The sequence below is a fragment of the Sorex fumeus genome, unplaced genomic scaffold (genome assembly GCF_029834395.1).
Source record: "Sorex fumeus unplaced genomic scaffold, SorFum_2.1 ptg000109l, whole genome shotgun sequence".
Taxonomy (NCBI): Eukaryota; Metazoa; Chordata; class Mammalia; order Eulipotyphla; family Soricidae; genus Sorex; species Sorex fumeus.
This window is the reverse complement of record NW_026606166.1, coordinates 3,368,023-3,438,722: the sequence shown is the minus strand read 5'-3', so window position 1 is coordinate 3,438,722 and position 70,700 is coordinate 3,368,023. Positions and strand designations below refer to the sequence as shown.

General features: G+C 43.1%; 6 protein-coding genes and 1 non-coding gene across 7 annotated transcripts; 4 read left to right on the top strand and 3 right to left on the bottom strand.

The window, feature by feature from the left end:
• Positions 1-6,137: 6,137 nt before the first annotated feature.
• Positions 6,138-6,349, top strand: LOC130042775 (small nucleolar RNA U3). Its single transcript, XR_008795296.1, has one exon. It is a non-coding gene; the product is annotated as a small nucleolar RNA U3 (small nucleolar RNA).
• A 1,457-nt stretch (positions 6,350-7,806) lies between these two features.
• Positions 7,807-8,748, bottom strand: LOC130042741 (olfactory receptor 10Z1). Its single transcript, XM_056134934.1, has one exon. It carries the CDS (start codon positions 8,746-8,748, stop codon positions 7,807-7,809), a length of 942 nt encoding a protein of 313 aa, XP_055990909.1.
• Positions 8,749-33,878: 25,130 nt separating this feature from the next.
• LOC130042754 (olfactory receptor 10X1) lies at positions 33,879-34,808 on the top strand. The gene has a single exon (XM_056134947.1). It carries the CDS (start codon positions 33,879-33,881, stop codon positions 34,806-34,808), a length of 930 nt encoding a protein of 309 aa, XP_055990922.1.
• Positions 34,809-43,679: 8,871 nt separating this feature from the next.
• Positions 43,680-50,221, top strand: LOC130042753 (olfactory receptor 6P1). Its single transcript, XM_056134945.1, has 3 exons — positions 43,680-44,602; positions 47,407-47,553; positions 50,146-50,221. The coding sequence occupies exons 1-3, from the start codon at positions 43,680-43,682 to the stop codon at positions 50,219-50,221; spliced, it is 1,146 nt and encodes a 381-aa protein (XP_055990920.1).
• Positions 50,222-50,489: 268 nt separating this feature from the next.
• Positions 50,490-55,435, top strand: LOC130042752 (olfactory receptor 6Y1). The gene is made up of 3 exons (XM_056134944.1): positions 50,490-50,540; positions 53,065-53,166; positions 54,458-55,435. The coding sequence occupies exons 1-3, from the start codon at positions 50,490-50,492 to the stop codon at positions 55,433-55,435; spliced, it is 1,131 nt and encodes a 376-aa protein (XP_055990919.1).
• Positions 55,436-58,724: 3,289 nt separating this feature from the next.
• Positions 58,725-62,754, bottom strand: LOC130042751 (olfactory receptor 10R2-like). The gene is made up of 2 exons (XM_056134943.1): positions 62,725-62,754; positions 58,725-59,693 (listed from the first exon to the last, which is right to left on the bottom strand). The coding sequence occupies exons 1-2, from the start codon at positions 62,752-62,754 to the stop codon at positions 58,725-58,727; spliced, it is 999 nt and encodes a 332-aa protein (XP_055990918.1).
• Positions 62,755-67,624: 4,870 nt separating this feature from the next.
• Positions 67,625-68,566, bottom strand: LOC130042749 (olfactory receptor 10R2-like). Its single transcript, XM_056134942.1, has one exon. The coding sequence runs from the start codon at positions 68,564-68,566 to the stop codon at positions 67,625-67,627; it is 942 nt and encodes a 313-aa protein (XP_055990917.1).
• Positions 68,567-70,700: the final 2,134 nt, after the last annotated feature.

The window sequence follows — 70,700 nt, the reverse complement described above, 5'->3', positions numbered from 1 at the left end:
TATTAGGGCCAAGAAACTTCCACCTTGTTTTGAGTTCACCCCAGCATTCTGAGACATAATCACACCTGTAGACTGGTAAACACATGAGTGCATGTATATGCACATGCATTCTCACACAGAGAGAAACATGGGCTCAATACCACCTTCCTGAGCATGCAACGCTGGGAATTGCTGAGTGTTATGTGAGAGTCAGAAAGTAGGTTGTACAAAGACCCACCTCCTGAAAAAGGAACCACTTGTTTAGAATCCTCTCTGGCCTGTAGTCAGAATTATAGGCCCCAGAGCTTTGCTCTGATGTCAAAGCTCCATCCGAGGGCCAGAACTCTGAGGCAACAACATGCCTTCTCCTGAGCAGGGCTGTGGCAGCGCCTCCCTGATGCGCTCTCTCTGCTCTTCAGCCGAGGAGGCCAGTCTGAAGACCAAAGGCAGCAGAACTGGCTGCCTTCCCCACCCTCACTCTTAAAAAAATCGATAAGTTCAGAGCCCCGTGGAGAGCTTCCAAAACTCACCCACCCCTCGCCGAGCACATCATTCTTTAATCCCTGAATTTGAACTGTTGTCTGAGGGGCCCTGGGAGCTTCCATCTTTCCCTCTTGGGATGGATGATTTCATAGTTTCCTCCTATCCCCAAACTTCTCCACTCTCAGTGTCCTGAATTCAGTAAGGCAAACCCCGCCTGGGCAGTTTAGACTCTGTCCTCGTTTTTCAACTCCAAGATTTGGATCCAGAGAAGCTCTGAGACTGGAACCAAGTGAATTCCAGGACTTTGTCCCAGAGCAACTCTGAGTCTTCAACCCAGAGCATCTTCGGGACTTTGACACAGTGAGCTCTGGGTCTTGTACCCAGTGAGCTCCAGATCTTAGACCCAGTGCAGCTTGGGACTTGGACCCAGTGAAGTTCCAGGACTTGCATTCAGTGTAGATCCAGGATCTATAGGAGCGTCCAGGAGAGGTACAGTCAGAGGAGGGTTGCTACTTGTTTACTTCATGCCTGTGACCCTGGTCATCCTCCATGTTGCCCAGAGTCAGCCTGTCTCTTTAGCATGTGTGTGTTGTGGAGGGCTCCACGCAGCCCACACTTGCCTTCCCTCTGCAGCTTTGTCCATGCAGGTGACATCCATACATGCTTCCCAGTCCCTTTCAAGGGATTGTGTTTGCACTTTTATTCAATGGAGAAAGTCATTATCTGAAGGACAGTTAGTCACACACCAGCTGCCCTATTGGTCTCCACTTGTATGTGGCACATCCCCAGTTTTAATTCTGAGATTAGCACCTGTTCATAACAGCATGTGTGCTGGACTTTGGGAGCTTGGCTGGTTTGCACACCTCTGGGCATGCAGGTGGCATCACCCAATCAGAATCCAGGGTGGTATATGGCATAAGGAAATTTGTCAAGATCCCAGGCTACATACCAGATGTTTTTGCGGTATGTTGTCATGCTCCAGAATTTCACAACTAACCTAAGGTGAACTGCATCTGCCTAGATATAGCCACAATCCTGCCCACTATCTTCCTTGGCTGCTATTTTCCTCAATCTTCACTACAACCCTTTCCTGTGCTTTCCTGTGCTCATAGCCCAGGTATGCCTGACCCTGGATCCTTGCTCTTCATCACTCAGCACTTCTGTAGGTATTTCTCAGAACATGCTGGATACCAGCCTGTGAGCTTTCAGCAGGAGAGGTTGTCTGAGACAACAAACCTAAGGGACAAGTTGCCAGACACTTAGAACAAGGCCAAAGCCATTGAGGACTGCCAAGCTCCCCTGATAGGTCACTGAAAGAAACCACTGATATCCTAAGACTCCTACAGACTGGAGGGACTAGAACGCCTATAGAAGGTGAGACAGAAAGAGAAAGTTGATGAGTCCTGACCAGGCACTGCTCCTGCCTCTCAGCTCAGGTGGCCAAGAAATATACTGGAGAACCTATTTAGATCATCACAGACAGATGAAGCCCTGGAGATGGTCCAGTAGACAAGGGGTGTGGGTGTCCTTCATTCAAAGGCTTATTTTACAATCACATATAGAACAGTTAACATGGCCTATTAACTGGGTGTCAGGCTGAGTGGAACACAGAGTTAGAATAAGAAACAGAGAGTATTGAAAGGGATCTCTGAGGATCTTATAATTACTGGCTCCAGTGGTCATCACCTACAAATGCATATGTCAATTCTCAGCTCTAGTTGTGTCTGCATGTCTGCCCTGGAGACCCACACCTCAGGGTTGGTTAGCTCATGTCGAGGGTGCTGTTGGAACAATAGTGCCTCCTTTTTGCGCTGCAGGCTGAGAAGCTGTTCATGAAATTTGCACATAGGTCTCTGCTCTCCTCGATGGTATGAGATCACTGAGGAGAACCTGAGAAAGCTGGTGCATGGCATCTCCCTGAACAAGATCCGGCAGCTGCAGAAGGACTGTGAAGCTGTTCTGGCTTCCCTAGTAGTGTCCCAGGCTAACTTTGGTAACTTGCTGGAACTGGATCGATAGACCAATGCCTTGAGGAAGCCCTCCAGCCCCCATACTTGGTTAATCATGGAGATGACATACAGAACCTGGAAACACTCGCCTGATGTCATTAAGGTGGCCTCATTCTTGTGATCCAACTAATGAGATTAAATGCCAGCCTGTGAGCTTCCAGCAGGAGAGGCTTTGAGAAGGGAATGAATAGCACTTGGAATCATACAGGGACAAACGTCATGGATGAAGACAAAGGGAAAGATGAGCTATGTTGACTTGCATGTAAGGCAGTCTTGTGGGCATTGAGTTGCGACTCAGGAAGCTGACCCAAAGCCCAGGAAGCATCTCTAGAGATGCATGGAAAGCTCATGAAATTTCCTTGTTCACAGTCTGTACAACCCCCATCGTGTTGTTCTTACTTAAAAACACCTTCACGGTTTCTTCATGGGTTTGTCATTAACATTTTTCTATAATTTTCTTGATCATGGACACAAAAAGGGAAAAGCTGAGCCTGGGAGCTTGTCTTTTCATGATGACTGATAGTTACCCATGTGTGCCATGTCTGGTTTGATGTAGAAGTAAGGGCAGTAGCTGAGAAAGAAAGGGCAAGATAGGTGAAGAACTTTGAGATGTGCCAAGAGTTTGAACACAATTCTGGTACATTTTGGGTCTTGGAGATATCTGAGACCCTCAATCCTCCTCTCCCTGCATTGGTGCCCGATCAACAGAGGACATAACACAAATGGGCGGGATGGGGGTCTCCCATTGCACAAACATGTGTGAGCCTCTGGATCCAGCTATCCCCATGCTAGGAAGGAGCTGCTCTCTGTTCCTACATCTGTTTTCACACAGTACATTCTCCCCTCATCATGTGCCTACAGCATCCAGGCCTTAATGCTCTCATTTTTTTCCCTGCAACCTGTGATACTGGTCCAAAATAATATCAGCTCTTATGGTTCAAGACATGCTGCTCTGCACAAAGAATTCTGTATCATGAGCTGAGAAAATGGCTCAAACAACTGGATACATTTGTTTTGCATGATGGAGTTCTAGGTTTTATTCCTAGCACTGTATTGTCTCTTAAGCACCAAGTTGGGAGTAATCCCTGGGCACTGCTCTCTGTGGCCCAAAGCAAACCAAACAAATGCATAAAATTTGATGTTTATTCCTTCTTACTCCCATAAAGATTTGAACAGTTCAGAGCAGCTCTGATTGCTTATGGCTGAGAGTCACCAAGGGCAGCTACGTAACTTGGGGCTACATAGAGGCGTGGGGTCTGTGAGGACTGGGAACTGTCTCCTCTCAGTGTGCCTGTGGATAAAATGATGACCTCTGGGTTGAACAATCAGGTTGCCCTTTCTTCTTAACTTTGCTCAAAATAAAAGTAATTCTAGAATCTCAGTTGGAAACAAAGTGAATGGGTGTGTTCACTAATGAGATTATACAGGGAACCACTTCAGGTGCTACCATAATTCTTTAGGCTTCCTATTCTCAGGGACTCCCATCTGAGAGTCTCGTCATTCCAAGGGTCTCTTTAGCCTGAGGGCTTCTCTGTCCTAAAGGCGTCTTTATTCTGAGGGTCTTCCCATCCTAAGGTGGTCCCTGTCCTGAGGAGCCCACCATCCTGAGGGTCTCCCTACCCTAAGGAACTCCTTTTCCTGGGACCCCAGGATGGTGATCTCTTATGGCTCACACTTGCCTCCCTCAGACCCTTATTCTTTGCCTCCTTGTTCAGATGACCAGAAGATACTTGAGACAATGAGAAAGAAACAAATAAGGGTTCCCAGCTCATCACTTCTCTTTCTTCTCTGCATCCCTAGTTGAATCTAGTTCTCAATCTCTCGTATTTTTCAGAGGAAGCAGAAGGAGATTCAGGTAATGAAGTGACGGCTGACCAAGATCAAGGACTCATGGGAGCCTAGAGGATGCTCTAGTCCTGGATCTTAAGGACAGCAGCAAAGGCCGAGCCCTACAGTGAGGCCAGTTGCAGCAGCAGCCTGAAGTAACAGAGGTAGGCCAAATAGGAGGGTGGGGCTGTGCAAGTGCTGAGGTTCTGGGGTCTCACTAAGAGAGGGGTGCTTGGGCCTCAGTGGAGGGTTGGGGTTCTGGACCCTCAGGGCAGAGAGGTGCTGAGACCTCACTCAGAGGGAGGGGTGATGGGGTCACACTCAGTGGGGTTGATGGGTTTCCAGAGCTTTGTGGAGAAAGAAAGCTAAGCCTTTGGCAAAGATTGGGGCTGGGGGCCCAAGAAGGGACGTGGGGGTGGGAGAGGCCTGTAATTCTAGGGCTGAGAGGTGGAGTGTCTTTTTCTGGGGGAGCAAGGGTGTGCTGACCCATTGTCCATAGGAACCATTATGTGTCACTGGAGAACTTGGTGCTGGCAGGGCTGAAGGAAAGGAGATTCTATCTCTTGTGTCTGTTTTTACCTGCTGGTTCTATTACTTTACCTTTACTTTGATTTAATTATAGAAAAAAGTATTTCCTTTGAAACATTTATTTTGGAAGCTTTGATTTGATTGGAGCAGGTTTAAATCTGAAGACATGGGCTCAAACCCAAACCTGCACTTGGCTTTAAGGCTATTTCTGATCCTGTGTATTCAGGAGTCAGGCTTAGGGAGTGGGGTGGGCTTGCAGGGAAGTGTGAGGGCATCCTTGGAGAAGGGCAGATATGCTAAATCTGTAGATTATGAGGAGTGCCATAGGGATAAGGCTGACTTCTTTCTCTAATCACCACTCATCTTGAGTTCAGGACACGACAGAACTGCATCATTGGTCCCTGTGACTGTGTTTTCTTTCTTGGTTTCAGAGTTGACTCCAGAGTAGGTGCCATTCTGTGCTTCGCACTTGCTCAGTATATGAGTCCCTGACTGAGGCCCTGTGTTCAGCTACGACTATGTTGACTTCACCAATTTGAAGTTGTCAACTTTGGAAACCGAGAACAGCTTCTCCTGATAACATACACATGGGGTAGAGGTATCAGGATAAAGGAGAACCAAATATGGAGGGTGACAGAGGGTCACATGTGTGTTTTTTCTTTACCTTAGTGGTAAGATTCAAAACCCCAAGCTTAGGGGCAAAGGTGCTGCAGGACTAGCAGAAAGAAGATTCTACATCTTGAGTCTGTTTACCTGATAGTTCTACAAATATTTATTACCTTGATTTGATTACAGGAAAAAGTATTTCTTTTAAAGCATTTATTTTGGGAGCTGAAGGAGGACTCAGCAGGCACAGACATTGCTTGTGATCAAACGGTCACCTCAGTATAGTCAGCTGTGCCCTCAAAATAATAAAAGAACCCCAATAGTAATAATTAAAATTGTTTTGGGAGAGCTTCTTTTTTATGGGGTGTGTGGAGTGAGGATCAGGGTCCTAGCAGCTGAGAGCTTGGGAAGTCAGGCCCAGGGCTGAGATACTTCTTTCTCTTAGGCTGTGGGACCCTGGGCTACTTGACAGTGAAGATATTTGATACTGGGGTGAGGAAGGATTCTTCTGTGAAACAGAACCTATGATCTCTGCTCACCAAATTGCCCATCATGGCTGGCGGATAAGCACCCCAACCCCCCAAGGAGGGAACTCCACACCCCAGAACATACTCTAGCTCTGCACTTGTCTTCCAAACTCTGCTTTTCTCTCCATAATATATATCCACAAGTAAAAGGGAATCTGTTTAAAAAAATAATGTATCCAGGACTATACTTTCAGGGATCATTTATGTAGTTTGTTACTAGAGAAGTTTCTCTGATTGTGTAGAGCACCCAAGCCACAAGGAGGGCCAGAGCATCCTCTCCCGAGTGTGGAGCTGGTTCTAGGTGCTGCTTTTGGAACTGCCCTTTACCACTGATGATCGTTCTTCTCTTCCTTTGGAAGAGGTAGAGGAGGAGGATGCTGTCTGAGTGGTTTCTTAGAAAAAATAAAATAATACAACCTTCTACAGTGTTTGCTTTGACTTACTCCATGCACCCTCAGAGCTGTTAGTTAAACTGAGTCTAGAAAACTCAGACTCCATCCCCACATAAGCTTAAGGTGGGTTGGTACGTGCAGGTTTGAAAGCCTGCAGGTCAGAGAGGAGGTATCTCTGGTCAGGGAGGAGAATTCGGCCATGCCTTTGCCTGTGTGACACCGTATTTTTTTGGGTTGGAATAAACTTTGGGTGTGTGTTACTGAATGACTTCCCAACAGGCTCTGCTCACTTCTCAAGGCATGCCACATCCTCCCTCACTGCCAAAGGTGAGTGTTCAACCTGGTCCCAGCACTCCTTCCCCAGATGACCTCAGTATCTTCTAGAGACACTCCCATTAGACTGCCTGCTGTTCTAGCTGGTGTGAGTGGTACCAAGGAGACCAACCACTTTCTCTTCACTGTGTCAAGAATCAAAGGCCACGAGGGTCAGGGCTCAGTGCTACTTTCTCTGAACCCCATCCTGACCTGCTTCTACCTGAGGCCAGTAGCACCAGGCAGAGACCTTCATGTTGTCTGTATAAAGGGACATGGGAACCAGGGCTTGTTTTGACCATAGGTTCTCAAACTGGGGTGGCTCACTAGCCCTTTAAAGAAAAAAAAACACTCGGTGCCATAGACACCAACCAAAATATACCTCCTTTGAGGAGACAAACAGAATATGCCCCACTTGCCCCAAGGATACCAGCGGCTCTGCTGGACTGTTCCAGTACTCCTGCTGGTGGGAGTCACCCACCTTGGGAAGCACCATGCTAGTGGATGTGCAGCCAATTTCAGGGGAAGAGGCCAGGAATCAGAGGTGAGTTCAGGCTGGCATCCCCAGCAGGTGCACTCTGCCCTCCTACCTTTTCCTGAGCTCGTGGGTTCCTCACTCCTACCTGCCCAAGTGCAGGTGGAGATTCACAGAGGAGAGGCTGGGTGAGTCTTCACCCCACCCCAGGATCAAAGAAACTCCAGCAACCAAGGAAACTAAAAGACAAATGTCCCAACTAGGGTGACTGCTTCAGTTGGAAGAGAAGTGGTCACAGTAAACTGGAGATGGGATGGACAAGAGAGAAAATGTGAGGAGACCATCACCATGCTCTGAGTCAGAGCTTTGGACTGACCGCTGGACACTCACCAAGGTCGGGTCTGGATGGAATTTTCTGTGAGGCATCCCAAAATGTCCTTTGTGAACTCCCTAATGTCCCCCTCTTGTTCTTGCTAGGGCTTAGTCATGACTATGGGCATGTCTGTGGAGGTGAGACCAGATCCTGATGATGGGAGGCAGATGCCAAGGACAGAGGTGGTCCTGCCCTTAGTCTAAGAGCAACACTAGAGTCCGGGAAGGCCCACTGCTACAGAGGCTGGTACTCAGCCCACACCAGATTCTGCCGGTGCTTTGGCCCTAGGGAAACGTCAGCCTTTCCCTAGAAATCTGCCCCTGAGTGTGTTTCGCAGGGCGGTCTGAACTGCCCGGTTCCTCAGACTGTAGATGATAGGGTTCAGGAGGGGTGTTACCACTGTGTAGGTGACAGCAATGAGCTGATCCCGCTCCAGGTCATAGCTGGTTTTGGGCCTCAGGTACATAAAGGAGGCACAGCCGTAGTGAATGACGACCACAGTGAGGTGAGAGGCACATGTGGAGAATGCCTTCTTCCGGCCCTCAGCCGAGGGGATCCTCAGGATGGCTGCAAGGATGTAGATATAGGAGACAGTGATGAGGGAGAAGGAGGTCAGCAGGACCAGCAGGCTGAGGAGGAGGACCACCAGCTCACTTGAGCTGGTGTCCCCACAGGCCAGACTTAGCACAGGAGGTGAATCACAGAAGAAGTGCTGGATTTCGTGGGAGCCACAGAAAGGAAGATGGAAGATGATCAATGTCATTCCAAGTCCAAAGAGGCATCCACCCAGGAAGGAGGCACTGAGCAGCTGGGTACACAGTCCAGGGCTCATGCGGCTGGTGTAGTGTAGGGGCATGCAGATGGCCACATACCTGTCAAAGCCCATGGTAGCCAGGAGAAAGCAATCGGCGGAGGCCCACAAGGCTGAGAAGAACATCTGGGTAGCACAGCCCACAAAGGAGATGCTCTGCCCCCCAAAGACCAGGCCAGAGAGCATCCTGGGGATGATGCCTAAAGTGTAGCAGGTCTCTGAGAAAGACAGGAAGGACAGAAAGAGGTACATGGGGGTGTGCAGGTGGCTATCAAGCCTGATGGCAATGATAATGAAGACGTTGCTGGTCAGAGTGATGAGGTACAAGAAGAGGAACACTGCAAAAAGCAGTAGCTGCAGCTCCCCAAAGCTGGAAAAACCCAGGAAGACAAAACCCCTCCCAGAGGTTGCATTCGCTGATCTCATTTTGAGTGATATCTTCATCTGCCTGTTGAATTCTTCCTTATGCAGACAAAGAATTGGCTGCTTGGGAAGGCAGAACAAGGAGGCAGCTCAAAAAAAGAACTCTGGTTCAGTTGCAGGGACTTCAGAAAGGCTGGGTGACACTGTGGTCGCCATGAGCGTCAGGCTCACATATACACACAGAGTTGAGAGCTGGAGTGTGCACACGCCATGCAGGTGCATATGTTCTTTCCCAGCACACGTGTGCATCTGTTAAAATGAGGTGAGTAGCCCTATGGAGAGCTTTACTAGAGCAGCAAATAGGGTCCTGGGGGTGATGTGATGTGAAGCTGCATGGGGCCGAGATGAGAGTTGAAATGCAAACCCTGATTGCTTCCCCCAACAGGACTGCCTCTCCTCAGATGCTTTGGGTGAGCTTCAAATGAAAACAGAATAAAGAGAAGCCTTTGGGTCTGTACAACCAAACTAACCTCTTTTTTGGTGCACCTGTGCTGAGCTCAAGGAAGAATCCAGTCAGGTTCCTGTGAGGCTCCAGGCAAAGGTCTGTCATTGGGTCATTGGGACCTGTAGCTTCAAGGAAGGTGCAAGGATCCAGAGCAGGTAGGTGAGAGGAGCCCTCCTCACCTGTCACAGCAGGGCTAGTGCCCAGTGCCAGCTGTCTACAGGCTCCTACAGCAAAGAGGGTTGTATTGCCCTCAAAGCTCCTGTTTGAGTGGATGTGAGCCAGGCATCTACTTCTACTCTTCCCTGACTCCCCAGGGCTTAGCATGACTTTGTTACAGCAGATGGTCTCCTGAGGGAACCCTCCCTGAAGTGCAATCCAGGGAGCACCTCTAATTGTGCTCATTATCTCAGAACATTCTGCGGGGGAAGAGATTGAATAAAGAGATGCTAGGATTGCCATACAAAAAAGAACATGTGCATCTATTTCATGTTAAGCATCACTTAAATTAGTTCACCTCTTAATTCTCCTCTTAAGTATGTAGCTCAGTGAGAAGGTAGCTGACAGCTGTTTGTAGGAAGGAACTTGATTGTACTCTTCCTCGGGCTCAGCACAAGTGCAGACCCCAGGGCTTAGTGTCCAGTCAACTTCTCTTTATTCCATTTTCATTTGAGGTTCACCCACAACATCTGAGGAGAGGCAGTCCTGTTGGGGGAAGCAATCAAGGTTTGCACTTTGACTCTCATCTCGGTCCCATGAAGCTTCACATCACATCACCCCCAGGACCTATTTCCTGATCTAGTAAAGCTCTCCATAGGGTTACCCACATCATTTTAACAGATGCACACGTGTGCTCAGGTGGCAATGAGCATGCGAGGGGCTTATGAGAACCTCAGCGGGATGAAAGCTGTACACTCGTGTCTCACAGGAGTGAAGGAGATGTGCACCCGTGTGCGTCTCTGATTCTGTGACAAAGCACTGGTGGTGTGTATGTAGAGCACAGGCTTGAACGTGTGGAAATGAATGAGGCATGTGTGTGTCCCCTGATGTATACACGTGTCTGTAGTGGGCAGGAAAATATGCATCGATTGCGTGGTGTGTGCACCCTCCAGCTCTCAGTTATGCTTATCCATGTGAGCTGGAATCTTATGGTTGGGGCAGCAACACTGAGCCTGTCTGAAGCTCCTGCATCTTTTTAATTTTTTTTTAAATTTTTTATTAGTGAAACACCATGACGTACAGTTGTAGACTTACAAACTTTCGTGCTTGGGTTTCAGTTATACAATGATCGAGTACCTATCCCTCCACCAGTAACCATTCTCTACCACCAATGACCCCAGTAAACCCCCCCCCCCCCCGCCCCACCGTCCACCCCACCCCGCCTCTGTGGCAGGGCATTTCCTTTTGCTCTATCTTTCCTTTAGGGTGCTGTAGTTTGCAGTAGAGGTATTGAATAGCCATCCTTCGGTTTATAGTCTACTTTCAGCACGAATCTCCTATCTGGAGCAGATCTTCCAAACACCCTTTGCTTGGTGTTCCTTTCTCCATCTGAGCTGCTTTCCCACCGCCCCCCAACCCCTCAGGATGTGCTGTAGGCTTCCAAGCCGTGGAGCAAACCTCCTGGTACTTATCTCAACTATTCTTGGGTGTTAGTCTCCCATTCTGTTACTTTATATTCCACAGATGAGTGCAATCTTTCTATGTCTGTCCCTCTCTTTCTGACTCATTTCACCTAGCACGATACTTTCATGTAGATCCACTTGTATGCAAATTTCATGACTTCATCTTTTCTAACAGCTGCATAGTATTCCATTGTGTAGATGCACCAAAGTTCCTTTAACCAGTCATCTGTTCCTGGGCACTCGGGCTTTTTCCCGGATTTTGGCTATTGTAAACAGTGCAGCAATGAACGTACAAGTGTAGATGTCATTTCTAACATACTTTTTTGCCTCTCTGGGATATATTCCCAGGAGTGGTATTGCTGGGTCAAATGGGAGTGAAGCTCCTGCATCTGAGTCAGAGTTCCCTTTCAGTTGCAAAAGGCACCAGGATAGGGGCTGCCTCTTTATTCTGCCTTCCCAAGCAACCATGCCTCTGTCTGCAAGAGAAAGGAGCAGACAGGCAGATGAGCTTGTCACTGAATATGCTTGAACAGTGCATATTAAGTGGATATTAATTGTGCAGCATTTCTGGTTAAGTAAATATTTTTGATTATGTAAATATTTTCATTGAGAACAAAAATTTTAGTGCTACTTAAATGAGTCTGGAATAGTTTGGTTTTATTTTAGGGGCTTAGTTTATTCAGTTTAGTCTATAAGCAGCACCCCTTATTTTTTTAAATTTATTTTTATTAGTGAAACACCATGAGGTACAGTTGTAGATTTACAATTTTTTGTGCTTGGGTTTCGATTATACAATGATCAAATACCCATCCCTCCACCAGTGCCCATTTTCCACCACCATGGATAATATCCCTCCCACCCCCATCCCCCCATCCCACCCTGCTTCTGTGGCAGGGCATTCTCTTTTGTTCTCTCTCTCCTTTTGGGTGTCGTGGTCTGCAAAAGAGGCACTGAGTGGCAAACATGTTCAGTCCATAGTCTACTTTCAACATGCATCTCCCCTCCTGGGAGGATCCTCCAAACACCCTTTATTTGGTGCTCCCTTCTCTATCTGAGATGCCCTTTCCCCCTAGAATGCCCGGCTGGCCTCTAAACTATGGAGCAATCCTCCTGCGCACCCCTTATTTTTAGAACATTCTCAGTCATTCTTCGAAGCAGCTGCTATCTTGGATCATGGCTTGGTTTCCTGCCACTTTCATGCTCTTTTAGGATCCTGGTGTCTTGCCTGAGCACACAGAGCTGAGCTATCAGCAGATACGTATAGCTGCATCTCAGGCCCTGAGCCTTTCCTCTCCATGACTCCCTGAATGTCCTACTGCCGTGCCACTCCTGATTTTTAAGGTTGGAGACCTCTAGCCATTAGAAAACATTTCAAGAAGTTGCTTGCTCAGAGACAAGGCAATCTCAGGATCTCCATAGGAACTGTCAGTTCTTCTAGATGAACTTTCTTCCTGTGGTTCAGAATTTATATTTCAGCTCATCTGTAGTTCTCTAGTTTTCAGAATTACTCTGTGAACTTCATCTTTTCCTGTGCTCTAAATGGTATTATATGACCGTTGGAAAATGGGGACCTGAGTGTCTCAGAGGTGCTCTAAGGAACAGACTTTGAGCCCACTTTGTCACAGACTTTTAGTACATGACATGTCAGAGAGCAGCAGATAAGCTATTTCTCCATTCCCAGTGATCCGGAGAGACATTTATAGATTTGAATTTTTATTTTATTTTTTAAATTTTGTTATAACATCTTGATTTACCAAATTGTTCATAGTACAGTTGTTTTAGGCATTAAATATCCCAACCCCAACTCCACCACCAATAGTTTCTTCTTTACACCAATGGTCCCAGTTTCCCACCCACCTCCCTGGCTTGCCTCCTTATCAGGGACAAATTACTTGATGTTGTTTGTTGCTACACAAAGGCAAGTCAGATTATCAAAACCTAGATCAATAAAATTTACTTGATCACTTGACATCCTGTTGCTCATCGATTTTCTCAGTAACGTCTCCATTTGTCCCTGTTGTGTGCTAGTGTAACCCAATGGCGTCTGTTCACTCCAGGAACATGAAGAGCCTCAAACCGTTTATTTAGGGTCTTGATGAAGAAGTCTGACTATCTTTTAGGTGGGTGGCCATGCAATCTTTTGACATCCCGTGGAATCCTGTCTGTAATGGCTCTAGTCCAGTGGCTGTCTCCAAATCGGATTATGTGTCCAGCCCATCTGATTTTTGATGCCTTGGCAAACGAGGCAGCATCCCTGATTCTTAATCGTTGATGGAGGTCAGAACTCTCACTTGAGTGAAGCGTGATACTCCAAGCATAGCTCTTTCGATTCCTCTTTGGGTGATCCGAATAGCATTATCGTCCTGTTTTTGTAGGGTCCAGGTCACTGAGGTGTGCAGGAAGAATGGTGGAGTCAACAAGATGTGCCTGGAGCCAGAGGTTCTTCATCCTCTTAACTTCTTTGACTCTCTTGAAGGCGTTACACACTGCTCTCTTTCTCCTGTGCAGTTCCGGTACCAAGTAATTCCTCATATTGAATTCTCGACCCAGGTACGCATAACTGCTGCATTTGGAGATGTTTGTTCCATTGAGAGCAAATGAAATGTCAGGAACTAGTTCGATTTTCATAAACATTGTCTTCGTGAGATTTAGCTGCAGTCCGATCTTTCCACACTCACAGTCAAAGTCGGCCAGGATTTGTGCAGCTTGGCTAATGTTTGGTGTTATTAGAATGATGTCATCAGTAAAGCAGAGGTGATGTAGCTGCCAACCGTCTATCTTCACTCCCATTCCTTCCCATTCCAGTCATCACATGACGTTCTCAAGGGTGGCACTAAAGAGTTTCGGTGAAATGGTATCACCCTGCCAAACCCCTCTCTTTATGTCGATGATAACTTCCTTGTAGAATGGCATGTTCGATATGCCAAAAACAGTAAATAAAAGTCAATTTGTGATAATATTTTTGGAGCCACAGCCAGCTGTATTCAGGATTTACTCCTGTCTCTGAATTCAGGAATTACTCCTAGTGGATTTAGGGCACCACACTTAGTGATAATTTTTATATCTCACAATGGTGTAACTAAAGTTATTATTTAAGAATTTACTGGGTTTGTTGGTCCTACTTGAATTTCTTGTGTTACTATTTTCACTCACTGAGCTTAGAGTTCGTCTTTGCAACTTTTCCATCAGACTTGCTCTGATTCTACTGCGCCAATAATACTGAGAAATTCAGAGGTGTCAGGTAATCCAGGAACTATGGAGCTGGAGCAATTTGGTACTTGGTAGCTTGATGAAGTACAGTTGTGGAGTTGGACTGTTCCTGAGTAGGAAGGCATCTGGTGATGTGCTGTGGATGCTGTGCCTTCAAGCAGAAAGAAGAATCAGCCTGTTCCCATTCTGAGAAGGCCCCAGAGTTGTCAGTCTGAACTGGTTTACCTATGAAGATCTGGGGGCATCATATTCTTTTCGTTGGGCTGTTTCTCTGCTAGAAAGATGGTGGGGGTGGGGTGGGGATGGGGAGGGCTGCTCAGATTTTTAACGGTGGTGGTGGTGGCCGTGATCTTTCTGTTCCATTTCAGAAGTTTATTCAACTGCTTGTCATTATTGTTGAGATTATTTGTGGAGCTGTCTATCTTAGAGGGTGTTGAGTGTGGATGTGGGTTGCTATTCCTTCAGGTAGAAAGGGGTCTCTGTCTGTTCCCATTCTGAGAAGACCTCAGAGTTGTCAGTCTGGGCCAGTTTACCTGGGGAGATTTGACAGCATCGCATTCTTTTCAAGATCCAGATTTGAATTTTTACATTTGAGAAGAAGAAAATATTAGAAAGTGATACTTAAATTTTAAAAAATTAAAACTTTGGTAGGAGAGATATGTTTATTTACCTCAAAAAAAAAACCTTCTTTGAATGACCCAGGGTACCCAGATCCAATCTCCAAATTTGATCTCCAGGACTTTATGGTTCCTGAGCACTGCTGTGACCAAGAAACAAACCAGGAAATACTCAGTATGATGATACTGGGAGATACTCAGTATGATGATTTCCTCCTCCCCCAATTAAAAACTACTTTTGGGGAAAAAAGTAAAATTAGCATAAAAATAAGGAAGAGAAAGAACAAGCCCAGCAAGCTACCGAGAGTATCTCGCCCGCATGGCAAAGACTGGTAAGCTCCCCACGACGTATTGGATATGCCAAACACAGTAACAACAAGTCCCACAATTGAGATGTTACTGGTCCTGCTCGAGCAACTCGATATATGAAAATTAAACAAAAATATGAAATAAATTACTAATGAAATGAATAAATTTCAGCAAGACTAATTAGGATAAAAATATGGTTACAAAAAGCAGAGGTGAGCAGGGGATGCTATAGACAGTGAGGGGAGATTAAGATTAATGCTACTTAACTAAAAAAATTAGGGATCATGAGAAAATGAAAATTCAAAGGAAAAACAGCCCTTGAGAGTGTTACTCAACTGAATCTGTTTGCTAATGCGGTCAGCCCAGTATTCATATGGCCACCGAGTGGCCAGCCTGCAGGGGGCTGGCACTGGCTTTTCACAGCTGAAAAGGGAAAGTTTTGTCTATGGTTGATTTAGAAATACCTGAAAATTTCCCTCCTCCCTGCCCAATTTTGTTGCACTATATGGATTACCCCTTACTCCTCCATACAGGTTGCTTTTGCACTTTGAATCTTGTAATATTGCAATGAACTTGAGGACAAGGGTTGTCTGAAAGAAATCTAGAGAGCAAGAATATGGATTACATACTTCTATGTATTTTTAAAATTCATTTCTTACACTCATTTTTTATGTTTTGAATGAATTTTGGGCAGTGTAATATAGTTGACCAGCTTCACTAATTTCCATATGATTTTTCTAGGTTTCCCATCATCATTTCTTGAGGGGATTTTAACTGCTCCATTGCAATTTCTTATCTCTTTTCTCATAACTTAGTTGTCCACAATCAATAAGATAGAAATTATACCAACTCTCTTTGCAGACCATGATGCACTGAAAATAGAAATTAATCACACACAGAAACAGAGAATCAAATCAAACACCTGGAAATTAAACAGCTCGTTGCTGAACAACCAGTGGGTCAGAGAGGAAATCAAAGAATAAATCAAAAGATTCCTGGGACACAGCTAATAGGTGTTATGAGTAATGTTTATACCTCTATAGTGATTTATCAGATTGGAAGAAAAGATCCACATAAATAACTTGACTTCTCAGCTTAAGCTTTTAGAAAAATATCAATAAAAGGAGCCCAAACCAGCCAGGGTGAAAGAAATAATAAAACTCATAGCAGAAATCAGTGAGATGAATTCCCAAAAAACAATCCAAAAGATCAATGAAACCAAGAGCTGGTTCTTTGAAAAAAATAAACAAGATTGATAAGCCATTAGCAAGACTCACAGACAAAGAGAGAGAGAGAGAACCTAATAAGCCAAATCAGAAATGAAAAGGGGGGATATCACAACAGAAACCACAGATATTCAAAGAACATCAGAGATTACTTTAGGATATGTATGTCATGAAACAAGAGAAACTAGAAGAAATAGATAAATTTCTGGATTTCTATAATCTTCCAAGGCTGAACCAAGAAGATTTGGAATACCAAATCACTATCAAGGATATTGAAATGGCAATCAAATATTGTCCCAAAACCAAAAGCCCTGTTCCAGATGGATTCACTAGGGAATTATTCCAAACTTTTAAAGAGGACCTATTGCCAGTCCTTTTCAAGCTTTTCCAGGAAATGGAAGAAACAGAAACACTCCCAAACAGTTTCTATGAGGTACATGTCACTCTCATAACACTTCTATCAATATAGTACTGGAAGTACTTTCCATAGAAGTTAGGGAAGAAAAAGATATTATAGGTATCTAGATAGGAAAGGAAGAAGTCAAGTTCTCACTATTTGCAGATGACAATTCTATAATCAGAGAACCCTAAAGCCTCTACCAAAAAAATTCCTAAAAACAATAGATTTGTATAGTAAAGTGACAGGTTACAAAATCAATACCCAAAAATCCATGACTTTTTTATATGCAAATAATAAAAGAGAAGAAAGTTATATGAAAAAAAACAATCCCTTTCACAATTGTGCCTCAGAAAATCAAGTACCTCAGAATCAGCTTAACTAAGGAGGTCAAGTGCCTGTACAAAAAAAACTACAAAACACTACTTCAAGAAATAAAAGAGGACATTAGGAAATTGAGACACACCCCCTGCTCATGAATCAGGATGATTTGCACTGTAAAAATGGCAATAGTCAGGATTATGGTGCCGCCAGCAGGTCAATATATACCTGTGAGGAGAGTGCATCAGCAGCCTGATAGCACCGCCAGACTTTCAGATACCCCCAAATTGCTGCTGTGCCTTTGGCCAGATCCCAAAAACTTGGGGCAAAGTTTACCAAGAAAATAAACGGCCAAAAGTTAGGTATGTGGGAGACACAGCCACAAACCACCTCTGGCTCAGCTATATAATTGGAGGCATGGCCTCTCTGGTTCCTGATGGAACTGATTAACGGCCATGATCCCAGAGACTCAGAAACGAATCTTGGAACCCAAAGGCTTTTGGCAGAAATGCATCTTGTTCCTGCAGTAGGTTACTGGTGCTGGGCCACTCCAGGTGGGACTAGGTTTCATGCCTTGGCCTGTTCCCCTTGGCGGCCCAGTGACCACCATTCTCCAGAGGACACTGGACAGTCAGGTTTGGGTCTGCAGTGATGAGACATGCAGGGCCTCACCAGATCGGGGTGGAACTGGCCCTTTCCTCCCCATCCCAGTGAGATTCGCTGCCTACAAATGGCCTCTCTGGCTCCTGATCAAGCTAATTAAAGGCCATGATCCCAGAGACCCAGAAACAAATCTCGAAACCCAGCAGCTTTTGGCAGAAATGCATCTGGACCACATAGAAGATGGCCGCTATCTCAGAGCTTATTGGAAAGCCAGGTATAAGCTGGCGGTGACGGGGCAGGCCCCAGTAACGTCTCCTTCATCCTAGCCCTGAGATTATATTCAAGGCTCTTTAGGAGAATGAGACCCATCATTGTTACTGGATTTGGAATATTGGGTATGCCACAGGGAGTTTGCCAGACTCTGCCGTGTGGGCAGGCTACATTCGGTAGCCTGCCAGTTTGTCCAAAGTAGGAATGAGATAATAAGATGTCATAATAAGATGTCTCGGCCGCGCGGTTCCGGGAACTGGTTTTTATAGTCTCTGAGTCTTGGCCACTGATGGGATTACACGGCGCCAGGGGGCCAGTTGGTGGGTGTGACCCCCGCCTTTCATTTCATTTTAATTAATTATTTTTGGGAAGCAAGAAAGTTTTTATTGAATCTTAACATAAAGTAACAAAATAGGAGACTAACACCCAAGAATGGCCAAGATTAGTACCAGGAATTTTACTCCATGGCTTGGAGGCCAACCACACATGCTAGGGGAAAAGGGAGCTCAGATAGAGAAGGGAACACCAAATAAAGGGTGCTGGGCATGCTGAAAGTAGACTATAGACCAAACATGATTGTCACCCATTGCCTCTTTTGCAAACCACAACACCCAATAAGAGAGAGAGAACAAAAGGGAATGCCCTGCCACAGAGGCTGGGCTGGGGGGAGTGGGGGGTGGGAGGGATACTGGGATCTGTGGTGGTGGGAAATGGGCACTGGTGGAGGGATGGGTATTTGATCATTGTATAATTGAAACTCAAGCACAAAAATTTGTAAGTCTACAACTGTACCTCATGATGTCTCACTAATAAAAGTTTAAAAAAAAATTTGAGGGGAGAAAAAGGGAGAAGTACATGTTCAAGAGAGAATGCAGGCTTCTCCAAGGAAGAAATAAGCATGTAAAGAATATAGAGCCAAGCAAATGATATTTGTGTTCAAGGGAGAATACAGGCTTGAAGAGCAAGCCTAAGCATTTTATTTTTGATACTATGTAATTAAAAAATTCGTATAGCTCTTTTATTATAACATATTTTGCATATTGATTTTGTAGCCTTATACTATGCAGTAAAGGTAAAGGCCCTCCCGTTGATCATCGATTTGCTCGAGCGGGCCCAGTAACGTCTCCATTGGAGACTTTGTTGTTACTGTGTTTGGCATATCGAATACGTCACGGGGAGCTTGCCAGGCTCTGCCGTGCGGGCGAGATACTCTTGGTAGCTTGCCGGGCTCTCCGAGAGGGGCGAAGGAATCGAACTCGGGTCGGCCATGTTGGCTGCGTGCAAGGCTATCGCAAAGCGGTAGGGCGTTTGCCTTGCACGCAGACAACATGGCTGACCCGAGTTCGGTTCCTCCGCCCCTCTCGGAGAGCCCGGCAAGCTACCGAGAGTATCCACCCGTGATGTATTCGATAAAGGTAAAGAGTTTTTACCTTTACAATCCTTTTTATTTCTTTTATTAATTTATGCATGTATTTATTGATTAATTGCTGTGGCTAGTGCTTTATCTCTGTATTGAATATAATTTTGAGAATGAATGTGAAATCTAGTTCTTGAAGCTTTCAGATTTTCTAGGTTGATCATAAGATGAAGAGAGCCCAAATAAATCCAATGAGAAATGAAAAATGAGAGAGAGTTACAGCAGAACTCAGATAATTTTCTGGGTTCTCCCTTAGTACAGTCTCTCGACTTACTGCTTCCTTTCCAGGAAAAAGAGGAAAAGAGTCTTTGCTGCAAATGCAAGAGTGAGTTGAAAAGAAACGAGGGAAATAATTTCCTACTTTCTTCCTTCACTGTTCAAGCAGACCTCTGCAGCAGCAGCAGCAATAAGCTGCATTAATAGCAAATATTAAGCTGTGAAAGTTCTAATCCCCCAAGACACCAAGAAACTTTTCGAAGTCACATGCCACACAAGGCCCTGTCACTAATGAAGCAAATTACAAAGTTGAGTGGAAAAGTTTTCTGGCTCATCTGATGAGAGAGGGGGGTGTGGGGGTAGGGAATCCCCTTGTGTATTTCCGCCAGAATTAAACCTCTAGAGCTGAGGTTCTCCACCCTTACACTAATAGAGTGTGTCTTTGAACAGGTAGACAGAAATTGCCACACCATCATAATTTGGTGGCAGGTGGGGGTTGACCCAGCATACCTAAAACCTAGCACACTCACTCATGACAAGGCAGAATATAGTAAGCAGAGATTAACAGAAAGCCAAGACCCATTTGTCTACTTCCAGTTAGGGAAATGACCTGATGGTGGCCCCAGTTGTGCGGGGACTTTTCCTGGTGGCTGAAAGGATAGTGATAAGTCACAGACATTGGCACTGTGGTTTTCAGGCTGAGGCAACGTGTTGCACAGAATAGTATCCTCCAAGCTTGTGAAGGTCATCCAGGAAGGACAGACTCACAGTCCTGAGCTGGCTTTGGGTCTGCGGAATAAAAGGTAGGATTCTGTTCTATATCACTGGACTCTCTATTCTGACTCATCTCTAGTCGTTACTTTCTACCCAAGCTACTGTTTCTCTGATTTTGCAAAGGGGCTCTATTTTGGTCAGGTAATCAAATCTCAACAAGTTTGAGCTTGTTACTCATGGCTTGGCAAATGAGGAATGAAGGAAGAAGACTCAAGAAGAGTTCTGGGGCCAGAGTGGCAGTACAGCAAGTAAAGTATTTGCCTTGCAAGCATCCAAAAAGGGCTTGTAGGCATCCCTGGCACCCCATATGGTCTTTTGAGACCACCAGAGTGATCCCTGAATTCAGATGCAGGAGTAAGTCCTATGCATAGCCTGCTGAGGTCCTAAAGTAAACACATATAAAAAGAGTGCCTTCTACCTTTCTGCTTGACCCCATAACCCGGTCACCAGCGCTCATGGATATTCTTGGCTTGGGTCAGGACTGGTTAAGTCAGCTTTGAGCACCTACATGGCACAGATGTCCATATTCCACCTTCCCTACAAAGCAGAAGTCAAGTTAAGCAAATTACAAAGTTGAGTGGAAGTCGGCTAGTTCTGCATGGCATAGGCAATGATCCTCACCACCCAATTTCTGGGGAAGCCTTGCACTCAGGCTTCAGCAAGGAATTTTTCTATGCAGGAAAATCAGTATTAACCTTAAAAGAAGTCATTCTGGGTTCATCACTTCCCTTCACACAAAAAAAGAATTTCATGAGGAAGTGAAATAGTGAATCAAGATAGTTTTTTTTTATTGAATAAAACTTACTTAGAAGACATGAAAAGAGAGAGAGAGAGGAAATACACGTTCAAGAGAGGACGCAGACTTCTCCAGAATGGAAAGTGCAAGCAAGAATACATAAAGGCAAGTAAGCAAAATACATATTTAAGGGAAAACATGAGCTTAAAGAGCAAGTCTGAATGACTTTAGGGAGGAGCCACAGTACAATTCTTTCAAAATTTTTTTTTGAAATTTTGCATACATAAATGTTAATCTGGAACTTGTCACAGGAAAGCCTTGTATTATTGATAATCTTCTCATAATCTCATCCTTGCAATTTGTATTTTATTTTTTACAATCTATATTCTTCTATAGTTCCACCTTTTTCAAGGAGTCCACCTTTCACTGGGTAGAAGCTTAGATTTCAGCCTCAATTTCTCTTTTCCAAAGAGCTCAAGATTTGTATGTCAAAGGGATGTGATGTTTATGCTTTTGTGGGGGTAGGAAATTTCTTCTTAACTTTTATTACCATTTCTCAAAATATCATTACTGGGGTACCACTACCCATCAACCTGCAATAATTTCCAAGATTTAGAGACAAATTCTCAGACACAAGTGAGAGGGATATAGGGAATAGCTTTCTCACTCTACATTCCAGCATGCAGGTAGGCAAGAAGATGGAGTTTGATACCTCCACTCTCTAGCTGATTCACAAGTGAGTATTTAATGTACCATGAAGTGAGGTTTGGGTAAAGAAGGGTCTGACATAGATTGTGCTGCTACATCTCTACACTTCCTAAATGCTTCAGAATCTTTTGAAAGCGCCTGTCTGGGCCATTTTTTTTATTATTTTTTAAAATTTTTATTAGTGAGACACCATGAGGTACAGTTGTAGACTTACAAATTTTTGTGCTTGGGTTTCAATTATACAATGATCAAATACCCATCCCTTCACCAGTGCCCATTTCCCACCACCACGGATCCCAGTATCCCTCCCATCCTCCCACACCCCATCCCACCTGCCTCTGTGGCAGGGCATTCCCTTTTGTTCTCGCTCTCTTATTGGGTGTTGTGGTTTGCAAAAGAGGCATTGAGTGGCAATCATGTTTGGTCTATAGTCTACTTTCAGCATGCCTCTCCCATCCTGGGAGGATCTTCCCAACATCCTTTATTTAGTGCTCCCTTCTGTCTGGGCTATTTTGGAGGAGAGAAGGCATGTCTTATAAAAACTGGATGTTTTCCTGTTTAGTAAGTTAGAAAAAAATATTTGTACCAAAGACACCAGGCACTAAGATAACAACTTGTTTTATTGAGATCTTTTAAAAAATTTTTTTCTTTTCTTTTTAATTAATTTTAAATATTTTTTAGTGAATCACTGTGAAATACAGTTACAGACTTACAAACTTTCATGCTTACATTTCAGTCATACAATAATCGAATTACCCATCCCTCCACCACCAATGTTCCCAGTATCCCTCCTACTAACCCCAACCCAGCCCCCCGCCCCCCGCCTCTGTGGGAGGAGTATTCAATTTTACTATCTCCTTAGGAGTGTTGTGGTTTCCAAAACAGGTATTAAGTGGACACCATGCTCGGTCTGTAGTCTATTTCAACACACATCTCCCTTCCTGAGCAGGACCTCCAAGCATCCTTTACTTGATGGTCCCTTCTCTATCTTAGCTGCCTTTTACCTCAGCATGTGAGGCCAGCTTTCAAGCTGTGGAGCAATCCTTCTGGTCCTATCTCTACTATCCTTGGGTATTAGTCTCCCATTCTGTTGTTTTATATTCCACATATGATTGCAATACTTCTATGTCTGTCCCTCTCTTTCTGACTCATTTCACTTAGCATGATACTCTCCATGTTGATACACCTATATGCAAATTTTATGACTTCATCTTTTCTAACAACCGCATAGTATTCCACTGTGTAGATGTAGCAAAGTTTCTTTAACCAGTCATCTGTTCTTGGGCACTTGTTTTTTTTCCCCTCAGATTCTTTGTATTGTAAACACTGCAGAAATGAACATACAAATGCAAATGTCATTTCTACTATATTTTTTGCTTATCCAGGATATATTCCCAGAAGTGGTATTGCTGGATCAGATGGGTGCTCAATTTCCAGTTTTTCGAGAAACGTCCATACTGTTTTCCAAAAGGGCTGAACCAGTCAGCATTCCCACCAGTAGTGAAGGAGAGTCCCTTTCTCCACATATCCATACCAACACTGGTTGCTTTTGTTCTTTTGGTTGTATGCCAGTCTCTGGGATGTGAGATGATCTCTCATTGTTGTTTTGATCTGCAGCTTCCTGATGATTAGTGATGAAGAGCATTTTCTCATGTGCCTTTTTTCCATTCGGATTTCTTCTTTGAGAAAGTTTCTGTTCATTTCATCATTCCATTTTCTGATGGGATTAGATATTTTATTCTTGTAGAGTTCAGCCAGTGCCTTGTATATCCTTGATATCAACCCCTTGTCTGATGGGTATTGAGCGAATATCCTTTTCCATTCTGTAGACTGTCTTTGTATTCTGGTCACTGTTTCTTTTGAGGTACAGAGGCTTCTTAGTTTAACATAGTCCCATTTGTTTATGTCTGTTTCCACTTGCTTGGTCAGTGGAGTGTCATCTTTGAAGATACTGTTAGCTTCAATGTCATGGAGGATTTTGCTGACCTTGTCTTCAATATACCTTATGAATTCTGGTTTTATGTTGAGGTTTTCAACCATTTTGATCTGACTTTTGTGCATGGTGTTAGGTAGAGGTCAGAGTCCATTTTTTTTTTGCATGTAGCTATCCTGTTTTACCAGCATTATTTGTTAAAGAGGCTTTCCTTGCTCCATTTCACATTTCTTTCTTTCTTACCAAAGATTAGATGGTCAAATATTTGAGGGTGTGTGTAATGATATTCAACCCTGTTCCATTGGTCTGTGGCTCTGCCTTTGTTCCAATACCATGCTGTTTCGATTATTACCACTTTGTAATGGAATTTGGGTTTGGGGAAGGTGATGCCTCCCCTCTTTTTTTTTTTTGCTTTTTTTGGGTCTCACCTGACGATGCTCAGAGGTTACTCGTTACTCTGCACTCAGGAATCACTCTTGGCGGTGCTCTGGGGACCATATGGGATGCTGGGAATCAAACTGGGATGGGCTGCGTGCAAGACAAATACCCTACCCACTGTGCTATTGCTCCAGCCCCTCCTCCCCTCTTCTATTTCCCAAAAATTGTTTTTGCTCTTTGTGAGGGCTTATTCTTCCATATGAATTTCAGGAGTGTTTGATCCATTTCTTTGAAGAATTTCATAGGTATCCTTATAGGGACCATATGAACCTGTAAAATGCTTTGGGGAGTATTGCCATTTTGACAATGTTAATTCTTCCTTTCTATTTCCTCGTGTCTTCTTTATTTCATGAAGAAGCGTTTCATAGTTTTCTTTGTACATATCCTTTACTTCCTTAGTTAAGCTGATTCGGAGGTACTTGGTTTTATGAGGCTTGATTGTTAATGGAATTGCTTTTTTCATGACACTTTCTATTCTCTCATTATTTATATATAGGAGGGCCATGGACTTTTGGGTATTTATTTTATAGCCTAAGACTTTACTATGCAAGTCTATTGTTTCTAGGAGCTTTTTGGTAGAGTCTTTAGGGTTATCTAAATATAGTATCATATCTTCAAATAATGAGAGCTTGATCTCTTCCTTCCTATCTGGATACCCTTGATATCTTTTTCTTGCCTAACCGCTCTTGCAAGTACTTCCAGTTCTATATTGAACAGAATTTGTGAGAGTGTGCATCCTTGTCTCATCCCTGATCTTACGGGGAAGGCTCTTAGTTTTTCCTCATTGAGGAACATGCTTACAATGGGCTTGTGGTAGATGGCTTTGATTATATTAAGAAAATTTCCTTCAATACCCATTTTGCTGAGAGTTTTCATCATGAATGAGTGATGGATCATGTCAAATGCCTTCTCTGCAACTATTGATATGATCATATGTTTTTTTTTATGTAGGAGTACTGCTATTTATTCAGCCACTGATTAACTGATTGAATTGTGCAGGAACTCCACCTTACGTTTTCTTTTCATTTTTTATAATTTTATTTATTGGATCACAGTGAGAGCAGTTACAAAGCTTTTGGGTCTAAGTCTTGGTCATACAATGAAACACTCATACCTTCACCAGTGCCCATTCTCCACCCTCATCAACCCCAGTATACCCCCATCTCACATCCTACCCCTACCTGTGGGGCAGATGATTTCCACATTACTCTCTCTCTACTTTGATCACATTCAATATTTTGACACCAGACCCACCATTATTATTTGAGATTTTACCCCAACACTCAGATCTGCTGAAAAGGCAACAGTTTTCTATTGCTGGTTAAAAATAACATATGATGTCGCATGCCTGCAGTAGTGGCTGCGCAATGTTGAAATTTCAAATTTTTTTTTTTTTGCTTTTTGGGTCACACCCGGCGATGCTCAGGGGTTACTCCTGGCTCATGCACTCAGGAATTCCTCCTGGCGGTGCTCAGGGGACCATATGGGGTGCTGGGAATCGAACCTGTGTTGGCCATGTTGGCTGCGTGCAAGGCAAACACCCTACCCGCTGTGCTATCGCTCCAGCCCAAAATTCCAAAATTTTAACACTTAAATCTGGAGGGATTTCTGCCAAAACCTGCTGGGCTCCAAGATTTGTTCCTGAGTCTCTGGGATCATGGCCATTAAGCAGCTTGATCAGGAGCCAGAAAGGCTGTTCATGGGCGATGACTTGGGGTCTCATTGGGATGGGGAGGACAGGACCGGCTCCACCCCCATCCCTTGAGGCCCAACAAGTTTTGTCACTGAGGACTCAAGCCTGATTGTCCAATGGCCTCTGGAGGATGGCGGCCACTGAGCCATCAAGGGGGAGCAGGCGGAGGGACAGCACCCTTTCCCTCCTGGGGAAAGGAGACGGTAACCTACTGCGGGGTCTGGGCACATTTCTACCAAAAGCCACTGTGTTTTAAGGTTTGTTTCTGAGTGAGTATCTGAGATCATGGCCGTTAAGCAGCTTGATAGGAGCCAGAGAGGCCGTTCGTGGGTGGTGACTTGGGGTCTCGTTGGTGTGGGGAGAACAAGGACCGACTCCACCCCCATCCTGTGAGGCCCAAAATGTCTTGTCACTGCAGGCCCAAACCTGACTGTTCAATGGCCTCTGGAGGATGACAGCCACCGAGCCGCCAGGGGGAAGCAGGCGGAGGGGCAACACCCTTTCCCCCCTGGGGTGGCCTGGTGACAGTAACCTACTGTGCGGTCCGGAAGCATTTCTGCCAAAAGCCACTGGGTTTCGAGACTTATTTCTGAGTCTCAGGGATCATGGCCATTAAGCAGCTTGATCAGGAACCAGAGAGGCCATTTGTGGGCGATGACTTGGGGTCTCGTTGGGGTGGGAGGACAGGACTGGCTCCACCCCCATCCCGTGAGGCCCAACAAGTTTTGTCACTGAGGACCCAAGCCTGACTGTCCAATGGCCTCTGGAAGATGGCGGCCACCGAGCCACCAAGGGGGAGCAGGCAGAGGGACAGCACCCTTTTCCCCCTGGGGTGACCCGGCGACAGTAACCTACTGTGGGATCTGGATGCATTTCTGCCAAAAGCCACTGTGTTTTGAGATTTGTTTCTGAGTCTTGGAGATCATGGCCATTAAGCAGCTTTATCAGGAACCAGAGAGGCCATTCGTGGGCGATGACTTGAGGTCTCGTTGGGGTGGGGAGGAAAGGACCGGCTCCACCCCCATCCCGTAAGGCCCTGCGTCTCATCACTGTGGGCCCAAACCTGACTGTACAGTAGCCTCTGGAGGATAGTGGCCACCGGGCTGCCAGGGGGAACAGGCCAAGGCACAAATCCTATTCCCACCTGGGTTGGCCCAGCACCGGTAACCTACTGCAGGGACTGGATGCATTTCTGCCAAAAGCCGCTGGGTTTCGAGATTTCTTTCTGTGTCTCTGGGATCATGGCCATTAAGCAGTTCAATCAGGAACTAGAGAGGCCACGCCTCTGATTATATAGCTGATCCGAAGGTGGTTTGTGGGTGTATTTCTCACATACCTAACTTTTGGCAGTTTACTTTCTTGGTAAACTTTGCTCCAAGTTTTTGGGGTCTGGCCAAAGGCACAGCAGCAATTTTGGGGTATCTGGAAGTCTGAAGGCGCCATCAGACTGCTGATGCACTCACCTCACAGGTACATGTTGACCTGCTGGTGGCACCATACCCCCTGATCATATGGTTTTTAATCTTTTTTTGTTGACATGATGGATTTTGTTGATTGGTTTCAGGATGTTAAGCCATCCTTGCATCTCCACGATGAATCCCACTCCACTTGGTCATGGTGTGTGATCTTTTTGATGAGATGGATTCAATTCGCTAGTTGAGGATCTTCGCATCCATTTTTATCAGATATATCAACCTGTAATTTTCTTTTTTTTTTTTTTGTTGTGTCTCTGTTTTTTTTTTTTTTTTTTTTTTTTTTTTTTTTTTTTTTGGTCTTAGGGAGATATATGCCTCATAGAAACTGTTTGGGAGAGTTCCTGTTTCTTGAATTTCCTGAAAAATCTTGAGAAGAAGTGGCAATGGGTTGTCCTAAATTTTTTGAAGAATTCGCTAGTGAATACATGTGGACCTGGGCTTTTGTTTTTTTGTGAAGACTTTTGATTAAATTTCAGTTTCCTTGACAGTAATAGATATATTCAGGTATTCCAAATCTTGGAAGATTATAGGAAGAAACCTTGGGAGATTATAGGAATCCAGGAATTTTTCCATTTATTCTAGGTTCTATTATTTTGTGGCATACAGACTATCAAAGTAGTCTCTGATGATCTTTTGAATTTCTTTGGTTTCTGTTGTGATGTACGATTATCATTTTCTGATTTGATTTATTAGGGTTCTTGCTCTCTCTTTTTTTGTGAGTCTTGCTAATGGTTTGTCAATCTTGTTTATTTTCTCAAAGAAGCAGCTCTTGGTTTCATTGATCTTTCAGATTGTTTTTTAGTTTCCATGTTATTAATTTCTGCTCTAAGTTTTATTATTTCTTTCCTTCGGCCTCGTTTGGGGTCCTTTTGTTGATCCTTTTTAAGATACTGAGCTGTGAAGTCAAGTTATTTATGTGGTCCCTTTCTTCCTTCCTGAGAAATTCTTTCAGACCTATAAATTTTCCCCTTAATACAGCTTTAGATGCATCCCAAGGTTTCTGGTAACTCGTGTCTTCATTCTCATTTATTTCCAGGTATCTTTTGATTTATTCCTTGATTTCCTCCATAACCCACTCATTGTTCAACATTGAGTTGTTTAATTTCCAGGCATTTGATTTGATTCTTTTTTTTCTCTGTGTGATTAACATCTATCTTCAGTGCATTGTGGTCTGAAAAGATAGTTCATACAATTTCTCTCTTCCTGATTCTATTGAGGTATGTTTTGTGACCCAGAACGTGGTCTATTTTGGAAATATTTTGCGTGCACTGCAAAAGAATGGGTATTCTTGTTTGGGTGGGGGGATGTAAAGCCCTGTATAGATCTATTATCCCTCTCTCTTCTATTTCTTCCTTCAAAGCCAGTGTTTTCTTGCTGAGTTTTAATCTTGTTGATATATCCAGAGGTCATAAGGTGGTGCTGAAGTTTCCAACTACTAATATGTTGCTCCAAATGTCCTCCTTAAAATCTATTAGCAGTTGTTTTAAGTATTTAGCTGGTCCCTCATTGGGTGTGTATATGTTTAGGAGTTTGATTTCTTCCTGCTCTACATATCCCTTGATTATTCAAAAATGGCCTTCATTATCCCTTCTAATATTTTTCCACCTGAAATCTATGTTGTAGGATATTAGTATGGCCACTCTGGCTTTTTTGAAAGTTGTATGCTTTCAGGATTGTTTTCCATCCTTTAACTTTGAGTCTGTCTTTGCTCTGACAGTTCACATGTGTTTCTTCTAGGCAGTAGAAATTTGGGTTCAGTTACTTAATCCATTTTGCCACACTATGTCTCTTAATTGGTGCATTTAAACCATGGACATTGAGAGACATTATTGTCATGGGGTACTGTGCCATCTTTCTGTAGAGATTTGTGGTGCTTATAGGGGTTTTTCTTGTCTTACAGTTGCACCTTTAGTCCTTCTTTTAAGGTTGGTTTTAATTCTATGAAGTTCCTAAGCTGTTGTTCATCCATAAAATAGTGTATCGTTCCTTTGAGTTTGAGTGAGAGTTTAGCCGGATAAAGTATTCTTGGTGAGGCGTTCAGGTCATTGAGTTTTTTCACTATATCCCACCATTATCTTAGGGCTTAGAAGGTTTTTTATGATAAGTGTTCTGTTAATCTAAGGAGTGTTCCTTGTATGTGATTTCCTTCTTTGACCTTGCTTCTTTCAGTATTGTGTCTCTATCCACGGCATCCATCATTCTGATTATAATATGTCTTGAAGTCTTTTTATTAGGGTATCTTTTGACTACTACCCTTCGGGCTCCTTGAATCTGGATGCCTGCAATCTTCAGCTCTGGGAACTTCTCAGCAATGATATCTTTAACTGTAGTTTTTTCATTGGGGTTGCCTCCCTGTCCTTGTTGTACTCCGATGATTCTTATGTTGTTCGTCTTGGATTCATCCCTTAGGTCTCTGATTAGCCCTAGAGCTATTTTAAGGTCTTTTCTCATTGTTTGTTTTTGCCTGTAAAATTTGAAGCTCATTTTCAAGCTTACTGATTCTGTCTTTGGCTGTTGTCATTCTGCTGTTTAGGACACCCACTGAGTTTTTTTTATTTCATCTACTGAATCCTTTATTAGTGACACTTCTGTTTGTAGCTTTCTTATTTCTGCTCTCATTTCTTCTTGTATTTTCTTGCCTGTCCATTCCACTGTTTCTTTTATGTCCTCCTTTAATTTACTGGATGCCTGTTCCACTGTTTCTTTGAGTTCATTGAACATCTTCAACATTTCATCTCTGAATTCTTTATCGGAGAGATTGTATTTGTGGGTAACCCCTGTTGAGGCTTCTGAAATCTTTTCTTCATCCTCTCCTTGTGGTGGGGATTTTCGCTGTTTCTTCATGCTGTTGTGGTAATATGGAGGTTGGACCTTCCAATGAACTATCAATATTTCCCTCTGATTGCGAGAAAGGATCCTGGATGAGCTCGGTTGATGGTGGTCACCTTTTACTCCTTCTAGAATACCTTTCTCTACCTTTCTCTTTTGTGTTCCTCTAGTGAAGCTTTAGAGGATGTGTTCTTTTGTATTAGGCTTGTGCAGTTTCTTGTCTTCACAGGTGTTTTGGTGAGATTAGAATAAGCTAGTGGACAATTGGCCTAATGTGTTTGAGATAGCCAGAATGTTCTCCACAGAATTAGGTAATGGAGATTGAGATGTAAGTCCAGAGTGCTGGGAAAGGCAAGAAAAATTATAGCTGCCAGAGCAACCACTGTCCCGAAAGGCCATGCCCCCTGCCTCGGAGGCCACGCCCCATGCCACGGAGGTCACACCCCTGCCACAATGTAAGTCCTGAAGGATGCTGGGAGGTGCTGCTGTTTGGTTTCCAGGTTAGGGGTGTGTAGAGAATGGTGGAGAGTTCTGCAAACCAGGTGGAGGAAGCAAGCAGGGCTGGAGGTGCGCTCTGCTGAGATCTTTTAAAAAATTTATATATATATGTATATTTTTGTGGGAATGGGTCTCCCAAGTGGTAAAGAGGAAGTCCAGGGACCCATCCCTGTCATTCCTTGTCAACACGCTGGTGGTTCAGTGTGAAAGCCCAAGGGTGAGCCTGAGTGTGTGGTATAGCTCAGCCAGTAGAGGGGATAACCAAACCATACTGGTGGTGCTGGGGGTAGGGGTACACCCTACAATGTGCAAGGCTGCACCTAGTGATACTGGGGATCAATGTGGGGCAAGAGTTTGAAATGTATCTGCTGTATGTGAGGAAAGTGCTGTAACACTTTTCGCTAGCCCTCTGGACCTCATATCACGATCACGATCATCCTGTTGTTCATCGATTTCCTCGAGCAGGCACCAGTAACGTCTCCTTCGTCCTAGCCCTGAGGTTTTAAAAAGTGCCATATTCAAGGCTCTTTCAGGGTTAGGAGAATGAGACCCATCATTGTTACTGGTTTTTGGCATATTGGGTACGCCATGGGGAGTTTGCCAGACTCTTACAGGTTGTCCAAAGTAAGAATGAGCTAATAAGATGTCACATGGCCGCAAATGCAGCAGCGCGCTTCTGGGAACTGGGTTTTATAGTCTCTGGGTCTTTGCTGTTGATGGGATTACACGGCACCAGGGGGCCAGTTGGTGGGTGTGACCCCTGCCTACTGGAAGATGGAGGATCTGGGTGGAGGATGCTCAGCCCTGATCCGAGCAGGCTTGGAGATCTCAGCCCCGGGACCCGCATGCCTTTGTTCCTCTGCCGGTACCTTCATGCGTGTGGAGAGTGGTCTCAGCATGGTGGCAGCTGGTTCTGGAGGTCTTTGGCTGCCGGAGCTCTTCTTGGGGCGGGGAGGGAAACTCAATCCGCCCCCCTCCAAGGGACCCCGCGAGGACAGCCAAGCGCGGGGGCAGGAGGCTCTGGACCTCATAATATTCCTTTTTTGACACTTCTGGGGTTCTTAGTTAGTTTTTAGTTCTAAAATCACTGTTTTTAAATTTGGGGGCCACCCCCTGCTCTATTCAGGACTTTTCCTGACTGTTCTTGGTAGTGTACAGGGAATCATTGATGGTGCAGGGGATAGAACCCAGGTCATCATTGTGCAAGGTGAGTAACCTACCTGCATTACTCTCTCTCTGGACAAGCCTTACCATTGCCTTTCTTCAAGGTTACAATAATTAAAAGCACTTTCAGAGACTTCAGGAAGCTGTTTGCAGGGGAAAGTAAAGAACACCTGCAAGTGTAGCTTGGTCCAGAGGGTTTCATGAGGACCTCAGGAGATTTTTTTCCTAGAAGCCTATGGGGAGACATCCCTGGACACTGCCACTGTGGTCTGCCTTCAGACAGGAGGACAGAGAACATCCTCATGCTCTCCGTGAGAAATTGTGACCCACTGGTAGATGACAGACACAGTGAGAGAAGAGGAAAACCAAGAGGGAATCAAGATAGAATCATGTGATTCTTGCAGCACTAACTCAGAAGGGTCGTGTACACTCAAGGAGGCCACAGTTTCAAAGAGAACTGTGAGGTAATTGGAATTGAACTACAGATAATTTTTTGAACCATTTTTGGGTTAGGCCAGCATTTCTTACCCTTTTTTCTGACTTTTTTTATGTCACTTCTTGACTCTTCACTTCTCACTTTTCTCTGTGTACTCCTGCTCTCAGGCCATGGTCCCAGTTTACACGATTTTCACCTTGGAACATATTGAGGACACACAGGAATTATATTGCTGCTGGTTGAGTAATACTGGTTTAGAACATTTTATACTCTCTCTTGACTCTGAAGTGACTGGCTAGACTTTTCTGTAAGAGTGCTCAGTCTTTGCCTGAACATCCACTTATCATGTTGGAAAGTATATTATCCACTTACAACCCACTGCTCAAGAACAGTACAAAGCAGATTCAGAGTTTTTAAACGTTTAACCATTCTATGCTGGATAGAGTTATTTGAAATTGTTTTCTTACAATGCTTTTTATCATCTTCAAAAAATATACTATTTATATACTTTACTCAAGGAGTAAACCCTGATAGGTAAAGGTAAAGGTAAAGGCCCTCCCGTTGATCGTCGATTTGCTTGAGCGGGCCCAGTAACGTCTCCATTGGAGACCTTGTTGTTACTGTGTTTGGCATATCGAATACTCTCGGTAGCTTGCCGGGCTCTCCGAGAGAGGTGGAGGAATCGAACTCGGGTCAGCCATGTTGGCCGCTTTTAAGGCGAACGCCCTACCCGCTGTGCTATCGCTCCAGCCCAAGCCCTGATAAATGAGCAAATATACAAATAAAGTTAAACTGTTTTCCTGCAGCGACATATATGCCAATTTACAGACAAACTGGTCTTATTTCTGAAATAAGCACAGATGTTATATATTTCTCACTCAGTATGTTCTTAATATTTATGCATGAAGAATAAAATTAATAAGCATTAGAAGGATTCTGGGAAATTGTGGAATCTATAAATGTTAGTTATTAAATTCTTAAATAAGTTAATCTGTAGGACAGGGAGAATATTAACCTGAATTGATACAAAGTTCTCATTGTGTTAAATATAAGAAGAAGCTGCAACTAGTTGCTGGAGGATAAGAGGAAACAGGGTTCAGCATAGAATCCACAGAGTGACAACACTGTCTCAAAAGATGACATTGACACTGGAGAAAGAAGTATTGTGGACACTAGAACCATCCTGCATGAAAAATATGCTTAAACACAAGCACATACTCTGATTGGCTTTTGGCACTGAGGGTCTTGGGCTACTCCATCTCCCTCTTTCTTCTCCTCCAAGTAGGCGAAGAAAGATTTTATTTTCTTTAATATTTTGGAAACTAAATCATCTTTCTGATTAAAGAAACCTTGAATTTCTTTATCGATTATCAGCTATCCTCCAGATATGATCCCCAATTCTCAGTTGCTCACCAGGTTCCTCCTGTGGCTGTTCACAGACCACGTATCACATGGATGCTGCTGCCTGTGTCCCTGACTCTGATGTCGGCTGCTTGTTCAGAAACAGAGTCCAGAAACAGAGACAAAGTCTGGCTCACATTTATGCACTAAATATTCATCTTGACATCCACTAGAGTACGTTTCCCTACATATATTTCCACTGACAAAAGCATACACAAAGTAGAGCCTTCTTGTCATATGGTGAGTAACCAGTACTTATTTGCCAAACAGCGGAGAAATGAATGTATTGAAATTAGAAAAAGACTTTATTGACATAGTGTTTTGCAAACAAAATGAAAATCAGTTGTGAAAAATAACCCTAAGCATCTGTCCTGCTTTTCATTTCAGACAGTGCCACAATGAAGACCAACCAGACTGTCCTGATGGAATTCATCCTGGTGGGATTTTCCCTTTACCCCCAAGTGCAGACCTTCTTCTTTGTGATCTTCTTTGGCCTCTACCTGCTCACCCTTACAGGTAACCTGGCCATCATGGGTCTCACATGGGCCGACAGATATCTTCACATCCCCATGTACCTTTTCCTCAGTGCACTCTCCTTCTCTGAGACTTGCTACACTGCAGCCATCATCCCCAGGATGCTGACCGACCTGCTCACCAGAAGCAGGAGGATTTCATTCGCTGGGTGTGGCCTACAGATGCTCTTCTTCTTGGGACTTGGTGGTACCAATTGCATTATCCTCACTCTGATGGGATATGATCGCTTCTTGGCAATTTGCAATCCCCTCAGATATCCACTCTTAATGACCAACGTGGTCTGTGGGCGACTGGTAGCCTTTGCCTGGGTTGGTGGCTTCTTGATCTCTCTAGTAGAGACCACGCTGATCTTCCAGGGCTCCTTCTGTGGCCCCAACCATATCCAGCATTTCTTCTGTCATATGCGAGCTCTAGTGAAGCTGTCCTGTGTTGACAGTGACCGCACTGCAATTGTAGTGACTGTGATCTCTGTGTCTGGTCTGCTGGGCACCTTTTTACTTATCATCCTCACTTATGTTTTCATTCTTTCCACTGTCCTCAGGATCCCCTCCACTGAGGGCAAACAGAAGGCATTTTCCACCTGTGCATCCCACCTCACAGTGGTTCTTATTCACTTTGGCTTCGCATCCATTGTCTACCTAAAGCCAGAAGCCTCTGGGGGTGAAGATATCTTCACTGCGATCCCCTACACGGTCATCACTCCTTTCCTCAGCCCCCTCATCTTCAGTCTTAGAAACAAAGACATGAAGAATGCTTTAAGAAAGGTGCTTGGGAAGTCGGATTGGGTTCCTTGAGAAAATAGTCGTGGATTATTATTGTTGCCTACCTGATTGTCTGCTCCACTCCCCCACCCCAACACCCAACTCAATGGGATATGATGGCTCCATGCCATTGTCTATTTCCAGCGAGATTAATGTGTGGGAATCGAGGGACCAAGTATGAGCTGTGAACTCTCAGAATCAGTTACTTAGCTCATCCAGAAAGTAGGCTGATTTTCTACAGACTGTTCCTACAGATAGGGTCTGCCACTCAACCTCTGATGTGTATACCATGGCTGGACAGAGGAAAAACATCCCTGTGGCCACCAATCAGCAGTGCTCCAAACCCCTCCACATGTATGATGGAGACAGAGTTGTGAGATCCTGGCTATGCCTTCTGGGAGATAAGCCATCACTATTGCAGGTGCACTAAGTTAATCACCACTATTTGTTTGTGCATGTAGGGTTGACATATGTGCTTGTGAGCTGTCTATGGTGAATGGATGCTAATAGGTATAAGGAAAGCTGTTCATGACTGTGCCCTTCCAAATACTATCTAGTTCTGACTTCAGTGCGTTGATCCAAATAAGCAACCAGAAGAATGTAGACCATGTGTTTCAAGACTGGAGCAAGCTGTAGGCAAGTTTAAAATAGGCCCACTGTAGACATATATGAAGATATTAAAATGCAAATGTTAAAGCAAAAACAGTACCAAGTCATGATATCTAAAAATATGACAAGAAAAGATGTTTGGGCCTAAGGGAAGCATAGCATCTTTTTTTTGTACAGGGGTGTCTTCAGAGATGATTGCGGGATCTGAAGAGGTCTCCCTAAAAGAAGATATCTGAAAATCATTTATTTGACAAAGGATAAATATACCAAAGATATAAACAGGGACAGAGAGAGTACAGTGGGTTAAGACATATACCTTGAATGTAACTGACCCAGGTTTGATTCCAAGCCCAATTGGTCTTCTGAGCATCACTGGGAACATCCCTAGAGGCCCCGAGCCATGCTATTAAAGTCACCCAAACATATATATTTATGTATATATGTATATGGTGCATACAGTGCATAATTCACAAGAAATCAACCTTCTGAACTGGATGAAGCATCTAGTCGACATTTTTTCCAAGATATTTCTCTCAAAAATACATATGGAGATGGTTGAAATACATAAAGATACACCTCATCACTTATCACCAGGGGGAAAGCAAATTAGCATAAGGATCTGTCAGTTCATATAATTTAGGATGGTGTTATTCAAAAAGAAGAAATTACAAGTGCAGGTGACAATGGAGAGAGAAGGAAGCTTTCATCCATTACTGGTAAGACTGCATTTGAGTGCAGCCACTATAGAGAACATCAAGATTTCTCAATATTAAGACTAGAAATACTACATGAGCCAGTTTTTTTTTACATCTCGGTGTTTGATCCCTTGATCACTTGACTTCCCGTTAATCGTCAATTTGCTCAAGCGGGAGCCAGTAACGTCTCCATTTGTCCCTGTCGCGTACTAGTGTTGCCCAATGGTGTCTGTTCGTTCGTTCTAGGAACACGAAGAGCCTCAAACTGATCATTCAGAGTCTCAAACTGATCTCGGTGTTTATGCAAATAAATTTCAAACAGATATTCAAAGATAACCCAGCAAGTTCCTATAAAAGCTGCCACAATAGCCAACACTTGGGGAAGTTTGTGCTCTAGGCAAATGGCTGGATAAGAGAATGTGATGCTTCCATATGAGAGAACATCGAACGACAAAAAGCACATGCCGCATGTGCCACACACAGACATGAGGGGGTCATGCTGAGTGAGATAAGGCAGATAATCATGGACAACTTAAAACAAAAACAAATTACCAAATAAAGCAAAACAAAGCTTAAGAATCTGACCACAGCATGGCAGCTTGCAGAGAAGGTGGCCGGGGTAGTCCTTAAATAAAGGATTGGGTTGTGTGGTGGTGAATGGGAACATTCAGGATGTAGGAGAAATGGGATGCAGAAAAGAATCGTGGCTCCTGAGACTTAGGCTCCAGACTCAAAAATAAAAGAAGCTTTTTCTTTCTATTTTACTAATAAAGGGACTTTCTCCTTTTCCTTTTCATGCACTCCTCTCTCAAACTCCCTGGTTTATGCTCTTGGACTGTGAGACTGCTGGGTTCCCTGGAGACAACATTTGGTCTTTTTCCTTCCTGGATAGCTCACTTATTCTCTAGCTGGCCCTCTCTTTTTTCGGATTCTGTTCCTATTAAATCCACTGAACCTATGCATTTATTGTGTTATTGAATTTTGTTATTTATCATTTGAACAGAGACCACTTTCTAGGCCACATCCCCAAGTCAGGATGCCCACCCCTGCGTTAGAGCATCCAGATGGAGTTCTGTTTATGTCATGTTTGTCCTTGTGAGTCGTGAGAGTCATCGCCTTCTCCCGACGTCAGCCAATGCTCATTGCCACTGGCACTCTCCTTCATGGCATGCACGGTCCTTTCCCACTGCTATGTGTAGCACCATCATTTAGAAGTAGAACAAGCTTCCTTTATTGCCGCAAGGGGGGGGGGCAGTCAACTCCACAGCAAACCCTTGCCCAGTATCAATTCCCACAAAGGCCACTGGCATTTATTTGACAGGTCAGGGCTGGGGGCTCAGCAGCTCCCAAGGCAAGAACGATGAAAGCAGATCATCTCAGGATGCAGAGAAGTTGAGGATCAGTGCACATGAGCTGCACTAGGAAGCCAGAATTACGAGAAAGAGAAAAATCATCATTTTCAGAAACACATTTAAATTTGGGTCAAGGGGCTGGAGCAATAGCACAGTGGGTAGTGTGTTTGCCTTGCACGCGTCCGACCCGGGTTCGGTTCCCAGCATCCCATATGGTCCCCCGAGCACCACCAGGAGTAATTCCTGAGTGCATGAGCCAGGAGTAACACCTGGCATTTATGAGTGTGACCCCAAAACCAAAATAAAATAAAATAAAATAAAAATAAATTTGGGTCAAGAACCAGAAAGTATTTCTCTGTCTATCCTGACTCATCTTATCACTGGAATGCTATTCATCTGCTGTCGAAGTGTGAACAGGAAAAGAGCCTTTCTCCTGTGGTGGGGAAAACCAGATTTTTCTTTCTCACACAAACATGGACAAAAAGAATCTGATTAAAAATATGCTATTCATGTGTTCTACCTGCATCTCAACAAAAGACAAGCTATCTTTCACTTCTTTTAAAATTTTTACTTCACTATTTTACTATTTACTTTACGTGTTTGCCTTCTCCTGAGACTATTGTCTAAAAAATGTGCTCTCAAAAGATGTAAGAAGAATGAATTTGTCAATAACTCTATTAAACAATTTCCTCAATAAAGATGTAGGTTTCATAAGTCATTTCATTTCCTTTTTTCTTTTCTTTCTTTTGTTGGGGGATGATCAGAATGTCTGACTATGCTCATGGCTTGCTTCTGTCACTGTATTCAGGGGTCACTTTGGTGGGGTGTGGAGAGCCATATGCAGTGTTCGGGGTCAAACTCAGGTATGTCATCTGCAAGGTAAGTCTTACTTTCTGTACTATCTCTCTGGCCTCTAATCTTGGATCTTCTGACCATGCTAATAAACCACCTGTTTAGCTCCTCTGAAGATGGCTTGAAATTGTGTTATAGGCTGCAAACCCAAGGACTTCATTTTTTTCTCCAGGACCATGTCCCTTCAGACTTGGCTTGGATGCTTTGACAGTTCCCTGAGGAAAGTTGGACATTCTTGCTTAAAGAGGTAGTTCACTACGAAAATAAACCTTGTGGGACCATGTCCCTGGTGATACGGGGAGAGAGCTGTTCCTGCCAACATCTGTTCCAGCCTCACAAAGACCAAAGACCAGCAGGAAGTAGCAGCATCAAAGGAGGGTGGATAGGGCTGCTTGTACAGCCCAGAAGCTAGAGGGAAGCAGCCTCTTGACAAAGACCAGGTAGGAGAGCAAAGGCAAAGGATGGAAAAACTGTGGAGTCTGTGAGGAATTTTTCCTCACTCAGGTGAGAGGGTTTCAGGTCCTTCATCCTTTCCCTAATCCTGGAAAACTCATGGATTTCTCCACTTGTTCAGTTGCTTTACAAACTAAAAAAATTTAGTCACTCCGACTGCTCCTTCTGCCAACCCTGTGTCTACACATGTCCCATGTTCTTGGAGTGGATGCCTGAGAAATTTACTTCCAATGGTCCCAGAGTTGAGTGATGGTCTGAGCTCCACTATGGTGAGATCTGTGTAGCTGTGGCCATTTGGATGGGACACTCATCTATGGGAAGTAAAACTCACAAAGCCAAGGGCAGAGGTAGGAGACTCAGGATTAATTATGTTTGTTCTGAGAGCAGCCACCTCCAGGCTCTGGGCCAGATCTTGTCCCACTTTCTACATTTAGTCCATGTTGACACTGTCAACACATTAAACAAAATTTTCTAATCTATTTACTGGTTTTAACTTTCCTACAGAGAAGATCTTAAGATACACACTCTTGTTCCTGCACACACCATCCATGTAGCTTTATTCAGGGACATAGCTTGTTTCTGTTGCCATGATCAAACTTGTTTGAGTTTATGCCGGATAATCTATAGCAATCTAGATGTGTAATCACCAAATTAGAAAATCTTAAGTGCATCTCTCTGCCATTTGCCCTTAAACTCAATAGCTGTTACAAAGAAGAGTCAGCATCTCACACACAAATCAATATTATCTTTAAAAAAATTTCTTTAGGGTCAAATCCAGTAATGTTCAGGGGTTACTCCTGGCTCTGCACCCAGGAATTACTCCCGGCGGTGCTTGGGGACCATATGGGATGCTGGGAATCGAACCCTGGTTGGGCACATGCAAGGCAAACACCCTACTCACTGTGCTATCGCTCCAGCCTCCCTGATGTACTATTGCCTAACCCAAATCATTATTATTTTTCCCACACACCAGGACACTTTAATGCCAAAGTTGCAACCCGATGGCTCCAGAATGTCTTTATTGGTGTTCCATAGACTTTCTAAGTAAATTACAATTTACTTAATATCTGGTGCTCCAATAAATATTTCAAGAAAACCAAAAATATTTTCTTTTATCTGAAAATGGAGTGGTTTGTTTGTTTGTAGAGTCCAGTGCAATGTGTCCTGGGGGGTTGTCTGCTGGGGAAAAAAGGGGGTTAGTTTAGACTATGTCACAAAGGGGAGTGAGAGTCAAGCTGTAACAGATAGCAGATGTGGGTTTCTTGATGCAGTCTGCTGGATTCTGGCCCATTCAGGTACGGAATCACCAGTTTTGCCAAACACCTCTGTTTTTCACTGTGGGTCAAGCAGTCTCAGTTCAGTGATCTCTGCTGGCCAAGAGACTAATGAAACGGAATGGCAAAGGCCACAGTAATGTTTAGAGAGTAAGAAAAGAAGTTCACATTCTACCTCTAATCAAAAAGGCACATTCATTTACAACACTTCTAAATCATCCCCCTATATAATTATTAGCTTATTCAATAAATGCACATTAGAAAATTTTATGGGAACAATTCTGAGCTGAGTGAGGGTACAGACATGAGTAGGGTTTATGGTCTCTCAAAGGAAAGGGGTAGGTTAACATAAAACCAGTCCAGGGAGCTGTTCCAAGAGTCCTGGTCGATCCAGAGAGCAGCCAGCCAGGAGTCACTGGGGAAGTCTGCCAAGAACACTGTCATTGCTTCCTTCATTCATGTGTGAAGCTGGAGATGAGTAACTGTGGGGCTGGGTGGCTGAAGCAGGGGAGAGCATAGACCTGATGGTCACCTTGTGGTCCTAAGATGCGCATTCCAGCTGAGCCTTAGAGTCCTCAATGTCACATACTTTAGGGAGACTCTGGATAAAAGGCTGCTCTGGAGACACAATGAGAGAGCTCTGAGGTCCTCACTGGTTGGTCACTATTGGTGATTAATAAAAACTGTCTATCCAGAGGCTGTGCTGTAGAACTTGTCACATATGAGTGTTACATTCAGGAAATCTGCCTTAGGAGGGACTGAGATTATAGGCTTGAGGTGCCCATGGAGGAACACTGGGGTTCCAAGGAAACCAGGAAAAAAGTAGTTAGAGGAATAGAGACTAGGGTGTGAGAACAAAGCATAAGTCCCATGCACATGACACACTGATGCACCTAGTTGTAGGCAGACATAATTCCCATCAAAGCTGGCGTCTGGAAGCAGTGCCTGGTGGGGGGGTGGGGAGGTGGTGGTGAAGGGGAAGCTAGTGTCTGGGTGGAGTCTCTGCGGGAAAAGTAGAAGGGGACCCAGAGTCTGGAGGGAAAATAATGGGGGATCAGTTTATTGTGTGAATTTCTGTGAAGGGAAGACCAGGGGGGTGCAAGAACTGGGAGAAGGGAGGCGCAGTGCAGTTTTGGATGAAGCTTGAAAAAATCCACACCAAACTTCTTGTGATGCCACCACTGGAAATAACTACTCACATTACATTCAACTTTTAATTGTACAAAATGTGTAGGTGAATGAGTAAATTATTCACAATAATACAAATCCATGAAAATTCATTCCTCTATATTGTAGTACAGTTGCCGAGTATTGCCCAGAACTCATACTGAGCTGATATAGGGGAAGAAATTCCTCTTTTCAAATTTCCTGATGTTGCCCACACTGTCTCAGCACCTGAATCTCCAGATGTGGTTTCAGGGGCATTCAACTTTATTATTAGTATTAGTATTAGTATTATTTTAATTTGTATTTATGACCTGACCCCAAAGCTTAGGCATCTTTTCAATGCTGTCCATCCTGCCTCTGCACATTCTTTCTTGGAAAGCATCTGCCACATTAAGTTGTATTTCCAAACCTGGAAGTCTATGCTTCTGGAGGAAACATCCCACAGACATCATTCTCTAAATTCCATCTCCCCTAAGAATGAGACCAGGGTTGTCAGCTGGAGGAGGCATTGCTCCTGTCTCCCTGCTTTCCTTCTGCTGGGCACAGGCTTCTAGTAACATGGATTAAGAATGCATTGAGAAAAATCTTGTGGATTACCTATTTTCTAAAGACAAACAGATGTATACAATATCAAGTAAGATCTGAGGGCACCTACAATTTTCAGATTTCACAGAACATACAAAGGAGTGATACAATACAATGCCTAGGAAATTCTGTCTGGTACCATTTTAATTAATTAATTTATTCATTTATTTATTTATTGCTTAATGAAGTGTTTATTTAAATTGATTGCATGCTCGAGCGGGCCCAGTAACGTCTCCATTGGAGACTTTGTTGTTACTGTGTTTGGCATATCGAATACGTCACGGGGAGCTTGCCAGGCTCTGCCATGCGGGCGAGATACTCTCGGTAGCTGGCCAGGCTCTCCGAGAGGGGCGGAGGAATCGAACTTGGGTCAGCCATGTTGGCCGCTTACAAGGCAAACGCCCTACCCGCTGTGCTATCGCTACTTTTTGGGTCAGAGATACAGTGTAGTGGACAGGGTGTTTGCATTACACACAGCTAACCTAGATTCAATTCTCCCTACACCTCCCCCACCTCAAGCATCACATATGATCCACCAAGCACTTCCAGGAATGAGATCCTTAGAGAAGAACAAAGTTCTGATCACCTCCAGGGAACTATTTTATTTTTTATTTTTTTTTCTGGCTCCATTTTAATATGGGATATAAAATAGAAGTTAACAAAATTCTAACTGCGTATTGTTTGTAAATTTGTTTTAAGAAAAATTTGTGAAGAAGAGTGTTCAGGTTCTGGCTGAAACGGAAATGCTTGATAATCTCTAGTTCTGAAGTAAGATCTTGGCTCTGTGCCACACCCTGCAGATTTTCTGGCAGAGATACTGACAGGGACCTAGTGAGGAAACGGAAACACAGATAGTTTGATCCACAATGTCTTCTCCCAAGCTCTTTAGCATTCCTGTCACTACTGTAACAAACTACCACATATTTGGTAGCTTAAAATGGCAGAGATTTAGACTTCCTTTCAGAGACCACAGTCTGAAATCAAGGTCCAGGGCCAAAGGCAGGTATGAAAAGCTTCTCCTGACAGGAGCTGTGTGAGGGTCGCTCTTTGTCCCTCCAGGCTTCAGAGGAGATATTGGCCACTATTTTCTTACCCTAGTCTCCTGGCTAGCACCTTCAAATGTCACTCTGCTCATTCATCTCTGTGCAGCTTCTTCCTTAGGAGCTCTTCAGAGGAACCATAGAGCAGAGCTTAAAGTCAGACTAGTGAATTTGGGATACTCCCCCTTCTTAATGTCCTTAACTTTCATCTTCCAGATCCTATGATGTGACGTTTACAGGCCTAGGGATTAGGACATTTTCAGTGACCCTATGATCCCTGGGAAAGAGACAGTCTACTCTGGGATAGAGAATGTACTCAGACACTCTTGTAACATGGATGGGGAGCGACTTAATTTGGAGCAGGACTCTACTCATCCTGGGCCATTCCCCCAATTCTTCCCAACCAGCCTCCCTCCTTCCAAGTTATATTGCAAAATAACTCCATAATGTTTGCTCATTTCTACTACCTTTTCATCTGATTCCTTGCAAGAGTTGCAGTGTCAAGCTCAAATTTGCTTAGCCCCCTTCTCTTATTCATTCATGTAATGACTATTTTACAAAGGGGCAACAGGGATTAGGAGTTTGAGGGAAATGAAGGAACTAAAATAGTGAGAATTGCTCTGAGTTTAGTATAAATAAGTTAGAAATTTTTCACAAATCATTTTAATATTGCCAAGTTATGAGTAGAACCTTCAGCTCTGAAAAGTTTTTCCTTGAGGAGCAAGGAAACAACAAGGTGAGGAGACAAGCGTGATAAAAGCATTGGAGGCGCATCATTGAGATTTTCCAGAGGTCTGTGATCTACGTGAAGTGGTAAAATGCAGTCTCTGTTACTCAATACACTCCTGTTTTACAGGCAGCCACGTGGATAGAGATTATGAAGAACTGGAGTGGAGGACACGTGGCAGAGTTTATTTTGGTGGGCTTCCCCACCTCCTCCTCTATACAGCTGCTTCTCTTTGCCCTCTTCCTTACAATGTACCTGATGACCTTGCTGGAGAATGTACTCATTGTGTCCACAGTCTGGCTCATGCCAAGCCTCCATCGTCCAATGTACTTTTTCCTTGGCCATCTCTCCTTTCTGGAGTTATGGTACATCAATGTCACAGTTCCCCGACTCTTGGGAGCTTTTCTTACACAGAATCGGAAGATCTCCTATGTAGGCTGCATGACCCAGCTCTACTTCTTCATTGCACTGGCCTGCACTGAATGTGTCTTGTTGGCAGTCATGGCTTATGACCGCTACCTGGCCATCTGTAAGCCCCTGCGTTACCCTATTCTCATGTCCTCCAGCTTGGCTACTCGCTTTGCTCTTTCTTCTTGGGGGAGTGGCTTCTTCAGTTCTATGATGAAGCTTCTCTTTATTTCTCGACTGTCCTATTGTGGCCCCAACATCATCAACCACTTTTTCTGTGATATTTCCCCACTGCTTAACCTCACTTGCTCAGACAAGGAGCAGGCGGAGCTAGTGGACTTCCTCTTGGCCCTGGTGATGATCCTACTTCCTTTGCTCGCTGTGGTTTCCTCGTATGCTGCCATTATTGCAACCATATTGAGGATTCCTACTGCACAGGGACGCCACAAAGCTTTCTCCACCTGTGCTTCTCATCTGGCCGTGGTTGTTATCTACTATTCCTCCACTCTCTTTACTTATGCACGGCCCCGAGCTATGTACACATTCAACTACAACAAGATAATCTCTGTGCTTTACACTGTCATCGTACCATTTCTCAATCCTGCCATATACTGCCTGAGGAACAAGGAGGTGAAGGATGCTCTCAGGAAGGCGGTGTTGGGCAGGTGCTTCTCTCTCAGGGATGCTCCTGGTTGATACACACCTCAGCTTGGGAGGAAGAAAGGATCTTCTTGGGTTTAATGGTGACACATAGTGAATCCTAAAATAGGCACAACTATCATTAGTGCATAGCTTCTCTAAATAGAATCTGGGAAACTTTGGAAAAAACCCAAGGTTATGAATCCTTGATCTTGTATAGGAGTTTTCTAAGGTTGAATTAGCTGCTTTGGAGTCATTGGGGGCCCATATTCTACCTCCACTGCCGTACTCTTCCACTGGTCCTGCGACAGAGACTCATAATTAAAAGTAGTCACAAAAATTTCTCAGATATATCTGTTCTAGTTGAGACATCTCTGGTGATCTCGGGGGTGGGGGTGGGGATTAAGCCAAGTTCCTGCCCTACCAAAGGCCCCACAGTCACACCCACGTCCCACTGCCACCAACATGTAAGCTCCAGTTAAATATTTTGGATTTTTTGGAGCACACAGTCATGTGACATCTCTAAATCTACAATACTAAGCATCCAGTAGGAGACACCAGATTGGTTGGAAATGTAATGCAGAGGCCAACTAAGCTCAATTAACAGAAGCATTAACATAGAAAGCGCAACTAGCAACACTAGCTAAGGACTTAATGTCCCCATGGTGAGATACAACAATTTTTACAAATCTTATTTTACTGGAGTATTTTTGATAATTCCATGAACAACTTAGTGGTAATAAGCAACAAAAAATAAGTTATTGTGGGCCTTCAATGGGGGTAGGCCTGAGGGGTAGTCGGGAAAATGGAGACAATGGTGGAAGGAAGATGACAGTGGTGGTGGCAGTGGTAGTGGTTTGAAATATTGAATGCCCATAACACATCATCATGAACAACTTTGTAAATTATGGTGTTTATACAAAGTGGGGGGTAAAAGAATCACTAGGGGTTGGGGATGTTCAGCTGTAGAACACCTGCTTTTTGCACGGGAGGAAGTATGTGTTCAATCCCTGACAGAAATAAGGAATAAAGGGGCAAAAGAAGAAGAGAAGAAGGAAAGTAATCATGGGGGTTCTGAATTAAAATACAAATTCCCCTAAAATTTGTGGAGTATATGATAGAATATAGCCAATTTGAAATCCTACCATGCATAATTTTTAATCTCTCAGGATCTCTTATTTTAATCCAGTTTGGTATTTTCTGCGCAGGACCACACTTGTTGTGTATGGTTTTCTTTTAATAAATGAGGAATCATAAGAAAGATCACAGATATATCAAGACAAGATATGGGCTAAACTGAGGCAGTTTTAGGGATATAAGATATCAAATTCCACATCTATAAGAAATAAAAATGTATGATCACACCCCAAAGTCATGACCTCTGATTGATATCCATGGCACCCTCAAGTCTCCTGTCCACAGACTCGGAGGAAAAGGAGATGTGCAGCCACTGAGGAGGGCAGCTGCAGGGCTGTGTCTGACCTTTAGTGATCTGTGGTCATGTGCTTGACTCAGATGTAAACACTGCCAGAACTGAGAACTTGGCCTCAGAATCTCAGCACCTAGGCTGACAGCTTGTTTCATATCATTGATCTTTGACTGTCAGTTTTAAGTAGAACAAGAACAAGTAGGAGAGCAAGATGCCTCTGAGTGCCTGGAGATCGAACTCTGACCTTCTCCCATCTCCTTGGTGCTTGAATTGCTTACAGGCATATTCACTCCCTGACTCCAAGTTCATTTACTCACATTTTATGAACGTTTGAACCGAATGCAGTATTTCTTTAGCTGTAGGAAAAGGGGAAAGAATAAAGACACATGATTAAACACCGCTTTAATCATGAATTATTGGGACTGTATAAATAGTTCAGAGAAGAAGATCTCTGGCGCTTCATATTGTCCAAGAGCACTGGCAGTAGTAGCACATTTGGGTGTGACTCCCAAACAAAAACAAAAGAAAAAAGCATAAACATGGATTATTTACTCTGTTTTGAACTAGTATTGGGGACAAAGGGTAATTGTTCTGTAAGGAAATTCCCTGCTTAACAGTGACTTCTAGTATCTCTAAAACAAAAAACCCCAAAATATCCAACACTTAAAAACGTGTAAGTTTATTTTAATGATATTTCTGAATAGCCTTTCAAAGAAGTGTTTATGAGCACACTCTCAGTTCTTTTCTTTTTCATGCATGGGTTAATGATAACAATTCTTTCCCGAGAAGAAATGCATTTTAGTTTGCTCCTGGTTTTGCTACTAACATGTCCCTCAGATAATGAAAATAGTTTAACCTACCTCATTTGCTTATTATGTATTTTTAAAATTTTATGTATGAGTAAAGAATTAATAAAAGATTTCCTTTTTGTAGAATTTTTTACTATGGAATAACTCTTGCAGCTTTCTTGAGTTGTAGTGGACAAATAAAATTGCAAGGTATTTGCAGTGTACAACGTATGAATACTTTTATGTCGGTATGCATTTGGATTAGTGTTCTACTTTTGTTCTTCTGGAAACCTGATTAAAATCCTTAAGCAACACTGTCCAGGTATAAAGTGGCTCTGATAATAAGTTTTCTGGTTAGGAGAGCAAAAAGCTTATATATGTATTTGGAGGTAAGAAGTAGCCAGGGGTCATTTTTCTAACCAGGAGTCTCTGCAGGGAGCTCTGAGAACTAGAGACACCAGAAAGTGCCTCTAAGGAATGGGCTTCCAGAAGATTGAGGGTTCCATGCCTGGGCACACCTCCTTCCTCACACTCAGAGCTATAACTCTGAGTTCCTTGCTGCTGTCCTCTTGTCATCCTGCTTATATTCTCCCCAACAAATGCTCTATGACAGGTGTAGCAAGCTCACTCTTTCAGATGGAGTCTGGAAGACTGGCTGCTTCTCCGAATGCATAGAGAAGAAGCAAGAAGCTTGCTGGGCACAGCAGGCTCAGCGTGCCAACCATCGAGTACAAAAGAATCCAAGGGAACAAGGTCTTTGGTACCTCTGTTGGAGTATCAACATATCTCCTCTGACTTTGTGCTTGAACAATCTACACAAGAGTGAAAGAGCTGGAGAGTACAGCTGGTTCTATGTCGGACCCTGTGTCAGTAGTTTTCTCTTTTCTTATGTTAGAAATTTCTCTGAATATTTTACTTTTCTAAATATTTTTAAATGAGATAGTCTTTATAAACAATTTGATATGTCCTTCTGGGTCACTTAATGAAAAGAATGGGCATTTTAATGGTTAATGGTTAAACAATTTTTCTCTTTTTTTTGACAAAAACGTGATTTCTTTTCAAGCCGTTATTGATGACAGTCTAATTTCTTTTCAGCAATGGCTGCAGCTAGGAAGTGCCATGTCTTTCTCTTTTGCCCAATTTTATTTAAGAGGGCTTTGCTAGAGGGATTTCAACATAAGAGAAGAAGCATTGGGAACAGGAGTCTCCTTGTCTCTGTTCTGTTATGTGGATCACAGGACTGGAGCTCCAGCAGCAACCCAGGGTGGATATATGACTCTTGGGTACTTAGGGTGGATGCTCTAAGCCTTGTGGGCACTGCAACTACAGTTGCAGAAGTCCATAGGAAAAAGTATTTGTTTTCAACACATCAGATAAAGGTTTGATATCCAGGATATATAAAGAACTCACAAAGTTCAACAACAACATTGAAAACCCCTATCAATGGGGAGAGGAAATAAATAGACACTTCTTAGAGGAAGACAGGCGAGTAACCATTAGGCACATGAAAAAACGCTCAGCATCACTGGTCATCAGGGCAATCTAAATCAAGACGGCAATGAGATACCATCTCTCACAGTGAGAATGGCACATATCAAAATTAGCAGGGATAACCTGTGTTAGCTGGGATATTGTGAAAAAGGAATTCTTATACACTGCTGGTGCGGATGTTATCTGTACAACCCCTGTGGAAAATGGTATGTAGAATTCTCAGTAAACTTAGAATTGATTTGCCATAGGAGTCAGCAATTCCGCTTTGAGGCACCTACCTCCAGGACATAAAAACACTCTCTCAAAAGGATATGTGCACAACATTATTCATTGCTTCATTCACTACAGTAGCTGAAATAGTCACAGACAAGTGGATTATGAAGGTATGGTAATATACACAGGGGAAAACTGCACTGCAAGGAATGTTGTAATCATAAAATTTGTTGCGACATTGTTGGAACTGTTGAGTGAAGAAGAAAGACAAAGAGGATAATCTCACTTTCCTGTGGTTCATATAATACTACATGAGAAAATGTACTGCATTAAAAGGGAGACGCCTAGTTCACCTTTAACCTCAGTGTTTGGAGAGAAGGACAGAGAAGGAAAGAAATCAAGGGGGAATTAGAGAATAAGAAGTAATGTGTGAGCAGGCATCAGGGCTCAAGTTACACTGGCGATATAGGTATAATAATATATCCAAAACACAGACTCAACAACACTGAAACCATGAGATATTGGCTGCAGTTGCTGAAACATTGTAATATGCGTGTCAAGCTGACAGGCAGCGGTGGGGTGGTAGTTGTCACACTACCAATAACATTGTAGATAACAGTCTTTTAATAAAAATTAAAAAAAGAAATATGATGTGACTTACTCTTTTTAGCTAAATGATAAAAATTTAATCCCATTTGGAGAAGTTCTTGCAATCTGTGATTTATTTTATTTTCATCCTGATTTACTAGATGCAATAGTTTGTCAATTCTTGCCTTGTGGGGATATGGTGAAAAAATAAACTTTTATCCACTGCTGGTGGGAATGTTGCCTGGTACAACACCTGTGGAAAAAAGAAGAAAGTTCCAAGTACTTAGCTTTTAACTGCCATATAACCCAGCAATTCCACTCTGGGGCATCTAATCCCAGGACCATTATTCACTGCTGCACTCAGTTCAATAGCTGAGATATGGAATCAATACAAGTATCCAATGACAGATGAGTGGATTATGAAGATGCGATATATGTACACAATGGAATACTTGGTATACTTTGCAGCTGCAAGGAACGATGAAATCATGTAACTACTTTGAATTCCTTTAGCATTTCCCAAATAATTTTCAGTATTAGATTTTCATGTATTTTTTCTGGCCGAGTACTTGATTTGCATGTGTGAGCACTGAGTTCTATTCCTTGAAATACCCCAAAAGATATGCTTTTTAAGTTTTCAGAAAAAAAATATTAAAAACACTGAGTGTTTTTTAATTTACTTAAATGAGGTGCTATATGAGTGTGAGAATGTGGGTGCATGTGAGATTGTGGAATGCACATGCGTTTGAGAGCCTGTGGAGTGTGCATGCATATGAGAGCTTGTAATGCATGTATGCCTATGAGAGCACGTGGAGCTTGCACGCAAAGGGGGCTTGAGTGGGGGGTCTCAAAGCGGGAAACAGTGAGCACCATTTGTACTTTTTGAGTATTTGTTTTGATTTTGTCTCCTTCAGAGAAACTTATTATTTGTGAGACACACTCCCCAAAAAGAGAAACACATTCACACACATGCTTGCACATAATCCCACTCACACACACTTTGCACACCATGCATTCGTTCTCACCCACACTCTCACTCCCCTCCACTTCCTCAATCCAGGTTGGAGGAAGCCAGTGAACTCCACATCACATCTTTGACCCCAGTGTTTGGTTTATGTTCCTCCAGCTTCCACTGAGTCCAACAGCTCCTCGTGTAAGTCCCCCAGGACTCTTCCAGTCCTGGAAAGGTCACATTAATTCTAGAGGATTGCATCTGCTGCAGGGCCCCTGGGGAGAGAGGACTTGGCTCCTGAACCCGTAGGTGCTTGGAAGCAGGAGAAGCATAAATAGCTCCTTTCTCTCCAATTTGCACAACACTGCCACATCTCCAGCCCAAACTTCCTGGGACCTGTGCCCTTCTCCTAGCCTGCATGACTCCTCCTGTTTTCTTGGTGCCCGAAGGTCATGCCTGAGAAAGCTGGGAAAAGAGTCCAGAGTGATAGCCCTATGGAAAAGGTGAGTGAGAAAGCACTTACTCAGACTTTCCCCAAGCCAAGTGGGATTAGATCTTGAGATGCAGTACCAGCATAGGAAGCAGGGGTGGCTTAGGATCATTTTTTTGTGTTACGTTTTAGGGTCTGACTTTTTTGAAATGATGGCGAATGCTGCCTAGAACACCGGAGATCCTGAGACACACCATTTCCCCAAACCAACTGAAAGAGCAATAAAATAATTTGAAAACATAGGCCATTGTTCTGGGAATTCAGATAGTGGATATAATTGTGACGTGATGGCAGATTTTTCAACCAACTTCTTTTACACATGGTGGAACCCAAGGGCATTGTTACATGACCCCCATTATCTGGTCCTGTTGTGGTTTTCCTCAGACACACTTCTAAAAATAGAAACACTTCCACTTCCAGCTGTCCAGAACACAGGCATAGTCAGTGGGAGCTGTCCAGGACACAAAGTTGATCAGGAGGAGCTGTCCGGTCCTCCTCAAGGTGGCCAGGGAGAGCTGTCAAGCTCTTCTAAGAGGCTGGTCAGGGCGAATTGTCCAGTCCTCATTGGGTGATAAAGGCAGTTATCCTGCCCTCCTCTGGAGTGGTTGAGGGGTGCTGCCCTGCCCTCAGAACCGGTGGGAAAACTGTCTGGATCTCCACATTGGTGGCCAGGGGATGGTGTCCTGCTGTCCACAGAGGGAAAGAGGCAGAGGAAGTGGTCAGAGAATGGGTGCTGTGGGGGCAGGGGAGTGTGCACAGCAGTCCCTTGCTTCTGTGAACATTATGCCGGCTGTTTGGCTGAGGTTGCAGTTTGGTGGCTCATAGCTCCTAAGGAGACAAAACAAGGAGACACCACTTCTCACAGAATCCCAGATGAAGAAGACCCCAGTTCTCATCATATAATGATTTTAGGAAGTTCATAGTGTTTTGAAATCTATCCTCAGTATAAGAACCTGAGACAAGTTGCAGGGATTAGTGTGTTTGAAGGAAACCCAAGAAGTGACCATTTCCCCAAACCCACCGAGAGGGCAATAAAATAATTTGAAAACATAAGCCATTGTTCTGGGATTTAGGTAGTGGGCATAAACACGATATGAGGGCAGATTTTCCACCAACTTCTTGTACACATGGTGGAACCTGGGGACAGAGCATTGTTACATGACCCTTGTTATCTGGTCCTGCTGCAGACTCAGAGTTGCCTCTGACTGCAGCCCAAAGTACAAGGCCCTTTAAACATTCTGGAAAAGAGTCAGTTACACCCCTTTAAACTTCCCTGAAGGAGGAAGATCTGATTCTGTTAGGGAGTGGCTGAAAGCTCTGCCAATACCCCTCCCTTCCTCTCTCTCAGAGCAGGAGCTGAACACTGAGCACAAACAGCACCAGGCATGTATCTCGCTGTGTCCCACAGTGGAGGTTTCTTAGCCCTTCCCTTGTCCAGACCTAAATTCACAATGCTGGCAGATTTTGGACCACCTCCTGTGGTGCAGGTCTCTACCCTGGCCCCCTGGCCTTCTTTCTTGCTCTTGTTCCTCCATGAATAGCAGAGATGATCCCTGCCCACCCCTAGGGTGGCTCAGACCCTCTCTCTAGAAAAGTCACCCACATTCCCTCCAGTGCTTCCCTCAGTCCTTCCCAATTGAGTGGCTCATCCTGACGTCCAGAGGCAGATTCCCCACTGAACTTTCCATTGAACAGCCTGTGTTAGTGGAGCCAGCAGGAAGGATGGCCACTGCCTCCAGGAACCAGCAACTGATCAGAAAGGCAAGAGTGTGAGTACGTGCCAGCTGCTTGCAGAAGAGAAAGGTCCTCTTTGAAAAAGTTCTCTTCACAGCTCAGGAATCAGAGTCAGACCACTGCTGCAACAGAAAACTGTCTGTGTGCGTGTGTGTATACATGGATGCATTGTATGTACTGCATGCATACGTTGCATCCATGTGTATATAAGTGCATATTTGTGCACTGTATGCATCTGTGTGTATCTGTGTGAGTGTGTAGATGGGAGCACATGTGAGCACTGGATATATATGTGTATATGACATGGGTTCCTGTGTGTGCACTGAGTGCACCTGTGTGCATTTGTTTATGGGTGTGTACTGAGTGAAATTTTGTGCTCTGTATGTGTCTGTATGCATGTGTGTAAAGGAGTGCTTATGCAGTTTATCTATCTGTATGCATACGTATACATGCATATGTTCACTTCAGGTATCTATGTACAAGTGTTCATACAGGTTCATGTATGTACTGTATTTGTTTTCATCTATGTGCGTGTATATGTGTGCTTATGTGTATGTGTGGTGTGCACATTTGTGTGTATGCAGGTTTGTGTGTATGAAGGGGCATATCTCAATAGAAACCAGAATTGCTTGTTGCATTTGAACGTCCAAATTGATTGCATCTGGGTTCTGTGTCTACTTTCCTCTCTTCCCATGATAATAAAGAGTTGGCTTTCTCTGGGACTCTAACATGGCAATCTAGGAAAAGGGAAAGGAATTCGTGGGCAGCATTTTTCAGGCTTTACTTAAGAACCATTTCCTAAGGAACAAAATGACATGCCCAACTACAACCCCCCCTCCCATGAATGCTCCCCACAAGAGGAATTTTTGAGAAGTGAAGACAATAGTGACAACTATGGAGAGGCGGTAAAGAGCCAGCACACAAAGAGGTCGGAATAAGTATGTGAACAGGTACTCTGGGTCAATGAGTTCCAGAATGATCTTAAAAACGGAGAAAGAGGCCCAGTTGTGTCAAGTCTGGTGGGAGACTAGGTTTCTCCAGCACAAGCTTTCTTCTTCCGGCATCTGATTGCTCTCAGATATGTCCCCTGGTCCCCTGGGTGCCCCTCTGCTCTCTCCTTTCTCGGTACTGGCCATGGGTGCTGCTTTCACCATCTAATTTTCTTAATGTGTCCGTGGGAGTGGGGGTGAGAGGGTCTTTTTGAGGTTTGTAGTATATCTTGAAAGGTAACAGAAAAATCCAGAGGAACTTAAATGCTAAGGCTCATTAGTTCACAAAATGTAATTTAATTATATTAGAGCTACCTCAGAAATAAAATGACTGATAATTCTTAAAAGTTTTTATAAAGAATTCATGCATCTAAGTGGAACAAAAGAACTTTGTTGTTCTTTCTTCAAAGTCCTAATCAAGTATTCCACAATGGATTAAATCAAAGGAAGTTTACCTTTTAAATAATCCTTTCTATTTTGTTCTTTAAAATTATGGGAAAGCTCAATTTCAATTTGCTATTATTCCTATGTGTTTGCCCCCACATTCATTCAAGCTCTACAACCTTTATCAAAGAAAATTAGATAATTCTCTGAATCTCAGAGCTAAGTGAGTTTGTGTGGCTCCAAAGTAGTGTGAGGCACAGCTGACAATGAGGGATGAGTCCTGCTACCTTTATTTTTTTTTAATTTCTTTATTCTGAGGGAGGGTACCCAGCAGTGCTCAGGGCTTACTCCTGGCTCTGTGCTCAGGGATCACTCTTGGCAGCTTGAGGGACCATATGTGCTGGGGATTGATCCTCATAAAAGGCAAGTGCATTATCATTCTGGCCTTAATCCTGCCATTTTTCTCTGTGTATGTGGGTATTGTTCACAGTGAAAGAGGGTCTAAATTTAACCCTCCTTTGCCCAGAAGTGTTGATAATGCTTAGCTCTGAGAGGTGTGGCTTTGAATGTATTTCTATGGGTGAGTGGGTGAATAATTTCTCTGGGCATAAAAAAATCAAAACATTAGCTTCAAAATAAAAAGCCCATTTTTCTTTTTATCCCCCATCAAAGTGTTTTATTCTCATCCTAGTTTAGGAGGGATCCAGATGGGGATGAGGAGCTCTGCTGATGGTGAGCGATCTGGAGATGGGAGGGTTCCTTCATGGTCTAGTTACTAGGGCTGAGTCAGCAGGGCTACTATTTTTTTTTTCCCTGTCCATAGTCAGTCCTGGACCCACGGTTCCTGGAGTTGGAGAACTACACCGCTACCACACATTTCATTCTGCTGGGGTTCCCCACGCGGCCAGCCTTCCAGCTGCTGCTCTTCTCTGTGTTCCTGGTCGTCTACCTTCTGACCTTGCTGGAGAACTTCCTCATCATCTTGGCCATCCGCAGTGATGGGCAGCTGCACAAACCCATGTACTTCTTCCTGAGCCATCTGTCCTTCCTGGAAATGTGGTATGTCACGGTCATCAGCCCCAAGATGCTGGTGGACTTCCTCAGCCAGGACAAGAGCATCTCCTTCAATGGCTGCATGACTCAGCTCTACTTCTTTGTCACCTTTGTTTGTACAGAGTACATCCTCCTGGCAGTCATGGCCTTTGACCGCTATGTAGCCATCTGCAACCCTCTGCGATACCCTGTCATCATGACCCCCCGGCTGTGTGGCACCCTGGCAGGGGGCTGCTGGCTGTGTGGCCTGATGACTGCCATGATCAAGATGGTCTTCATCGCCCGGCTCCGCTACTGTGGCACGCCCCACATCAACCACTACTTCTGTGACATCTCCCCGCTGCTCAACGTCTCCTGCGAGGACTCCTCCCAGGCGGAGCTGGTGGACTTCTTCTTGGCGCTCATGGTCATTGCCGTCCCCCTCTGTGTGGTGGTGGCATCTTATGTCACGATTCTTACCACTATCCTCAAGATCCCGTCTGCCCAGGGACGCAAAAAGGCTTTCTCCACCTGTGCCTCCCACCTGACGGTGGTCACGCTGTTCTACTCCACCACACTGTTCACTTACGCCCGTCCCAAACTCATGTACGCCTACAACTCCAACAAGGTGGTGTCGGTGCTGTACACCGTCATCGTCCCGCTGCTCAACCCCGTCATCTACTGTCTGCGGAACCGCGAGGTGAAGGCTGCGCTCAAGAAAACCATCCTGTGCAGAGGAGGTGGGCCTCGGGAGGACAGCTCCGAGTGACAAGCAGGATGACGTGTTTAATGAAAAACAAAAACAAAATAAAGACCCCAAAACAGCAACAACAACAACAAAATAACTATATCCCCTGCCCCTGTTGAGTTAGAAAAGTAGAAGGAAAAATGGGAAAAAAAAACCCTAAACTTAAAAATTTATAATGGCTTTCCAAATGCCAGGTTAAATTTACAACAAATTAGCTAGAGAACATTGGCTATGGAAGTGCACGTGGATGCCCTCAGATAGGATGAGCCTCTCCATCACAGTACTCCTGAGATGTGCCTGTTCTATAGACTGGTTTGTGTGGCGTCACATCCTGGGAATGTGTCAGTCCTGTTTTCAACAGCAGTTCTCACCCTCTGAATCTGTCCTTCAGATTAAGGCTCAGGCCTTAATTTTTGTACAAAGAGATTATGGATCTAATTTTTATATGCTCTGGTAAACCAAAAATTTCCTAGGGTTCACTTAATTGGGATTTTGACATTATTGTGATGGCCTGGAGCCAAGCTCAGTGGCCAGAGGAAGCCCACCCCCGTGGCTCCTTTATTTCCAATCTTGCCTAGGAACCCCAGGTGGAAATCTGTTTTGTCAGCTTTCCAGGTTTGGGATCCCAGGTATTGGGACTCCAGAATCCACCTTTATGGAAATCCTGGGGAACTTGCCGGTAGACCTCACTCATGTTTAAGGTAAATATTAAAAATTGAAATACAATGAGACCAAAATCAGAATTCTTTTCACAGAGCATATTTACAAAAGATATCACTCATTTAGATAAATGTAAAATTCAAGAAGATTGTTGTCTTAATTTGGATTATGTTACCTCAAACTTTGAAAAAAAAACTTGGAAATATTAAGCTTTTGGTCCTTAATTTCAGATCTAGACATATATATTTGGGGCAATTCACAAACATGAATAAATACAATCTATTCAACATTCTAAGTAAGTTAATAAATATAATGTAAAAGCCCAAAATCAGCAGAATATGTCGGTAATACATAATTAAGCTATGAGGATTATACTAAAGAGTTCTTTATAGAGTAATTATTATATCAAATAGTCATGATATTAAAATAATGTAAAATTAATATGTTTCAATTTTGTAAAACATAGATAAGTATAAAGATTTGGTTATCAACTTGTAGAGAGATCACTCAATAAGTATATAAAACTATTCCTGAATATGTTTAAATTGTATTTTAAAGTTGTTTAATCCAACATATGTCTTATTTCTCCATCCCTTTTTTCTTGGTTTTCTGAAACTTCCATAGTAAATTCCTATTACCCTGCAATTACCACACTTAGGTTTATATTATCAAAAATATTATCTCTAAAATATTCCAAGAATTTTTCCCTTGGATACATTTTATTATTAAATTACATTAATAATAAATACTCATTGGATTATCATTACCATACATAATTGATGGAATTGTGGCTTTATTGGGATAAATATAATCACTCTTACAAATGATTACATTCTTTTGCAACTTGAGAAAAAGTACAAATATAAAAGCCAGTGGAGATAAAAATGTGGTCTGTATGCTGATTACCCAGGACTTTGCTGGGGCACTTGGGGTTTTCTGAGCTCCTGAGTCAGTGGGACAGATATCCTTGTTCTCATGTGCTTATGCTTTCCTCATAGAGGTTGGTTCCCTTGGGTCTCAATGAGAGTAAGACAAAGTGGATGTCCAGGGCCCTTCCCCAAGATGGGCCAAGAGCACAGAACTGTTGAGAAAATCTTACCTCAAACAAATCAGAGAAGTCAGGTAAAATATATGTGCCTACATATACATTACTAATTAAGAGAACATCAATCAAAACAAAGCAAAGACAATTTTGTTAGATAAATTAATTGATGAATTTCTAGAGAAATGAGTATGATAACAGAAAGAAAACTATCAATATTAGTCATTATATATTATAGACATTTATGGAAATTCAATAAACAAGTGTTTGATAAAATAAATTGTATATTAGATATAATTGAATGGTGTCCTTTCAAAGTGTATTCAAGAATAAAAGTAAACAGAATATTCTTACCGCCACTAAAAGAGTCTTTTTGTGATGGGGGCTCCCCAGGAGTAATTAGGATCTGGAGGACATTTCCAGAACATGTGTCTGATTTTTAGGTGAGCTTGGGTTTATTTACATGGGGTCTGGCTCTGCTTAGGAGACAACAAGGCCACACTCAGCAATAATGAAGGGGCCATGAAGTGTTGGGGGTTAAATTCAGCGTCTCGAACATATAAGGCAGGTGCTTCAACCTTTTGAGATATTTCCCTGGATACTTAAGAATGTTTTACAAGTAAACCTTCCAATTCAAATAATTCACTGGTGAATTTTACCAAGCAACTTTTAAATCTTTTCTTTATTGAAGTAACATTATATAAGTTTTAGTTATGTATCATTATAACTTAATATATATCTATATATTACATTAAGTCAACTTCTAAAAGTTCATTTTTAATCACAATTTCAACTATGTAAACTCTTTCTTATGAATTTATTGTCTGCGTCTCTTTGATATTCATGTTGAAACCTTATCTTGATATGAGAAATATTTGACAATAAACATTTGTGCAGAGAATTAAGTCTATAAACAGCAAGATTGTTTGTGGTGGTTACATGAGACTCTGGACAAGAAAAATAACTCTGTACCTGTCTTCATGCACCCTTTATATTCAAGTACCTGCACTGTAGCTAAATAAGGGAGATGCCAGGTACAAGAGATACACCTCCAGAGACAGTGGTTGGTTCAAGAATAAAGCTATTGGAGCATGACTTTACAACACTAAGAGACCTTGAACAGTGGGCAGTGAGTAGGAGGGTGAATAGTGAGGGTGGGCTTAACAATATCAGAGCACATGTAAGTGGTATCCTGGGTCTTTTCCAGCAACTACAGTTCATGTTATAGGAATAATTTTCAGTTAGATTTATTCCGCTTTATTCTTGAAGGGCCCCACTGAGACATGCCTGCGTCACAGAAACTTGTGACACTGGAATCTTCTATATGGATAACCATTCATAATCCATATAATACCTATCTTTTATAGGAAAGACTAAAGTCATTTCATAAGTATTTTGAAAAATAAAAATACTTGTGCAAGTTTAGAATATTTGTGTCTTGGATTTGACAATAAACCCAAGTTTTAGGCTGTAACCTGAAAGTCTATCAAAGTGATACATGGAGAAACTTTCACTACAGGTGGTAAATAATAAGAAAAAAACAGTATAGTCAAGAATCTAACTATTGCTCATTCTAAGAAAGGTTGTGTTCACAGGTGTGCAGTTTTGTCATCCTAGACCTTTAGGGTAAAACCCTCCTCTACCAATCACTTTGCGAATGGCCATCTGCACGTCCTTGTTCCTGAGGCTGTACACCATGGGGTTCAGAAGTGGGGTGACCACGGTGTAGGTCACTGTCACCAGCCTGTCTTTGCCAGAAGAGTGCTTGGCCGAGGGTCTCAGATAGACAGAAGAAGCACAGCCATAGTGGATAATGACCACAGTGAGGTGGGAGGCACAGGTGGAGAAGGCTTTTCTCTTGCCTTCTGTTGATGGGATCCGCAGAATGGTGCGGACAATGAAGCCATAAGAAATGCAGATGAAAGTCATGGGCACCATAAGTGCAATGACTCCACCGATGAAGATGACCAGCTCATTGATGTAGGCTTCTGCACAGGCAAGACGAATGACTGGAGAGATATCACAGAAGTAGTGGTTGACCTTGTTGGGACCACAGAAAGGGAGAGTGAAGACTAAGAGGGTGCCTGTGAGAGAGAAAAGAAAGCCAAGGACAGCACAAGCAGCTGCCAGTTGTACACAAATCTTCCAGCTCATGAGGACAGGGTATCGCAGTGGATGGCAGATGGCCACATAACGGTCATAGCCCATCACTCCCAAGAGCAGGCAATTCGTGACAGCAAAGCCCAAGAAGAAGAACATTTGAACAGCACAATTGTTATATGAGATAGTTCTGAATAGAGACAAAAGATTGACGAGCATCTTTGGCAGGATGACAAAGGTATAGCATGTCTCTGAGATGGAGAGGATCCCAAGGAAGAAGTACATGGGTGTGTGGAGACTGCGGTCCAGGTGGATGACAGTGACAATAGTGATGTTCCCACTCAGGATGATCAGATACAGGCATAGAAAAACAGCAAACAGGATAAGCTGGACATCTCCAAGATTGGAGAATCCCACCAAGAAGAACTCTGTGATGATGGAGAAGTTAGCTTGTTTGGTTGACTCCCATAGCCTGACCTAGAGAAAAGAGGAAAGCAGGAACAGTTTGTTTGAGGCACAATTAACTCGAGAAGGGGGAAAGACATTGACTGGTAGGAAATGTCTGTGGATGGGAACCAATGGACGGAGTTGCTAAGGACTGACTGGCACCTATTCCTTGTGAGTCTTCTGCTGCCCTGTCTGGGTATCTCCTAGAGTGCCACATGCACTGAGATAGGACATGTCTTAAACTGTTTTTGCAGCAATTCACATTATACCAGGATAGTTGCTATACACTGTGTTTGTTTTCTTATTGTATCTAGAGACATCAATAGACTGTCTTCTGAGTTTCTCACGAATATTATAGCACAAAGCAGAGCATGCAGATCACCAGCTTCTGCACAAGTGAGACTTCATTTTCATGAGGTGTCTGTTGTTGATCTTAAGTTTACCTTTAGGCATACTCTAAGCAAATCACTGCCTAAAGTTCTATGAAAAAATACCCCCACCTGTTTCATTTTCAGAAAGCTACTAAACCAACATGTCAATATAATTTTCACTTTGCCTATCTTATTGACAAAATTGTGTTGATTTAACTCCCCTCAACCATCTCATACATTCTATCTCATCCACTTGACAGCAGAGGGGCACAGACCCTTAGATAGGGATAGGCTGTTGGGTCTGAAAAGGTAACCAGACAAACACGTTTTCCACAGCTGGGTCATTTCTGATCAATTTAGCACTTGGACTTCTGCCCAAGAAGATGGTCTGACTAAGCTGTGATTGTAGTTCTCTCATCCAAAAAAATAAATCATACCCATCAGAATTCTCCACTGGGTGAGCCATTATGTCTCTGCATTGTTTTCCCAAAAGAACAGGGGTTCATAAAAGTTATTATTGCCTGGCCCTTCACTTTGACAGCTTTCTCCTCACTGACAAATTCTTCCTCCTTAATTCACTCAAACTCTAGTTGAATTAGTCACTTTCACTCTCCTCCCATTGTTCATCGATTTGCTTGAGCAGGCCACAGTAACGTCTCTATTGTGAGACTTGTTACTGTGTTTGGCATATTGAATACATCACGGGTAGCTTGCCAGGCTTTGCTGTGCTGCGAGATACTCTCAGTAGCTTGCTGGGCTCTCTGAGGGGGACGGAGGAATCCAACTCCTGCTGGCCATGTTGGCTGCATGCAAGGCAAACACCCTAGCACTGTGCTATTGCTCCAGCCCAGTTGAATTAGTAGTGGAAAAAATTAAAAAAACTGAAGAAAGTACAGAAGTAGATTGAAAAGTGAAGGTTTTAATTACTATAGCTCAATTTAAGAGAATAACTAAGAGCCATCCTACACACTGGGGAAGGGTTCTGCTTCCCCTGCTCCGCTGTCCCTCATCACCTCTATGTGTTTTCCCTTTGGGATCTTCCCTTTTGAGAGGACTGAAAGCTGATGTCTCAGTATTCTTTTCCTCTGTAAGTGGAGCAGAACGAATAGTAGACACCAGAAAGCTTTGAGATGCTCTCTTAGAACCATTGTTTTCAGTAAGTTATTCATTTACAGCATATGTTTACTGATAAATTAAATTAATAAATATCCATATTTTATAAAAAAATTTGGCCTATACCCTAGTTTCTTAAACTGTCTACCATAAAACCATAAGTGTTTGCATAATTGATTATGTGGGGGTCACAAAAGAGTAGCAATAGCAAAAATTTTCTGAATGTGCAAAAACCAAAAATTAATTTAAAACCAACTGTGCCATGAATCTAAGATGTTTTCAACAGTACTTGTCTATACTGTGTTTCTCAGTCTTAAAAAGTGCCATGGCTGGAAAACCTTTAAGAAACCTGGTTTATATTAGCTTTATTTGGACTACTCCCACATCTGTGCTGCAGAGGGAGGGAGTATAGGGGATAGGGGGTCAATCCTTGGTGGTGCTTGGGAACTACATGGATTGAACTCCTAGTCTCCAGCAGGCAAAACATAAGCCCCACCCATTGAATTATCTCATTTGCTACTATTAAAGGTGATTTTTAAGCTCATTAGAGGGAAGGTGAAATTTTTTTTTCCCTTTATTTTATTTTATTTTTTTTTAAAGTTGTAGATTTACAATTTTTTGTGCTTTGGTTTCAATTATACAATGATCAGATACCCATCCCTCCACCAGTGCCCATTTTCCACCACCATGGATAATATCCCTCCCACCCCCATCCCCCCATCCCCCCTGTCTCTGTGGCAGGGCAATCCCCTGTGTTCTCTCTCTCCTTTTGGGTGTTGTGGTCTGCAAAAGAGGCATTGAGTGGCAAACATGTTCAGTCCATAGTCTACTTTCTACATGCATCTCCCCTCCTGGGAGGATCCTCCAAACATCGGAAGGTGAAATTTTAAAGAAATCTTGGAACAAGATCTAGTTACAACCTAGCATCACACTGTAGTTATAACTGCATTAACCATACATAACCAAGAATATGAATGGCTGATTCCATTCAGACCTAGTTTTTTCACCTGAACCACAGTCATGAAAGCCTTGCTAAAAGATTCTTTAAAAATAAATTACAGAGTTATAAATTATTATCACTATGAATTTTATAATTCTTTTTCCATCAGTTGATGGTCAATAGAACAAACACTCCCAGGATCTTCCCATGGGAAATAGATTTTACCTGTCTTCCCATCTCTGAGCTTCATGGGTTGAAGTGTGTATCCACAGAAATAAGTTCCAGAGAGCAGAAGGTCTGTAAAGAAAGACCCTTTGATTAGCACTCATTTCTCTTGCTTCCTTCTTGCTCAAAATAGAGTCTTCAGACAGTAGTATCAGCAGAGAGCAGTGAACCAGTTGGCCAATGTAGTGACTGCTCTTAGCGCTTTCTCAGGAACATGGAAGATATCCTAAGGAATTGGCTTTTCAGAGTACAGAGCAGCAAATGAGTTGGCCGACTGTCTGCTCTACCATGAGCACCCACTTAATTGCAGATAGAGGTACATCTAAGGCCTTTGAATTCAGCCCTGGGCCTGTTGTACCTCAGTGGGTGAAGTTATGTTCACTTTTTGTCTTTCCCTAAACTCTACACTCACTTTCCTATTGGTTTCCCAGTCACTCTCCATCCATGCACTTGGTTTTCCTCCCTGCCTTCACTAACTGAGCAATCATGAGCTTCCTAGAGCATTTCTAAAATTACAATCTATGGTGACAATGACAATGTGAATGAAAATGTGACACTTCTATGTTAGTAGATCGATACTACCTCCACTCAGTTTACCACAAAGAACAATCTAAAAGGTTGTATTTTTCTCAAGTTCTCTCCCTCCAAGCAATATGAGCCAATTGGAGTCCAGAAATCTACTTGACTGAGGTTCAGAACATGTCTGGGATAATTTTCCCCTGAAACGGTTACAATCTACTCCTTGGTCCTACTGGCACCTGCTCACTCTGTTCATCCAGCTCACTCCTACCTTGCTTTGCTAAGAATCCCAAAGAGTATTCACTCAAAGCATCTTGGAAGAAGTTTTCTTTTGTTTCTTATCTACTGTGGCCCAACATGCTGGCTCAATCACGCTCTCTTGCACTCCAGGGAGCCATTAGAGCAGCTGTTTTTGGCACACCTCCAACCCTTCTTCAATAAGTAAGGAGGATACAGAAAACATGTGAACCCCAAGTCTCACAGGTCCGTCATTGACAATTATGCACCAAATTAATCCCAGGTTGCTGGGAGATCATTAGTAGCTGAAGGCTACTGCAAATTAGAATATAGGAGACTGGAAGACAGACCACAGGAGAAAACACTCTCAGATCTATGGCTTAAGGGAGAATCCCTTTGCCTCCACAGGTTTCACTAGGCAAATTAGGACTCACTCTTTCACTGCAGAGGATGGAAAAAGGTATCTCTTTCAGTCTTGATCCCTGAAAGCAGAGAAGCACAGCAAGGCAGTTGGGGAGAAGCTAATGTCAGTGGGCAGAGCTGAAATATGGGTTACCAACCACAAAGAGCAGATCTGAGGCTGAGGGAAGGTTGCAGGGATTTGGGGAGCATAGATTATTCAATACTTTTTAGAGCTCTAGGGAAGAAAGATTTTAAGCAAGGGTTAGCCTAAGATATTGAAAATAAAGCCAGAGAATGGACCCAGCCAGAGGGCCTGGGTCTTCCCCCCAAATCTTGTTGTTTTCTACACTTTCTGGAGTTACCCAGGGCAGGGTCCTGGACTGGAGGAAACACTGCTCCACATTTGTTTTCTAAGCCTGCCTTGAGGTGAGGTAAAAGGCACTCTCTTCACTGTTGCCAAACATGTTGAACAGGCAAGCACTGCCTAGTGCACCCCTTGGCTAGACAGCCAGTCCACACTCCACACTGCAATCCTTCCCCTCTAGTAGTCCATGACACTTCAAGGTGACAGATATGGAAAACATATTGATAAATCATAAAAAAAACTTTTATCAGATCAGCATTGCAATAGAAATAGAAATGAAAAAAGAGAAGAAATCTTTGTGTTTTGCAAACTGCACTTTAGGACTTTCAGTTTCAATACTTTTCAACCACAATTCAGTTGAGCGTAGGAGAGGGGGTCTATTGGATTTAAGTAACAATCAGGACAGACTTGGTAAGACAGGTTCCTTTGGGCTGATGTGACATCACTGTGTTAGTGACTCAGAGGTCCACCACTGAACAGAAAGATTATATGTGACTCAGAGGTCCACCACTGAACAGAAAGATTATATGTGATTTTCTCTTCAACCAGAATAACAAATTCACATGTCTTAATCATTCAACATCCATTTACTGCTCTCTTTGACCTTGATGGGATATTTTTCTCCTTTTTTATTTGCTAATATTTTAGCCTATGTCTAGAGTAGGATATAATATATATTACACATTTAAATTTTATATTTTAGAGACCAGACAAATTGTTCAGTGCACTGAGTACCTTTCATGTGGGAGGCCAAGATTCACTCCCTGGAATGTTTTCCAAGCGCAGAGTTTGGAGTAATCTCTGAGCACCTCTGGATATGATACAAAACCAAACAAAACCAAACAAACAGAAACTTAAGTGCCAAGTCGAATATCTAGAAATTAAACTGATCAGTTAACTTTCTACAACTTAATTAGAATCAGTTAACTTTCTACAAGTTTGTCAAGGGAATTCAATGGTGGAAAAATAATCTTTACAATGTTGCATTTGGATTAAAGATATCTGTCCTTTTTATCTATATGAAAATTAATGGAATTGCTAATATACTATGCTTATTTGTTGATGTTATAAAACTTCTAAAGAACGATAGGGGAAATTTATTATTATGAATTTAAGTTTTGCAAAAATATAAACATGACATGCAGCACATAAACCATAAATGTGAAAGCCAATAAATTAGGGCTGGGAGATGACTCGGAGGGCTAAGGGCAAGCTGTATATAGGATATCCAATTCAGCCTCTGAACTAGAACAGAGCAGTGGAGCTCTGTTTTCTAATAATTCAACTTTATTGTACTTATTTAAATATTGCCTTGTGATGAACCAAAAAAGAGTTGTTTCTGCTCGTTTGCTGTGGCTATTTGAGAAGTGCTGAAATAGGAGTAGGGTTTCTGTGGAACATCCAGCCATCCAGTGTCTGAGTGGTATGTGGGGGCTGCCTGGATGAATTCAATGGCTTGGATACCATGGCTTCTTCTACACTCTTTTGAAGGTTTTCAGGTTCTCTTCAAGGATTAGCATATTTTTTTTTGCTTTTTTTATTCCTTTATTTTGGGACATAGCCAGGATACTCTTGACTCAGAAATGACCCCTGATAATGCTTGAGGACTATATGTGGGTTGAGGATTGAACCTGGGTCAGCCACATGCAAGGCAAGTGCCTAAAAACTTTGTCCTATCTCTCAGGACTTGCTTAGATTGGTTTTGGTAATTATTTTGTCTTTTATTTATTTTTTATTTCTATCACTGTCATCGTTTTAGCAGTAATCGACACAGAATATGTATTTTAAATCTCAAAAGATTTATTTAGCATTTTTAAGCAAAATAGATTTTATAACAAAATCCACAAGCCAATGTTGTTAAAAATATAAAGCCAATGAAAACAAATGTAGCAAAATATTTTAACTTAATACTATGAAAACATCTAAGTAAATTTATCACAAAACAAATAATTATGTTTCATTATAACATACTTTAATTAAAAAATTAAGATACTAGCCTTACTATGCATACTAAAATTTTGCTCAAAATAAAGATAGTCAAGCAGCATAGAACATCCAGACTCCATGCCAGGCTGTCTTCACTGGAACAACTTGGAGGAGGGAGGGTTGAGTTTTGTCCTGAACCCATCAGAGCACCAGCAGCTGAAACCTCCAGAACCCAACAGCCACCATTCTCACAGCTGCTCTCCACAGGTTGAGATGAGTCTCCTCCGTGAGGGAATCTGCTGTATTATTGTAATCTAAATTTTAGAATTCCTGGAGTGTGCAACTGGGTCGCAATACTACCTCTCATACTTTACACCACTGATGTGCCAAGTTTTGGGGGGCACAATTTGGGATTTGGGGTGGAAACATTCGAAATATGGTGGTGGAAATATGCAATGGTGGTGGGATTGGTGTTTGAATATTACATGTAATGAATTATTCTGAACAACTTTATAAAAATAAAATAAAATTTAGGGAAAAATATACTGAGGGTCAGAGAGACAGTACAGGGGGTAAGGCATTCCTTTTGTACATGGTTTACGTGGGTTTTCATTCCGTATGTTCCCCATAAACACTGCAAGGTGTGATCCCTGAGCATAAGCTCTGATCACCACCAGGTGTCGCCTAATAGCAAACAAACGAACAAAAAAAAGAACAGGAAAAGTCTAAAATAAAATATAATGACTTTTTTCACTAACACAAATAAACTTAAATGAGCAATAGGTTCTTTCAATGGCCAACAGAAAGATATTTGTTATAGACTTTGTTCCTAAAAAACAGTTGGTCAATAAATGACAATTTAAAACAATTGTCACAGACAAAATATACCATATCTTTAGCAGCAATAAAAATAATGCAGAGGGGCCAGAATAGCACAGTAAATAGGGTGTTTGAACTGAGTTTGATTCCTAGCATTCCATATGGTCCCCTGAGCACTACCTGGAGTAATTGCTGAGGGTAAAGCCAAACGCAATCCCCGAGTACCCCTAAGTGTGGCCCAAAATTTAAAAAATTAAAATAAATTAAAAAGTGTAAAAATGGATCACTAAGTCAATGATGGTTGCAGGGATCGCTCAGGATGGGAGATGTGTGCTGAAAGAGATAAAGGACCAAACATGATGGCCTCTCAGTATCTGTATTTCAAACCATGATGCCCCAAAGTAGAGAGAGTGAGAGGGAAATTGTCTGCACTAGAGGTGGGGGGTGTGGTGGGATGTGGGGATGGATACTGGGGACATTGGTAATGAAAAATGTTCATTGGTGGAGGGATGGATGTTCAATCATTGTATGACTGAAAGTCAAACATGAAAGTTTTATAACTGTAGCTCATGGTGACTCAATTAAAAAACAAGGCAATCCCAAAACTTAACACAATAACATTATAAAATGGAGGGAATGGGGTGTGGGAAGGATACTAGGATCCTTGGTGGTGGGAAATGGGCACTGGTGGAAGGATGGGTAATTGATCATTGTATAATTGAAACCCAAGCACAAAATTTGTAAGTCTACAACTGTACCTCATGGTGTCTCACTAATAAAAATTTTTTAAAAATTTCAATTAACAGCAAAAAAATGAGAGCCCTCCCTGATGCTTCCAGACAATAGCTTGAAATTATGCATAGAAATAACAGAATGAATGCAGTCACACCTAGCCCTGAAAATGAAGTTCTGTCCTGAACCCAGAGATGAAGTTGTTCATCTGATTCACAGTCACACATTTCCAAAGCCTCACAGTGAAACAGTTTCTGGAAACTTTATAGTACCATGAGGGAATACTTTGGCTTAAGTGCTAAAAATGATTTTGTTAGAAAGTCTTCAGTGAAACCCCAGCCTTTCCAATCACTTTGCGAATGGCCATCTGCACGTCCTTGTTCCTGAGGCTGTACACCATGGGGTTCAGAAGTGGGGTGACCACAGTGTAGGTCACCGTCACCAGCCTGTCTTTGCCAGAAGAGTGCTTGGCTGAGGGTCTCAGATAGACAGAAGAAGCACAGCCATAGTGGACAATGACCACAATGAGGTGAGAGGCACAGGTGGAGAAGGCTTTTCTCTTGCCTTCTGCTGAGGGGATCCGCAGAATGGTGCGGACAATGAAGCCATAAGAGATGCAGATGAAAGTCAGGGGCACTACTAACACAAAGACCCCACAGATGAAGATTACCATCTCATTGATGTAGGTTTCTGCACAGGCAAGACGAATGACTGGGGAGATGTCACAGAAGTAGTGGTTGACCTTGTTGGGACCACAGAAAGGCAGGGTGAAGACTAGTGTGGTTCCCACAAGAGAGATTAGGAAGCCACTGAGAATGCACGTTGCAGCAAGCTGCCCACAAATCCTCCAGCTCATGAGGATGGGGTATCGTAGTGGATGGCAGATGGCTGCGTAGCGGTCATAGCCCATCACTCCCAGCAGGAGACAGTTGGTTACAGCAAAGCCAAGGAAGAAGAACATCTGGATGGCGCAGCTGGCAAAGGAAAGTGTCCTGAGCACAGAGAGCAAATTGATGAGCATCTTGGGCAGGATGACAATGGTGTAGAAGATCTCAGAGGTAGAGAGGACACTTAGAAAGAAGTACATGGGTGTGTGGAGGCTTCGGTCCAAGCGGATGACAGAGATGATGGTGACATTTCCACTTAGGATGATCAGATAGAGGCAGAGAAAGATCACAAAGAGGACGAGCTGCACTTCCCCGAGGCTGGAGAACCCCAGAAGCAGGAATTCTGTCACATGGGAGGAATTAGCCATGGAGAGAGGACCCCACGGGACAAAGGAACGCGATCTTGGCAGGAGATCTGGGAACTGAGAAATCAGACACTGTCCCTTCACACAGTTATTAGCATCAGCCTGAGGGAGAAATAATGGCGTAGGAGAGACAGAAATGTGTTGCAAATTGACTCCAAGTGAACATGTTCCCCCAGTGCTGTTTGTCTGCAATAATCTGGCAGTGAACTTGGGGATGTGTCCATGAGATATGCAGGCCTTTGCGGGAATAATGCCTGTCCTACCAGCCCCTTCTTTATAGAATTATGCAGTGGGCCCCCATTTTTAAAAATCGGTTATTCCCCAAAAGCCCTTTAACTGTGTTAATTATGACAATAAAGGACCAAAAGTGATAGCCTCTTGGTATCTGTGTTGCAAACCATAATGCCCAAAAGTAGAGAAAGAGTATGGTGGAAATTGTCTGCCATGGAGACAGTGGGAGGGTGGGAAAGGGGGGAGGTATACTGGGGAGATTGGTGGTGGGGAATGTGCACTGATGGAGAGATGGGTGTTTGAATATTGTCCGATTGTAACTAAAACATAAAAGCTTATAACTGTATCTCCTGGTGATTCAAAAAATAATTTTTTATTTTTTTTTATTTTATTGAATCACTGTGAGATACAGTTACAAGCTTTCATGTTTGAGTTACAATCATACAATGTTCAAACACCCATTCCTCCAACAGTGCACATTCCCCACCACAAATCTCCCCAGTGTACCCCCCCCTTTTCCCACCCTCCCCCTGCCTCCTTGGCAGATAATTTCCCCCATACTCTTTCTCTACTTTTGGGCATGATGGGTTACAGTACAGATACTGAGGGGCCATCACTTTTGGTCCCTTATCTACTTTCAGCATACATCTTTCATCCTGACCGATTCCTCCAGCCATCATTTTCTTAGTGATCCTTCTCTATTCCAGCTCCCTTCTCCCCCTGCTCATGAGGCAGACTTCCAACTATGGAGAAATCTTCCTGGCCCTTGTGTCTACTGTCCTTGCGTGTCATTCTCATGTTATATCATTTTATATTCCACAAATGAGTGCAATCCTTATATGTCTGTCCCTCTCTTTCTGACTCATTTAACTTAGCATGTTACTCTCCATGGCTATCCACTATAAGCAAATTTCATGACCTCATCATTCCTAACAGCTGCATAGTATTTCATTGTGTAGATGTACCAAAGTTTGTTTAATCAGTCAAGTGTTCTCGAGCACTCGGGTTGTTTCCAGATTCTAGCTATTGTGAACAGTGATGCAATGGACATAAAGGTACAAACTGAAGACTACCTTTGAAAGAGCTATAAGCATTTTCATTTACATGTGTCTCCTGCACTATATGAGCTCCATCCAATCCCCTTATCTCTTCTCAACGTAGGTAAAGGTAAGGTAAAGGTAAAGGCCTTCCCGTTGATCATCGATTTGCTCGAGCGGGCCCAGTAACGTCTCCATTGGAGACTTTGTTGTTACTGTGTCTGGCATATCGAATACTCTCAGTAGCTTGCCGGGCTCTCCGAGAGGGGCGGAGGAATTGAACTCGGGTCGGCCATGTTGGCCGTGTGCAAGGCAAACACCGTACCCGCTGTGGGTGAAATTTAAATCTGCTTACCGGTGCTTTACTGTGCCTTCCTTGACAACTACCTTGGCTAACCTTCTTCATCAACCCAATATTGACTTTACCCAGGAATTTTAAATCTGTGTTTAGAAATCAAGAGGCCTAAAGATGTGGCTTAGTATAGCATGCTTTGCCTTGCATATGTGAGGCTCTGAATTCAATCATTGGTATCTTGAAAAAGCAAGAAACAAAAATAAAGAAAAAGTAATTTCTAGGAAAGAAAGAAAGAGAAAGAAAGAAAGAAAGAAAGAAAGAAAGAAAGAAAGAAAGAAAGGGAGGAAGGGATGAACGGAGAGGGGGAGCTAGGGAGGGAGAGATGGAGGGAGGGAAGAAGTTCCTCAGGAAGGGTGAGTTATGTAGCTTTTCTGGGTTTCTCCCATGTATATAAAGAACTACACATGTTAGTTATAAATATCTTCTTAATTTTGACTTATCAGTGTCTCTAACTTTGGTACATCTACACAATGGAATACTATGCAGCTGCCAGGAGAGATGAAGTAATGAACTT

Bases quoted from the DNA above. Each gene is read 5' to 3' on its own strand.
- LOC130042741 (XM_056134934.1), bottom strand. From the start codon at position 8,748: ATGAGATCAGCGAATGCAACCTCTGGGAGGGGTTTTGTCTTCCTGGGT.
- LOC130042754 (XM_056134947.1), top strand. From the start codon at position 33,879: ATGAAGACCAACCAGACTGTCCTGATGGAATTCATCCTGGTGGGATTT.
- LOC130042753 (XM_056134945.1), top strand. From the start codon at position 43,680: ATGAAGAACTGGAGTGGAGGACACGTGGCAGAGTTTATTTTGGTGGGC. The intron at 44,603-47,406 runs GTGCTTCTCTCT...GCTCTATGACAG, and splicing joins AGGAAGGCGGTGTTGGGCAG to GTGTAGCAAGCTCACTCTTT. The intron at 47,554-50,145 runs GTACCTCTGTTG...TCCTCAATCCAG, and splicing joins CCAAGGGAACAAGGTCTTTG to GTTGGAGGAAGCCAGTGAAC.
- LOC130042752 (XM_056134944.1), top strand. From the start codon at position 50,490: ATGCCTGAGAAAGCTGGGAAAAGAGTCCAGAGTGATAGCCCTATGGAA. The intron at 50,541-53,064 runs GTGAGTGAGAAA...CCATTTCCTAAG, and splicing joins GTGATAGCCCTATGGAAAAG to GAACAAAATGACATGCCCAA. The intron at 53,167-54,457 runs GTAAAGAGCCAG...CCCTGTCCATAG, and splicing joins GTGACAACTATGGAGAGGCG to TCAGTCCTGGACCCACGGTT.
- LOC130042751 (XM_056134943.1), bottom strand. From the start codon at position 62,754: ATGGAGAGTGACTGGGAAACCAATAGGAAA. The intron at 59,694-62,724 runs GTGAGTGTAGAG...TCTTTTCTCTAG, and splicing joins ACTGGGAAACCAATAGGAAA to GTCAGGCTATGGGAGTCAAC.
- LOC130042749 (XM_056134942.1), bottom strand. From the start codon at position 68,566: ATGGCTAATTCCTCCCATGTGACAGAATTCCTGCTTCTGGGGTTCTCC.